We start from the raw sequence: 72089 nt of genomic DNA, 5'->3' as shown, positions 1-72089 counted from the left end.
CCCCACTGTCGCCAATCCTTAGACCTCACCCTCCCTGTCATTAACCTTGCCTGAGAGAATGATAAAGATTGAAAGATGGAGAACGATATATTGGGAGAGAACGAGAGAGAGAGAGAAATAGTGGGGAGTACGAGTAAGAAACTAAGAAAGAGGGAAAGTGAGGAGTGAGGGGGCAGCGTGTGAGGGAGAATGAGATAAAGGGTTTATCATGGACTTCGACCTTCTTTATATATATAATCAACCCATTTGTGCTAAAATGCTTATTATTAATGTTTGTACCAATGCGATTAACCAAAATTAGCATCAATTTAAAACTAACGATAATGATGAAATATTATCAATAGTGTCGGTGTTAATGAAAAACTGACAAAAAATGTGACGCTAAAAATTTTTTTTGTTGTAGTGTTCTTTCTGTCTGTCTATATATATACCCACTCTATTCTTCATTTCTTTGTATATCTATCTAGATTCAATATATATATATATAGAAAGAGACACAGCAATGGTGGCACACCGCAAGTACCCGTACTCCTCCTCCCACGTCGTCTTTGATATGAAAGATCTTGTGGACAAGAGGCTCCGGGAGAGGAAGAGCAATATTGATATATGCCCCTACAATTTTGGTTGGGGCGTTAAACCATTCAATTGTTTTAAGGTGGAACCCACTATTTTTATGTGTGGTTTAAGATGCATGTCACGTCATTGTGTGCATTTTGGGTGTGCAAAATGAGTGTGCACCTGTCATTATTCTTTATATATATATATGTTCAATTTTAAAGAAAGATACAAAATAGGCAATATCTGCATAATGATTATCACGTATGTACAATTAAGATGTCAAATAAAGAGGTTAACGCTAAGCAAAATTTTGCTCTAACGGTTTTTCTTCTTTTCCTTATTCTTCTTCTTCCTAGCGTTGACGTTAGTAGTAGTAGTAGCAGCAGCACCAGCACCAGCAGCAGTAGTAGCAGTAGCAGTAGCAGTAGTAGTATCAGTAGCAGTAGCAGTAGTAGTAGTTAAAACGACGTCATTTTTGGCTCCTTAAAGAATCGTTCCAATGAATTTTGAACTGATTAAGTAATAGATATATCCATCCATGGTGGATTGCTTTATCTTCTCATGCGTTAAATACTCTACATTCCACCATTGAACCTTCCCCTCCACCCTCCTTATCACCTTCTTATGCTTCCCCAACGCCATTCTTGCCAGACGACTAAAATCGTTGTGCCGGATATCGATATCGCCCTCCTATCCTGGAGCCTCTTCTCCACAAGATCTTTCACATCAAAGATGTGGCATCCCAAAACTCCTAATATTATTAAGTGCTTTGAATAGCGTACTGGGAGGGAACATAGGGTAATTATGTGAATTATATGACTATATGATTGAGTATGCATGAAATGTGTTAAAGACCCACTTTTGTAAAAAAACGAACATTTTTCGTAATTTTGACCTGTTGAGGGTATATTTACAATTCCTATGTGTTATGTGATTGAGACCACATTATTATGTGGATATATGTGATGTTCGGCATGAGTGGATCCTTTCGAACGGTTTTAGCACAAAAGTCACAACGGGGACAATTGCCCGGCTTGGGTCGAGCCTATGGGTATTTTGGGAATTTTTATATTTTGGGATTATTGGTGAAATAAAATTAATTGATAAGAAATCTTTGCTTGATGCACATTAGTTGAATAATTTGGAGATAAGTGGAATAGCTAGTATTAGTGGTTAATGACTAAACTACCCTTGAGTATAGTTAAAATGGCAAGTGAGTGGGAAGGGCAAAATGGTCTTTGACCCTAAATTTAGACTAAATGGCCAAGTACTGAAAGCCACTCTCCTATTCAAATTTTTTCCCTTTCTCTCTTCTTCTTCTTCAACTCATCAAAGGCACACACTCAATTAGCAAAGTTGGAGGCCAATTCTTGGATTTTGAGGATTTTTTGAAGAATTTGAGCATTAAAAGAAGTACTAGCAGCTGCCAAAAAGCTATAACTCACCTAGGAATTTCAAATTCAAAGAGGTATGGATTCTTTCCTCTATTCTTCACTAGTTTTTCTTGTGTTCTTGGAAGAAAGTAGGGATTTTGGTGTTCAATCTCGAAACTGGTGTGTCTAGGCTGTGTAAATATATTTATTAAGGATAGGAGTTGAGTTATAAACTGAATTGAACCTTGAGTTTCTGCTGAATCCATGAATTTAATTAGAATTTTTGGATTGGGGAAAATTGGGGGTTTTTTATCTAAATTATAGGATTTGATATGGGAACTATAATTGGGTGTTTGGTTGTGGTATTTTGGTGTTATATGAGGTATATGTTTGTTTTGGAGTGCAAATTCTGGGATGGTTGAAGGTTTGGAGTGATTTGAGGTCGTGTTGAGTTTGAAAAAAATGTAGAAAAAGCTTTATGACTTGATCTAGTCGACTAGCCTAGGGTACCCGATCGACCGGCCTGCGTTTTGGGCAGGGTCGTGATTTCAGCGACCGGGTAGACCGGCCTGTAACAGTCACTTGACCACCCTGAGCTGGCAGCTTGATTTTGGGTTTGTTTTCAATGAGTTTTGATGGGTAACCTTAGGGGATCATAAGCTAAGGTCCCTAGGACATAATTGGGCATGATTAAAGTATATTTGGGGCTTAATGAGGCTTATACAAAAGTTATGGTAGGTTAAGGTTATGGGAAACTAAACCTATAATATATTGTTGTAACTAGGGTTTTTGTAACGCCCCAACTCCTGGGACCATTACAGTGTGCCTTGTAAACAGTGCTAAACTCGCTAATCGAGTCGTTTGGCCAAAATCGTGAACTAAGTATGATTAGCTATTTAGGGATTCAACACTTTGGTTAAGATGTAACGTTTCACTAGAACGTTTATTATATATACTTTGGGATCCCGAAAATATAATTTCAGAGTCTATTACAGAAAAATATTTACAACAGGCCGTTCTAAGCGGCAAAACAGGGTTCAACCCTAGTTCCACTTTAAACCTCGGCTGTGGCGGACGAGCAGCTGCATATGTACACGTCATCACCTAAGCTCTCCAACTCAAGGATGGTCCAGCTTCCTCTTGCCTTTACCTGCACCACGTAGCACCCGTGAGTCAAAGCCTAGCAAGAAAACACAATAGAGCATGATATAATATCAACAACGATCATAATAACCATTCGGGACTATCAGTCCAAGCAAATAGGTGACAATAGCCAAAAGTCACAATAATGAGCATCGCTCCCTCTAGCCATGTGACGATAGGGTCACCAGGGCTTAACCGATAAGTGATTCTTTCTTAAGTTTGATTAGGACAGGTGCAAGGTGATTAGTCACCAACATAACCTTCCTCACGACTCTAGAGTCGAAACTATGGACAACGTCCCTTAGCCATGTGACAAACGGTCACCGGGGTCATATACCTTGGCTATAGTCATATGGTCGTAGACCAGGCAAGCGCTTATAAGTTCTTCGACCCTAGGGTCGGTCTAGCATTAATGCCATAGAGCCATTCAATGCCGGATTCTCGACTTTAGAGTCGGTCCCTGACTAGTCAGTGCCATACACAAGCAAGTCATGCCACCAATCGTATACCACATGTTCAATATCCATAAACAAGGTATTTAGCATGCTTACTAAACAGATACCAGTACAATTAGGACCATGCACAACCACAGAGGCTCAAGCTCTGAACAATATCATACCCAGTATACAAAGCATGTCTTAATCACATGTTTCTCATGCATCATATGCAATATATCCAGCAATCCAACATGCACCAATAACAGCCATGCATGTCACGTTTAATAGTCAACCAACATGCATCAAGAATAGCCATGCATGTCATACATAATAATCAACCGACATGCATCAATAATAACCACGCATGTCATACTCAGTAATCAACCAACATGCATCATAATAGCCATGCATGTCACATATACACAGGGTGCAGTTTTCTTACCTCAAAGTCGAGCTAGAATGATTTAAAGAACGACCCTTGAGAACGATCAACCTTTAGTCCTTTAGCGGCCACCTAGTCATAACCAAATATAAGGTATCATTAATAAAAATGAACAACATAAGTTCCCAAGTCAATATCTAGCCTCCGGAACACCAATCCCCACTTAACCGGGTACTAGGTTTAACCCCGAGGCGTATGGCTTGAATCCCCAAGCTAAAAACATGTTTTTTGGTCAAAATGGCCTTAAGGATCGCAGCCCTCCCCTGCTGCGCCGCGGCGTGCCCTCAAACAGAGAGGATCCTACCCCTGCCAGACGCCAAGGGCCGCGGCGCCCAGCCCAGACCAGCAACACGCCCTTAAACGAACCAGTTTTTCCCCTGTGCTCCTTCCTCTCAAACCAGCCCCTTAAACCATCTCTAATCCTCCTCCAAACATACAATTAAACCCCCAAACAACACCCATAGCTCACCCTCATCAAATCCCAATCAAACCAACACAAAAACTCCCTTTGATTCCCACTTTCTACATCAAAAATCATGAGCTGAAAACTAAAATGAAAACAGAGCAACACCTGAAACCAAAGTCTAAAACTCACCTTGGAACCAGTTTTGGACCTCCCTCACAAGCTGAATCAAGCCACCAACCCATCCTTAAGTTTTCCTAGCTTGAAACCTCTCCTAGAGCTCAAGAACACCAAAGGAGAAATGAAGAAGATAATGTACGGGAAGGAGTAAGCAAGTCTCTGTTTTGTTCTGTTTTAATCTACCACTTTCTACAGCCAGCAGCCTTTTAAATCATATATATCCACCCCTAAAATGACCAAATTACCCTTGTGTCATCTTAAGCCTCTAAAACCATTCTAGGGATAAAATTGGTACTTTTTGCTTAACCTGTTAATCATAATTAACGCTTCCCAATTCCCGCTAATCTCAATATCCTCAAACACCAATAATTCCTATCCTGTTACCCTAAAATCCCCAGTAACGCTATAATCATTAATATCACCCCGAGACTCACCCCGAGCCCCGAGCTTAACCCATTATGACTAAACCGAACACTTACATCTCATGATCGTCTCATGTCGATAGCTCGAACCAATCCACCTTATAATGTGGCTATATTAATTAATCACAATCACGCACCCAAAATATACAATTACGCCCACAGTGGCCAAATTACCAAATTACCCTCATAATTAACATATGAACCCATAAGCATGCATTCACCATCATATAATAATGTAATCCACGTAAACATGCATATAATCATTAAATACTATAATAAATCAATTATGGCCCTCCCGGCCTCCTAATCAAGGTCCTAAACCTTATTAGAAAATTTGGGGCATTACAGTTTTCCAAGGGCTCGTGAGAGGATCGCAGTCAAGGTCATCCTAATTCTCGAAGCAGACCTGAGATAAGAAAAGTGGCACATTCACCTAAAGTTGGGCGTTGGCCCTGATATCTAAACATGGTTAGAACTGTGCACTGAATTTTTTTAGGGTTATGTACCCTTGTTTTATAATTGAATTTTTGCATCTGATTGCTTTATATCTTTTTGTGGTTGATCGACATGGGTTGTATTCGGCAATAAGCATATGAAATGTAGGTTGTGATGGCGGGGCCACCATAAGGATGTTGTACCCACTCGCTCGACACAAGCCGTGTAAATTATTTATATGTTGAAATGAATTGTGAAGTATGTTGTCTGTTGTTTATGTTTTATTGGATATTTGTTAGGCCATGTTGGTTTTCTTGTTGGGAATTGGCTCATGGGTGCCCTATGGCACAAGTAAAGGCAAGGGGAAAGTCGACCAACCATGAGTTTGAGGGCTTTGGAGCGGTGGTTACATGTTCGACCTACTCAGCCCCCACAGTTGAGATATTTTAAGGGACTTAGAGTATAAGTCCAACTTCGTTGCTTAGGCCAACCTTTTTTGTAACTTTGGTTGTAATTATACTTTGTCTAAACTCTTTTTGGGATCCCTTATAAACATTTAAATTTTTAATGAAAAGTTTGAATCTTTTTGTCCAAAAAATTTAGTGCCTAAATCTTTGATTAATTTTAATTATACTTTTGAGTCCAAATGACTCACTAAACAAGTTAAGTACTATTTTAAACACATAGTGTAACGGTCCTGGATTAGTAGAGCATTACAAAAGACGGCTTTTCCATTCTCAACGTCATGGCGAATATGAAGTTTGTTTTCTACAGTGGCCATGGCGGTCCCAACCACAACGATTCTTGAGTCATTGAAGAAGGAGTTGAGTGATCTTTGAGCTGGACGATCCTTATCAGGTAGTCGTGGTATGAAGTAGATGAGAGAGGTGAAGCCAATGTAGAGGGAGAGGAGATCACACATCACATATTGTTTTCCCAATTTTTTTTAATTAGATTTAAATTCATTATGGAAAAAATATCAATGTTTATCACTCAAAGTATTAATTTTATTTTATGTTCACTAATTTATTATATTAATATTGTGTAAGAAAAGTATAAGTATATGTCTTGATAAGGTACATTTTATTTTAATTAATCATACACTAAGACATACTTACTTAACTATAAAATTGTTTACATTCTTTTCAATTTGATGAATCAAGATTATGAAAAATAGGCATTTTCAACAATAATCATCTACACTTGTAATATTGTGTGTAACGTCCCAGATTTGTTAATAAGGCTTATTACCTTGATTAGTGGGCTAGGATGGCATAATTGGATTTCTATTTATTAATATGATTTAATTGTGATTTTGTGAATTATATGAGTTACATTGTGATATGACTAGTTATGTATGTTTATGTGTATTAAATATGCTTGTGGACAGTAATAACAGATTTCATAGTCTTATATGGCATGCCTATCAGTAATAACTCTACTCATGCATGCATTCAACCCAGCTAAGTGACTATAGAGTCACACCGGGGCCTGTAGCCCTATTTACTGATAACTAGCCATAAGGCTAGTCAAGCATACCCGGTGCTTTGTTTTCCAAGCGACCATAAGGTCACTCAAGTGTATGTCGCGCTCCTGATTAGGCCTAACCATGTCGGCCTGCACTCAACGCGCAATTGTCGCCCTTGACTTATAAGTCAAGCCTTTCAATCAAATAATACAAACAAGCATAAATCATTTATCACAGATATGCGCAATACAATCATACATGTTTAATAAAACATCTCAATCATAGTTATAACCATGTTCAATGACCGGGCTCAAGCCCTAACAACAGACTAGGTGCAGTTTTCTTACCTTAGGTACTTAACGAGGCATGTATCATGATCGTGAGCACAACCCTTTTTCCTCCTCAGTTAATCGGTGAACCCTAGTCACAACCACAATAATGAATAACCATTAATAACATGCGAATAAAGGCTTCAGTACCGAGTCCTAGCCTCCGGGACCTCAAATTCTACTAAACCGGGTAGTAGAATCCTTCCTGAACCCTTACGTTTGAGTCCCCGCAACTCAAAACCCCATTTTGAAATTTTCCCCAATTAGAGTCACGGCCCGTCCCTGAAGGGCCACAGCGCGCCTTTAGGCAGAAAGCCCCAAACCACCAAGGCACAAGATATGCATCGCGACGCCAAGGCGATTCAGAAGAACTTAACGCCTCTGAGTTCATGCGGGTCGCGGAGCTCAAAGAACAGTGTCGCAGCGCAACCCCGCGAACCTAGAATTCCAATGATTTTAAGAATCGCCCAACCTCCCAAAATCATCCCAACACATGGTTTTACTCACAATTGACCATGAAAATGGTCTCAGTAAGTCAAAAATACACTAACCCACTTCAAAACTTAATCAAACCACCATAGAAACTCAAAACTCAGAAATAGCTTTAGGAACTCAAAACTAAAAACTTGAATTTACCTCTATTCAAATCGCTTCCTAGCTACTTCCTTAAGCTTATAAGCTTTCAATCCCAACTACAACTTCAATCCCCAACAAACCTTGCCCCAAAACTCAAGGAATCAAGAGCTTCAATCCAAACTAGAATAGAGAGAGATAACAAGAGAGAAAAAGAGAGGGAGTTGTTTAGTGTAATCTGATTTCTTCTAAAGGCTTCCAATTGACTAAGCTATCCCAAGGCTAGGGAAAAGACCAAAATACCCCTTGCCCACCTTAGCTCTTTGATGCCCTCAAGGGAAAAATGGTCTTTTGCCACTATTTCCCACTAATCCTCAATTAACACCATATTTCCCAATTCATTCCAATATCTCCAAGTAATCACCAAATAATTCCCATTACCTGATAAATTTTGGTAATGTACTAGATTACCAAAATACCCCTAGGCTCACCCCGAGCCTAGTATTTAACCCCGTTGTGACTTTTCCGTTAATTTGCTCACTAAGAACGTCTCGTGCCGAATAACTCAAGAATTTCATCCTCAAAATTTTTACTTGAACAACTCGAGATACTGATCCTGCATATCTGACTCCAATTCCTAGGTCGCTTCCTCAACCCTGATGATCCTCCATAATACCTTAACCAAAGGTATAGTTTTAGTCCTTAGGACCTTGTCCTTCCTATCTAATATCTGGACTGGTTGTTCCTCGTAGGATAAATCTGTCACAGCTCCAGATCTTCATAACTCAATATATGAGTCTCATCTGATAAATACTTCTGAAGCATCAAAATACGGAATACATTATGCACCCCCGATAATTCCGGAGGTAAAGCCAACCTATAGGCCACCTGACCAATCCTCTCTAGGATCTCAAAAGGTCCTAAAAATCTAGGGCTCAACTTGCCCTTCTTCCCAATCCTCTTCACCCCTTTCAATGGTGAAACCTTAAGGAAGACATAGTCTTCCACTTGGAACTCCAAGTTCCAGCGCATCGGATCTGAATAACATTTATGTCTACTTTGTGACGCGAGCATCCGAGCTCTAATCTTTTCGATAGCCTCATTGGTCCTCTGAACTGCTTCAGGACCCAAGTATTTCCTTTCACCAATCTCGTCCCAGTGAATGGGAAATCTACACTTCCTATCATACAACATCTCACAAGGAGCCACTCCAGTGGTCGTCTTATAGTTTCTATTGTAGGAAAATTCTATCAAAGACAAATAATTACTCCAGGACCCTTCAAAGTTCAAAACACATGCCCGAAGCATGTCTTCCAGTATCTGAATCGTCCTCTCAGACTGACCATCTGTATGAGGATGGTAAGTTGTACTAAATTTCAACTGTGTACCCATAGCTTTCTACAAACTTACCCAGAATGTGGAAGTAAATGTGGGGTCCCAATCTAACATAATTGAATTCGAAATCCCATGAAGACATACAATCTCTCTCACATAGAGATCTGCATACTAGTCAATTGTGTAAGTCATTCTCACTAGTAGAAAGTGAGTTGATTTGGTATATCGATCCACAATAACCCATACCAAATCATGTTGACCCGCTGTCTTGGGCAACCTAACCACAAAACCCATGGTGATGTCCTCCAATTTCCAATTTAGGATATCCAAAGGCTGTAATAGCTCTGCTGGTCTCTGATGTTCAGCCTTGACTTGCTGACACGTCTGGCACTTAGACACATATTCAGCCACATCTTTCTTCATTCCAGGCCACTAATATAAAGTCTTTAGATCCTAATACATCTCTATGGTGCCTGGATGCAAAGAATAAGGAGTAGTATGAGATTCATCCAGAATCTCTCGTCTGATAAAAGCATCCATCAGAACACAAATCCGACCCATATATCTCAGTGAAACCATCTCTAAAATTATATAGTCTTTAGCTACTCCAGCTAAGACGCCCCCTCTAATCTTCATCAACTGAGGATCATTCAGCTGACTTTCTCTTATCCTCTCTAAAATAGTATAATGTAAGGAGATATTGGCTAACTAGCCCACAACCGACTCTATCCTTACTCTGGTCATTATCTGCCAATTTCCTGGATATCTCCTTTGAACTAAATAACTGTCTCGGACCTCTCCGACTTAAGGCATCATCCACCACGTTGGCTTTCCCTGGATGATACAAATCTTTTAACAACTCTAGCCAATGTCTATTTCTCATGTTTAGATCTTACTGTGTGAAGATTTACTTCAGGCTCTTGTGGTCAGTGTATATCTCACACTCATCACCATCAAGGTAATGCCTCCATACCTTTAGTGCAAAGACCATCACTGCTAACTCCAGATCATTAGTAGGGTATCTCTGTTCATATTCTTTCAAATGACGTGATGCATAAGCAATCACCTTCCCTGCTTGCATAAGAACACAGCCTAACCCTTATCTTGGCGCATCACAATACACCACAAACTTCCCCTGATATGATGGAAGACTTAGTAATGGGGTTGTAATCAATCGCAGCTTCAACTCCTGGGAGTTGTTCTAACATCTATCTGACCACACAAACTTTAAGTTATTGCATGTTAGCTCTATCAATGGTGAAGCAATCCTAGAGAACCCTTCAACAAAATGATTGTAATAACCTGCCATTCCCAGAAAACTTCTGATCTCTAAAGCACTCTTTGGCCTTGGCCAATCTTTGACTGCCTTAATCTTAGCTGGGTCCACCTTGATTCCATCTCTACTGACAATGTGACCAAGGAAGTCACCTGTGGTAACCAGAACTCACACTTCTTGAACTTTGCATACATATTGTGCTCTCTCAGCCTCTGTAAAACCAACCTGAGATGTTGCTCATTGCATACAGTCTGCGTCACGGCCCATGTCCAGAGAAAAAGAGGGATGGGTTCTCTAACTTGAGGAGAGCCACGGCGCCTGTGATGGGGCGCCGCGGCTCAAATTGGAAATTTTGGCCAAGTTAGGTTTTGGGTGGCGAGAACTCAAACCTAAGGACTCCTGAAGGATTCTACTATCTGTTTTAGTATAATTCAAGGTCCCGGAGACTCTCAGTCTGAAATTCTTTATTTACTCGATATTGATAAATATCATTTATTATGGTTGCGGCTAGGGTACCGCTAGGTATTGGGATAGGATCGTGCTTTGAGGTCGTGGTTAACTAACTTGTGCTTAGACCAAAGGTAAGAAAACTGTGCCCAATATGTGAAATATGTGATTGGGGCTTGGCCTGGTTGTTAAATATAGATTGATTAGGGCTCGGGCCCCTGTGAATGAGCACAGTTATGATTGTGTCTTTGATTGCTTGATTAATCATGCTTGAATACTCTGTATTTGGATAATTGTTAAATGATGTATTCTTGTTTGCATTATCAAATGGAAAAGCATTGACTTATATGTCAAGGACAGCAGTAGCGCACTGAGCGCTTGTCAAAAGCATTGACTTATAAGTCAAGGGCGGCAATAGCACGTTGAGCACTAGTCGATATGGTTAGGCGTAATCAGGAGCGTGACATACCCTTGTCCGACCCTATGGTTGTTGGAATATTAAAGCACCAGGTACGTTGGGCCAACTCTAAGGGTAGTTATACAGAGAATAGGGTAGTGGGCCCCGGAGTGACTCTATAGTCCCATATCCTAGGGCAACAAGCCCCATTATGACTTATTAGTCATTTATTTACAATAGGAGCCCTGAGGTGACTCTATGGTCACGTATCTAGGGTGACGGGCCTTGGTGTGACACGTTAGTCACTTATCTTTATAGAATGCATGCATGAGTAGGGTTATTACTGCTAGGCATGCTTATTATGATTCTATGATATGTTTTTAACTACTTATGAGCATGGTTTAAGTTTTCTTATTGAGCCTCGACTCACGGTTGCTTTGTGGTGTAGATAAGGGGAAAGGGAAGCTATACTAGCCATGAGTTGGAGAGCTTTGGTGGTGACGTGTACATATGCAGCTACTCGACCACCACGGCTGGGGTTTCTCAGAGGAACTAGGGTCAAACCCTATTTTTCTGCTTATATTGACTGATTGTAACTTTTGAACTGTAATTATCCTTTTAAATGTTATTTAGGGATCCCATGTACGAACATGAATATTTAATGAAATGGTTATTCCTTTTTGACCAAAAATTTTAATCCTCAATCGTTAATCACGTTTAGTTACACGTTTATGGCCAAGGACTCGTTTAGAGAGTCTAACACTATTTAAAACACACAGTGTAACGGTCTTGGCTATCCAAGGCATTACAAGTTGGTATCAGAGTGTACTGGGGTTAAGGGTTCCTGAACACTAGCTAGGCATGTACACTCACCACTAAAGACAAGCTCAACTCCGAGTTTGGTAACTATTTATGTGGTTATGTGTTTAACTGTTTAAATAGGATATAAATGCCTTATCTACCTGCCTTATTAGGAAGCATGAGATATTCTGATAGGGTCTGGCCCTTGACTGTTGAATGATTGATAAAGAAATGCTTATTAGTACTGATATTGCTTGTGAATGCAAGGAAATGCTTATTAGTGTTGTTATATGTACATGTATGCAAGGAAAATGCTTATTAACACTATTAAATGTTAAATAAATTCTTATCAGCATCGTTATTTGTTTATAAATGCCAGAAAATATTTATTAGCATCGTTACTTGCTTATAAATGTCAGGAAGTGCTTATTAGCACCATTTTTTAGTATAAATATGAATCGACATGCTTATTAGCATGATTGTTGAGTGTAAATGTTTGTTTCTTTGGTCTTGGACCGTAAGGTGGCAAGAGGTATTGTTATTAGTACCTAACTGGCTTAATTGATTACTGCAGCAAGGTACAAGCTTGGAAGTATGCTTCCAGGGCAGTCAGATCTGCAAGTCGGCCAAGGAATTCAAGGCAAGAATGATAATCAGGGCCAAACCACTCCGCCAGCTCCTGAGAACTGGCAGCAAGTGCTTGCTGATATGCAAGCCAAATTATAGAGGCAGGAAGAAGAGATCTGCCTCTTGAGACAACAATAGGTTCCAACAGGGAACGATTAGCCAAAGGTGCCACCTGTGTTGGTGCCGAAAGTAGTACAGCTGGCAGAGGCTGGGAATATATGGGAACCTCTCTATGAAAGGTTCAGGAAGCAGCACCCTCCAGTCTTTGAGGGTAGTGCAGATTTAGCAAAGCCCGAACAGTGGATGAGCATGGTTACAACTATCCTAGATTTCATGAGGGTAATTGGTAATGAGAGGGTGGCCTGTGCTCCCTATATGTTTCTGGAGGATGCCCAAATCTGGTGGGAAGTGATATCTTAGACCAGGAATGTGAATACCATGGATTGGGAGGAGTTCAGAATGGTGTTCAATGAAAATTACTATAATGATGCAGTTAGGGTTGCAAAGGCAAAGGAATTCAGTAAACTGCTACAGGGAAACATGTCAATGACAAAGTATGCACTGAGATTTGACAGATTAGCCAAGTTCAATGCAGACTTGGTGCCCACTGATGGGACAAGGAAGGAAATATTCCTTCAGGGGCTATAGCTTATGATAGCCCAGGATGTTCGCATTACCACAGTGCCTGGAGTGACAACATATGCACATATGGTAGAGAAAGCCCTTACGGCAGAGGGCACAAAGAACAAAATCTGGCACGAGAACGCGGTCAGGAGAGACACTAGGAGGATGGGACCTCTATTTATGGGTTCAAGTAGGGGTGGAGGCCACAGTGATCACAAAAGGAAGGCTCCAAATGCCTTTTCAACTCCAGGCCCTAACAGGAGGCCGCGTGGTATACAAATAAGCCCCCAGGGCTGCAATGGGGGCTGGAGGACGGAGTGTGCTAGATGTAGGAGGCACCATGTGGGAGAGTGTCGAGCAAAGGCCTGCTTCCTGTGCAGGATAGTGGGACATTTAAAGAAAGATTTCCCGAGAGAAAAGAAAGAAGAACCAAGAAAGGCCGACAGCTCAACTCCAGCTCGAGTGTTCGCATTAATGCGTGCAGAGGCTAAGGCTAGTCCCTCAGTAGTGACAGGTCAACTTTCTAGTGTCGGAACCTCTTATACTATTTTGATTGATTCTGGCGCAACACACTCTTTTGTTTCTAGTAGAATAATTGATATACTGTGTAGATCATGTAATTATTATACTGTGGGGTTCGGAACCTTATTGCCCACTGGGGAGTTAGTAGTTTCCAGGAGATGGGTCAGATCATTGCCAATGACAGTGGATGGAAGAGAGTTGTTAGTTGACATGATAGAGTTGGTTATGAACGACTTTGACATGATTTTGGGCATGGACTGGTAAGTAAAGTATGCGGCAACCATCGATTGCAAGAAGAATATGGTAACCTTTGAGCCTGAGGGTGAGGATCCCTTTGTATTTGTTGGTAGTGTGCATGGACCCCGTATACCTATGATATCAGCATTGAGGGATGGAGACCTACTGCAAGGTGGTTGCATAGGATTCCTAGCCATTGTGGTAGATACCACTTAGATCGTGTCAGTGGGACCAGAAGAAACTAGATTAGTCTGTGAGTTTCTGGATGTGTTTCCAGAGGATTTAACAGTGTTGCTACCACACAGAGAGAAAGAGTTTGTTATTGAACTGGCACCAGGGACAGAGCTAGTGTCTAGGGCACCGTACCGAATGGCTCCAGTAGAGTTGAAGGAACTGAAGGTACAGTTATAGGAGTTGTTAGACTTGGGTTTTATTAGACCTAGTTTCTCTCCATGGGGTGCCCCAGTCCTATTCGTGAAGAAGAAGGATGGTTCTCTAAGGATGTGCATTGATTACAGGGAACTAAACAAGTTAACTATTAAGAATAAGTATCCTTTGTTGGGAATTGTGCCCTTAAAGTATTTGTAGTTGACAATAGTTTTAATGAAATAAATGAATGAATTGAATTATTGTATATATGTAGCTTATGTACTATATTATTTTTGATAATATTAAGTAAATATCATAAAATTCTCAAGTTCATCTATGTGGTCTCAATCTCATATTGGTATGAGAGGAACGAGATTGAGATAATGAACTTAAATAGTTCGCAGTAAAATAAAGTTATGGAATCTTTAGATTAATTACTGCTAGTATGGTCCACTAGTATTATGAATACATGTGACCTAGTTTCGGGTTACTAGTGTAGTAGGACACTTTAGTGGAAGTACTTTGCATGCTAAAAGTATGTAGAACTGGACCAGATGTGATTTAATAATACTTGTTTAAATACCGTTTCGTAGTATTATAAAACGCATCAACTGATGATCATATACAAATTGATCTTAATCTTGAAGTTACTATAAACTCCTATATATGTCATTTGATCCTTTGATTCATGCATTACGGTTTGTCAGAATGATCAGGCTAAGAACTATTGTTTCGAGGACTCAATGATGCATATGGTTGGGAACATAGCTTAACAGATATAGAATCTATACCTTCTTATAGATTGAATGATGGTTCCCTATTGGGTTGGCTTTTGGAACTGAAAAGGGTATTGACGTTAAATTCATAATTAGATTATGAATTAACATTCACTAGTAAAGTCAATGGCACACTAGGAATCAAGATATAATTAAAAGGGTAAAATGGTAATTTTATTCCCACTTAATTATGAATCATCAATAGAGGATTAAGTTGTATGTAATGATTATATCAATGGACACTTTATGGTTAAATAAAGTACTCAGTAAATATATGTATTTAACTCTCAAGAGTGCAGTCTCATATTTATAGTGGAATAATCATAAGATTGATAAATATGATTATTGAATCAAAGAGTTTTGGTTAATATTCTTTTATTTATTGGAGCTTGGAATCATTGGTCCATAGGTCCACGGGGCAGCTCTATCAACACTAATCAAGTTAAGAGTTGATACAAGGGTCAAACTGTGAATGGGCTATATGAGAGAATATTTATTCTTCAGGATAAATGTCCAATTATATGATAATTGAAGTTGCGCAATTTATTATTGCATTTGTGCAATTTTTGAAATTGTGTAGAAATAAAAGAAATTGAATTTAATCAATTATTTTATTTAAGTGTGAAAGGATAAATATGGATAGTGAAAATTGATTTTGATTATTATATTTATTTAATTAATAATAAGATGATAATGGAAATTCAAATTTTGAATTTTGAAATTTAAGTTGTTAACTTTTCCTTAAAAAGATGATACCTTATTTTAGTTTCTAATTATTAATTAAATAAATAAAAATGCATGAAAAAAAAAATTAAATCCCATTTTTCAGGGAGAGTGCCACACGCATAGGGCTTCTTGGACTGCCCTATGTGTGTAGCACTACTGATGGTGATCAGTTATTTTTTTTATTTTATTTAATTAATTAATAAAACATTTTGAAAAGGGTTTTAAAATGGAATGTAAGTCTTTTTCTTTAATCATTATTATTATTAAAGATGATAAATTTTATTATTATTATTATAATGTCTATATATTCTATATGATAGAAATAGAAGACAACACAATAAGTTTTTTCACAGAGAATAAAAACTATCATCTTTTTCACACAAAAGAAAAACATTTCTCTCTAGCCTATAAGCAAGAGTCTCATGTGTTGAGAATACTTTCGGTTCATAAATATTGATTCTTGTTCTCTCTATGCCCACCCACATCTTGAGGTGTAGAGAACGTCTTGGAAGATCTAGGTATGAGTACTCTAACAAGGATAGAAAGATCGAAATATATACGAGAAGATTCAAGGATTCTTGATAGGCTACAAGAGGTAAATCATTTCGTATTATTTTTTACATATACATATTATAATAATTAACATAATGCATATTAAAGGATCCTCATATAAAGTTGTTTATATGGAAAAAAATTTGTTGTATACAATTGTTGACGCGGTTCTTCGCCAACAGGTAATTAAGAGAATGAGAGAAAGGGATTAGTGCCAAATGTAGAACCGTAACAGATATAAGATCTTAGAGAATGAAATAGGTGACTCAAGATACATTTTAAAGTGGTTCAAAGGTTAAAATCCTTCTACTCCACTAGTCAATATTATTGATATATTCTGGGTATTTGGTTACAAAGTATATATCTTTCCAGAGACTATTTTTTCCCACCTTATCAACTCCCAGGGTCTCCATATTTATAGGAGAAGGCACCTGGAAGTTGGTAAGGAGGTCATCCCGTGACCTTCTTATTTGTCATATCAACTCTGTGACATTCATGATTAATTCCTAAACCTGACACATAAGTATGGTCAAATCGATATGTAAGGAGATAATGGGCCACACCGCACAACCCAGCCGTGGGTGTCTGAACACGCACGTTCCTGCTGCGTGTCCGAGAAGTCAGGGAGATATCGGACACATGATATCAGATATATGCACGTTTATCTTGCGTGTGTTGACTTTACAAGGGGTCATAGCCTCCATATCTAGCTCGTACCACGAGCTGCGCATCTGACCCGACCTTCGGCCTTCCGATTCCTTGCTCCAGTCTTGGGGAGTCTTGGCGAGTCCTTGAGGATTCCTCGAGCTAAGGGGGTACGACCTCAAGACAGGAGCTCCGGTCTGGGGGATGTTTATGGACTAACCATGATTAGTCTGAAGCTCGGCCTGCTAATCATCCCGTGGGAAAATCAGGGCGTACAACAATATTACCATTACCGCAATTTCAAGTGCGCACTAGGAACAGTTCCTAACAATTGGTACCAGAGTCATCTTTAATCCTTACATATTTTAATTACTGTGTGAGTATCATATGCATTTTTTATATTATGTATAATATATGAATGGATGGATGTTTATGTATGAATCGTTTATGTTCTTAAAGGTTGTTTTTCATGGTGTTTTTGGGTTAGGATAAGTTCTTAAATTTTCTAGATATACAAAAATTGTAAGTCATTTTGGGGCATAGGAATTTTGTAATTTATTTTTAAATTCTGGAAAAAAAAAATCTAGTGTGGCCTGAGCCCCGAGCTCGAACCCCAAGGCCCGAGTGTAGAGTTCCAGAATTTACTTAGCTAGTTAGATAGTAGTAGTAGTAATAGTAGTAGTAGTAGTAGTAATAGCTAGTATTAGTTATAGTATGTTCATTACTGTGGATTTTGGTTCAAGCCGGGACTTAGTTGGAAACTCATAGCAATAGTTATGAACTTTATAAGTTTAACCTATAGTTTAAGAATATTAATTATAACATAAGGTTTGATTAATATTACTGGTCCTAGGTGTGTTATTTATTATACTATAAGGTTTAGATAGAATTATTAATATCATGACACTTGTCGTGTGCATGTTTATTTAAGGATTTAATTATAGTTTAAATAAAAGAAAGTTCATGAAAGCTCTAGAATCTTCCAAGACTATTAGGAGCATGACATTTGTCACAATCTTGTTTATTTGTGGATTACATTGTTATTTAGATAATTAAATAGATTTTCCGTAACTTTAAGGTACTGTAACTTCCGACCTATTTTTGACCCAGATATGTTATGAATTTCGAAAAAATAGTATTTCTATAAAGTTGTAGATAATTAAATTATCTTTCTAATGGTATAAAGATAGTCTAAATCGGAGTACTACAGCTCTAGTTATGTTTATTTTACTATAGGTGAATTTAGAGTTACGAGATTTAGGAAATTAGAAGTTAGGATTCTATTTTATTTAAATTTAAATTTGGATTATAGTTAGAATGAAATTAAGTATTTTTTTTTAAATAGAAGAAAGATCTAGAAACTCTAGAACCTTCTAGAACCACTAAGAGCGTGACATTTGTCATAATCATGTTTATTTAAGGATTTAAGTATTTTTTTATAGGATAATTTCACTCCTCAAACTCTATAAATAGTACTTAGAACCCAGCCCTTCTCCTCACTTTTCAATTGTGATCAGACTCCAAGGTGCTAGTACTACCATAGAGTTATAAACACTTGGGTTGGGAAAAAGCTTTGCCATTCTTAAGCTTTATCAAACACTTGGGAAGTGAGGATTAGAGTATTTCGGTATTGGAGTTAGACTAATCCATAAGGTTAACTACCCTTATTCTTAAGTTCAATTCTGTTTGATTCCTTAGTTTCTTTAGTTTTCATTCAGGTTCTAACTTTTGTTATGGTTTTGTGGTTAGGTTTTTAAGTTCTTTAAACTTAAGGTGTCTTTTCGGTAAGTTTCCTCTTGGTGGTTTAGTTCTATTCCTTTCATCTCTTTCCTTTAGAAATACTCACCATTTTTTTGTTGGTTTTATGAGTGTTCCAAGTCCCGCATTTGTTCTCATATCCCGGTTTTGGTAAGGAAAATAGGATAGTTTCTATATGCTTATGTGTATGTTTATGTATAATATGTTTATGCTATAGTACGCTATGTTATGTTTATCTGGGGCTCATAGTTGCTTAGTGTCCTAGTGTTTATCATTTTTATGTTTATAGTTACGATTTACCCTACCTCAGATATTAGACAGGGGACCTAGATGTGTTATCATATACTATCATGTGATCTACCCTACCTCAGATATTAGACAGGGGACCTAGATGGGTTATCATATACTATCATGTGATCTAACCTACCTCAGATATTAGACAGGGGACGTAGATGGTTTATCACATGTCTTAATGACCATTAATAGTGTAGTCCTATATGGTATACGTCTTTATAGTCATATGTCCATATGTTTATGTTTATGATATATGTTTTTATAGTCATATGTTTTTAGTGTATGCTTATGATTTATTATGTATGTTTTAGATAGTATTATGTTTTATAGTATATGATGTAGTTTTATGCTCATGTATGTGATGTATGTTTTTAGTAGGTTTTTCTTGCTAGGCATTAGGCTCATTCCTTTATTTCTAGTGTGATGCAGGAAATTAAATATGGAGGGCGGAATGATTCTTGGAAGCTTGGCATGTGTGTTGAGGATGAACGGACTGAGTGGACTGCGTGTCGATCGAGGATGACGTTATTTTAGTCTTTTAAAAAAATTATGCTCTGATGTAATTCCACAACTAGTATTTAAAGTTTATGTTTTTTATGTTTTATCAAACAATATTTTTATGTTTTAAACAATGGGTACCCATACCATGTTTTACATTCTATTTTGTAATATTTGTTTTTTTGGAATTTTAATAAAGTGATTATTATTTTCAAAGTAGTAGCTATGTCTAGTAGTTTTAATGATCCAAGGTCTTAGAAATAGTTGGGTCATTACACCGAACCTGCATCCCGCACCCAGCACACTTGTTCACCCCATGGCCCAGCACGTCTGCGCACCCCGTAGCCTCGCACCCAGCACGCATGCACACCCCGTGGCCCCGTACCCAGAGCGCCTACACCCCTGCAACCCAGCACCCCTGCGCCTTTGCCAACCACCCATGGCCTATTGCCACCGCCCACCATTGACACACCCATTAGGCTTTGTGTCATGCAAACCCTAATGGATGTGTAATTATCCATTTGGGACTTTTTTTAAGCCCAATATAATTAAAAGTGTTTTAATTATAACTTTTGAGTTAATTGTGGTGAGTCCAAATTCTAATTGGGCATCAATAACTTGTTGGGTATTAAATCCCAAAGTTTGATTATTTTAAAGTTGTTTAAAATAATTAAAAGGTTATTTAATTCATAATGGATAATTAAAATGGTAATGACCCAAAGACTAAAAGAGAATGTCCAAGATCAAAGGAGTTGCTATTCATTAGGCCTTAGTTTAATTATTTTTGTGTATCTTTTAGCAAGTGTTGTAATTTTCTAGAAATACCCAAAGCACCCAACCCACATTTATTTATTTTTTTTATTTATTTGCTTGAACATAATTAAATTGTTTGATACTTTATCATGCATGATAACATGTCATACATATTACCCACATAGTACATATTAAGCATGCATTTTTTTTAGAAACATGCTTAGGATTGATTATATTTTTTTATTTGATAACTCATATAATTAATTTAGTCTTAATAAGTTAAGATGGTAAAAAGAATTTAAAGTTGTTTATTTTCTTATTTTATTAAATAAAATGGTATTTTTTTTAAAAAGGAAAAATAAAATCTAGGGCACAATTATTTATTTTGCATAATTGGATTAGTATTTATTCGAATATCACTTGGTAAAATTAATTTAATTAGTTTTACAACCAAATGAAAAATATTGATTTTGAGAAAAACACAAATTTTAAAATAGTGAGTAGGAGAGGGAGTTATGACAATAAGTCGCATGGTCTCCATTATTGGTTGAACACCGAAAGGCATAGGAAGGGCATGTGTCGCCTCCGTTTGCGACTTTCCTAAGGAAAGGCTTCTGAATATGTTTATTTTATCTCAAGGTTGACTTCTCATAAGAGAATAAGATTAGTGATGTATTTCAAGTTTGACTGACCCTTAGACACACTCTTGAGTAAAGTCATTAATTGAAAAATAATGGGTTACACTCCGAAGATGTATCTAGGCTTTCGAGCACAACTAGTGCATCTTGACCAAACTAACGGTAATTCATAAGTCAAAAGAGAAAAATAATTTTTTAAGTTTTCACTTATGGAGTTAAGATCTTGTCTCAAAATTAATTTATGATTAGTCTGACCTACCCTAAGGCAGTCCATTAATTTTCAAATTAATTTATCATGGACTAGTAACTATTTTTTGTGTGTTATTTTATGTGTTGTATTCATGCATCACGTTTACTATTCCAAATATAAACTGATATTTATTATATGTATTAATTCATTATATTTTATTTATTTAATTTTCAGCAATATGTCCAATCCAAACGCTGTAACTGCTTTACTTGCTAATGAGAAATTGACTGGTGATAACTACATGAAATGGAAATCAAACATGAACATTGTTTTGATATGTGAAAACCACATGTTTGTCCTTAATGAGGAATGTCCTGAGGTTCCTGCTTTCACAGTTGCCAAAACTGCTAGAGAAAAGTATGACAATTGGATCTTATCTAACAATAAGGCCAAATGTTATGTGTTTGTTAGTATGAGCGATGTGCTCAGAAAGAAATTTGAAACTGTTGAAATAGCCTATGAGATTTGGGAATCTCTACAAGGCATGTTTTGCTAGCAATATGATAAGTGCAGACATGATGCTACTAGAAGCTTCATGAATATGAAAATGAAGAAAAATGTTTATGTCAGAGAACATGTCCTAGACATGATCAACATATTGCACGATGCATAAATCCATGGTGTAACCATTGATGAGAGAACTCAAGTAAGTGTGATACTCGAATCTCTCAGACCAGCTTTTGCGGCATTCACTACCAACTATGTTATGAACAAGTTGGAGTACAATATGACCCAATTGCTAAATGAGTTGCAAACTTTTGAGTCTTTAAAAAAAATTTCCTCCAAGGTTGAGGAGGAAAATGTTGTTGAAACCAAGCCTTCCCCTTCAAATGGTAATTCGAAGAAAAGAAGGGTGGCCAAGGAAAGGACAACCAACCAGAGAAGACCAACAAATCTTCTAAGAAGAATAATTATGAAAAGAACTCCAAAAAGAAGGCACCCGAAAAGATCATGCTTTCATTGTGGAGTTTACGGTCGTTGGAAAATGAATTGTCCTATGTACCAGGCTAAACTGAAAGACAAAAAGAATGGTAAATTTGATTTGCTTGTTTTAGAATCTTGTTTAGTGGGAGGTGATTTTTCATCTTGATTAGTTAATTCCAGAGCCACTAATCATGTTTGTTTTTCTTTGCAGAGTCTTAGTACTTCGAGGAAGCTGGCTCATGGAGAGGTGACCATGAGAGTTGGAAGTGGACAGGAGATCTCAGCAGCTGAAGTTAAAAAAGCTCACCTAGTTTTTTATAATAATAATTTTATTGTGTTGGACAATGTTTATTTTATTCCTGGATCTACTAGAAATTTTATTTCCTTATCAAAATTTCATGAACAATGTTTTAATATTTCTTTTAATAATAATTTGATTGTTATTTTGAAATATGGTTTTGACATTTGTTCTGCAAAGTCTGAAGGTGGACTTTACAAGTTAGAGTCCAAAGTTGTAACGCCTTGGTTACCCCAGAACAGTTACGGTGATCGGTGAACCGGAAATTTGACCCGCTACTCGATTCCTTTGGTTAAAAACGTGTTCTAAATGTTATTAACAGGTTAAGGTGGAAAACCAATAAAAAGGAAAAGATCAATTTTATTAAAACTGTTCATGAGCTCATCAAAACATTTACACGTTATTTACAATATAAAAAGGTCACTACTATTTTTAAATTTACAACCCCGCCGACCTAAGCGGCAAAAATAGGGTAAACCCCCTAGTTCCTCTGAGAACTTATTGGCCGTGGTGGTCAAGTGGCCGCATATGTACACATCACCACCTATGCTTTCCACTCAAGGTTGGGTGAACTTTTCTTTCCCTTTACCTGCACCACATAGCACCCATGAGCCAAGGCCCAGCAAGAAAACACAATATAGCATGATATAATATCAACAATTATCATAATATTCATTCAGGACTGTCAATCCAAAACAGATAGGTGACAGTCGCAAAAGTCACTAAATAGGGAATAGCTCCCTTCAGCCTTGTGACGATAGGGTCACCGGGGCTTAACAGGTAAGTGAACCTTTCATTAACTTAACCAGGATAGGTGCATGGTGACTGGTCACCAACATAACCTTCCTCATGACCATAGAGTCATAACCCTGGAACATCGTTCCCTAGCCATGTGACAAACGGTCGCCTGGGCCTTAGGCCCTGGCTCTGAGTAACTAGCTTAGACTAGTCAAGCGCTTATAAGATTCATCGACCTTAGGGTCGGTCCAGCGTTAATGCCTTAGAGTCATTCAACGCTGATATCGATTAGATCTAATCTTCATTCGGCCCTGCATTCAGGACACTTATGCCGGTTCTGACCCTTAGGTCAGTATCCCTGACTAGTCAGTGCCATATACAAGTAAACAATATTCACTAGCATTTAATATGCAATCCATGTCCACATTATCAATCAACATGCCTCAATAACAATCATGCATGTCATATATACACAGGGTGCAGTTTTCTTACCTCAAGTTCGAGCGAGAAATATTATAAGGACGACCCCTGAGAACAATCGATCTTTTAGTTCCTTAGCGGTTACCTAATTATAACCTCCATTAATGAGAATCAACATGGTTAGGGTCTTGACCTAAGCACCACTCTTGGGACCTCGAAACATGCCCACACGGTGAGTAGATTCGATCCCGGGCCTTAAGGATTGAAACCCCAAGTCAAAAACCCCTAAAAACACTCAAAATGGGACTTTGAAGGAACAGAGTAGCACTACAGCACTGATCCCTAGCGCCCCAATGCTATACTCAGAACCTCCAACACATCCAAAAGACCCCTGTGTAGCGCTGTAGCACCCTAGGGTGGGCGCTATAGCGCTACCTCCAGACCAGATGCCCCCTGAAACCTCCTTCTTCATCTCCTTCGATTCTAACCTGATTCCAATGCTTCCAAATCCCATTTTTGGTGCCAAATGAACCCAAAAACCATTCTAACAAATCCCAAACATCACCGCCATAAGAATCCTAGCCAAAACTCCCATCAAAACCAAGATCTCAACCTAGAATTCACAACTGTAAAACAGAACTAAAACAGGGCAAACCAGAGAATTCAATGGTTAGAAACTTACCCAAAGCTCAGCTTATGATGCTCTTCAAGGGTGGAACACACTCCCAAACTACCAAGGCTTACTTCCAGAGCTTGAATCCTCAAGAATGGTTCAAAAATCACAAAGGAAACTGAAGGAGAAATAAATACGGGAAGGCTCTTAAACTTACTATGTTTTCTCACTTCTTCTCAGCCTAAAAATGGTTATATCTATCCTAGGGGTGAAATGAACATTATACCCCTAGGTCAATTTAAGGTTTCTAAAGGCTCCCAAGGGCGAAATTGGTATTTTCCACCTATCTCGTTACTCATAATTAACGCTCTCCAATTCCTGCTATTCTCAATAATCTCATACACCAATAATTCATATCCCGTTACCCTCTAATTCCCGATAACGCTCTAATCATTATAATCACCCCGAGACTCAACCCGAGCCCCAAACTTAAACCTGTCGTGACTAGACTGCTAATCAATATTCCAAGATCGTCTCATGCCGAATAGCTCGAACAAACCCACATTATAATGTGGTCTCAACATATATCATCAACATGCGTACAAATATACAATTATGCCCTCAACGGGCCAAGTTACCATCACACCCCTGTAATTAAAATGCGGACCCACATGCATACATTTAACATCATATTATAATATAATCCACATATACATGCATATTATCATTTAATGGCATATTTAAACAAGTATGGCCCTCCCGGCCTACTAGTCCCGCCATTAAACCACATCGGAGAATTCGAGGCATTACAAATGTCGAGCATGTTTATAATTCTGAATTATTTAAAACTGCAAATCTCAGATCTATTAAAAGACAAAAGACAAATTACGATAGTGAAACATATTTGTGGCATTTGAGATTGGGACATATTGGTCTAGATAGAATTAACAAACTAACAAAGGATGGTTCTTTAAGAGAACTATCTATTGGTTCTCTCTCAGTCTATGAATCCTGCCTAGAAGGCAAAATGACCAAGAGACCTTTCTCTACTAAAGGTTCAAGAGCCACAGAACCACTTCAACTTGTACATACAGACATTTGTGGTCCACTAAATGTCCAAGCTAGAAGAGGTTATGAATATTTCGTCACTTTCATTGACGATTATTCAAGATATGGTTTACCTATACTTAATGCAAAGGAAATCTAAAACCTATAGTAAGTTAAAATAATTTCGAGCAGAAGTTGAAAAGCAATTAGGTAAATCACTAAAAGTACTTCGATCAAATCGAGGTGGAGAGTACTTAGATTATGAATTTAAGGCGTGAGCATGAAATTCAATCCCAACTCACTGCATTTGGAATGCCACAACAAATGGTGTTTCAGAAAAGCGGAACAGAACCTTATTGAATATGGTTAGATTGATGATTAGTTTCTCATCATTGCATTTGACATTCTGGGGTTATGCAATAAAATGTGCTCTATACATACTTAATGTTGTTCCATCTAAGTCTATTCTAAAAACACCATTGGAATAATGGAATGGTATCAAACCTAGTTTATGTCATTTCCATATTTGGGGTTGTCCTGCACACGTGCTTAAAGGAAAGACCGGGAAGTTGGAATCACGCACTGAAGTGTGCATGTTTGTAGGATATTCCAAAGAAACAAAAGGTGGTATATTTTTTAGTCCTACAGATAAGAAAACGTTTGTATCTACAAATGCTACTTTTTTGGAGCATGACTATATAAATAACCACCAACCTCAAAGTAAAGTCGTACTTAAGGAAATGGTCTCAAGTAAACAAGACCAATCACCAGAAATGACAAATGAAAAACAGCCAGAGGATATTGCTAGTTCTAGTCAGAACAATAGAGAGCTTCGTCATAGTGGGAGGGTTGGTAAACAACCAGTACGATATGAACATGAAGTTCAGATGCTTGTGTCTGACACAAACAAAGATGATCCATTGACATATAGAGATGCAATGGAAGATTCTGACAAAGAAAAATGGCTAAACGCCATGGACCTTGAAATGGAATCGATGTATTCCAATTCTATCTGGACTCTTGAAGATCCACCTAAAAATGTTAAACCTATTGGTTGCAAATGGATATTCAAGAAGAAGAGAGGAGAAGATGGGAAAGTGGAGACTTTCAAAGCAAGACTAGTAGCAAAAGGCTACACACAGAAAGAAAGAGTTGATTATGAAGAAACTTTTTCACCCGTGGCCATGCTCAAATCTATCTGCATACTCTTATCCATAGTTGCTTGCATGGATTGTGAGATTTGGCAAATGGACGTTAAAACAACTTTTTTGAATGGCTATCTTGACGAAACTATTTACATGTCTCAACCAGAAAGGTTCAAAGTTAAAGGTTAGGAGCAAAAGTTTGCAAGCTTCTTAAGTCTATTAATGGACTTAAACAAGCTTCGAGATCTTGGAATCTTAGATTTGATGAAACAATCAAAATATTTGGTTTTGTACAAAATGTTGATGAACCTTGTGTTTACAAACAAATCAAAGATAAGATTGTGGTATTCCTCGTTCTTTACGTTGATGATATTCTACTCATTGGGAATGACATGTTTTGGGAATTCAGATCTGTAGAGATCGAAAGAACAAAGTTTTGGCACTGTCTCAAGCAACTTATATTGATAAAGTGCTAGAATGCTTTGGCATGCAAAACTCCAAGAAAGGCAGTATGCCTACCCGGATAGGAGTTAAATTGTATAAAGAACAATGTCCACAAACACCTCAGGAAGAGGAGGACATGAGACAGTATTCCTATGCCTCTGCAGTAGGCAGTCTAAAGTATGCAATTTTATGCACCAGACCTAACATCTATTATGTAGTAGGGATAATCAGTCGTTATCAATCCATTCCTGGATTGAGTCATTGGACAGCAGTAAAGAATATTCTCAAGTATCATAGACATACTAGAGATTACATGCTTGTATATTCAGGTGGAGACCTGAATCCCACTGGATATACTGATTTTGATTTTCAATCAGAAAAAGATAGTTGAAAGTCGACATCTAGATCAGTTTTCACACTTGGAGGAGGTGCTGTAGTTTGGAGAAGTATTAAATAACCCAGTATTGCAGACTCCACCATGGAAGTCGAATACATAGCAGCTTTTGAAGCAGCTAAAGAGGTTGTGTGGCTCAGGAAGTTCTATATTGATCTAGAAGTTGTTCTAGGCATGGATTTGCCACTTGTTGTGTACTGTGATAACAGCGGGGCAATAGCTAATTCAAAGAAACCCAGAAGTCAGAAGAGGGTATTAAACCCCTAGGCTCACCCCAAGTTGGGTATTAAACCCTACTGTGACTATTTTGCTAATCCGCTCACTAGGATCAGAGTTGTGTACTACAAATATATCCACATAATAATGTTGTCTCAACGATTTAACACGTATAATCACATTTATGCCCTTAACAGGCCAAAATTACAGATATACCCTTATAAACAATAAAGGACCCACATGCATATCTAATACTCATAAACATGCATATAAACATATTCACATCATCATATATATCATGCATGCCACATAGTCACGCATTTAAATCACGTAATCACACACATATCCAATTATGCCCTCCCGGCACACTAATCAAGGCATTAAACCCTATTAGGACTTTTGGGTCGTTACAGAATGCATTGACTTATAAGTCAAGGGTGGCAATAGCATGCTGAGCGCTGGTCGATATTGTTAGGCCTAATCAAGAGTGTGCCATACGCTTGTTTGACCCTATGTTCGTTGGAAAATTAAAGCGCCAGGTACACTAGGCCAGCTCTAAGGGTGGTTATACAAAGGATAGGGCAGTGGGCCCCGGTGTGACTCTATAGTCCCATATCCTAGGGCAACGAGCCCCAGTATAACTTATTAGTCATTTATTTAAGGCAGAAGCCCCGGGGTGACTCTATGGTCACGTATCTAGGGCGATGGTCCCCATTGTGACATTGTAGTCACTTATCTGAATAGAATACATGCACGTGTAGGGTTATTACTTACTGCTAGGCATGCTTATTATGATTCTATGATATGTTGTTAACTGCTTATGAGCATGGTTTTAAGTTTTCTTGTTGAGCCTCGGCTCACGGGTGCTTTGTGGTGCAGGTAAGGGGAAATGAAAGTTAGACCAGCCATTAGTTGGAGAGCTTCGGTGGCGACGTGTACATATGCGGCTGCTCGACCACCACGGATGGGGTTTCTCAGAGGAACTAGGGTCAAACCCTATTTTGTTTCTTAGGTCGACTGGTTATAACTTTTGAACTGTAATTAGCCTTTTAAATGTTATTTTTGGATCCCATGTACGAACGTGAATATTTTAATGAAATGGTTATTCCTATTTGACCAAAAAATTTAATCCTAAACTGTTAATCACATTTAGTTACACGTTTATGGCCAAGAGACTCCTTTAGAGAGTCTAACACTATTTAAAACACACGGTGTAATGGTCTTGGCTATCTAGGGTGTTCCAATCATGTTCTTGATGCTTTTGAATGTTTGATTAATTCCTGTGTTTGAAGTGGGTTGAGTTGTGTTTATGGATGAGTTTAGGTTGATGATAGGTTTAGAAATGGTTATGTAACTCCTTCTACCCTGGGTTGTTATAAATTTGATGTTGAATTCTCAGATTTGAAGAGGGTGAGCTTGAGTTCAAAGCTCAAAGTTGCAAATCTTGATATCTTGGTGTTTTTGGTGTGTTAATGACGTTTTGATATTGTTTTGAGGTTGTAGAACTGATTGGTGATTGTTTTGGTGTTAAAAACATGCTAGAAAAATCGTTTTGGGTCAAGTTTCAGGTCTGATTCCGTAAGGGGATTCGTAGAGTTGTAATTGGGGAAAAACACTACAATTTCTGGGCATTTTTGGGTTTCTGACGACCGCACTAGAGTCCCAAAACCTTAGAAATTAGGTTTCAATTTGGGGGTTCGAGGCCTGGGGCGCGATCGTGTTGAGCAGGGAGCGACTATGTCATTGCCCCAAAAACTTTAAAATTTCTGTGGACGCGACCGCGCCAAGTGCCCCGAAAACTGGTTTTGCTAATTTTAGGAGTAGGGCTCAAGAGATTCGGGAATCCGGTTGGGGGGGCCACTTGGGGGCTTGGGAGCTCGGGGGATATTTCTAACGTCCCAACATCTAGGAATAGTAGCTCTATAAATTGGGGTTCAGAGTGAGCCTCGAGATTTGGATTCAATCCCTAATAACAATATGTTTATGTTGTGACTAGATTTCAGCAAGGCTCGGGATAGGGATCACACTTGAGGTCGTATCTTCTTTCACACGGAACTCGAGGTAAGAAAACTACACCCATGTTGAAATTAGGGCTTAAGCCCCTGTGATTGAACATGGCTATAACTCTGTTTTGAAATGTTTGTTTGAGTATGAATAAAATGTGCTTTACATAGTTGTGCTATGTATGTAATGTATATCTGTTTACATCTGGAAGTGTGGTACGCACTGGTACGACTTTATGGTCGCAAGAGACTGGAGCGTGAGTTACGCTTGTCCGGCTCTATGTCTGTATGAATGAAGCAAGTGTGGTGCGCACTTGGGTGGCCCCATGGCTACATAAATAGATTAAATATTACTGAGCATTGTTTATAATTATTAAGCAAGTTATTTATAATTGTAATATGTTGATTGTCTGTTTGCTTAATTGCGTTTTTGTGTTGGGTCTTGACTCACTGGTGCTACGTGGTGCAAGTAAGGACAAGGGGAAGTTGGACCAGCAATGAGTTATAGAGCTTCAGGGACGGCGTGTACATAGGCAGCCTGCTCGACCGCCACAGTCGAGACTTCTTTTGGAGATCTAGGGTTTAGTGGTTTTGCCGCTTAGGACGGGTATTATGCTCCTTGCTTATTTTCACTTGTATTAGTTATAAACTTTTTTTTTTTTGTTCCCATGTGCATACCAAATTTTTTAGTGAAAAGTAGCATTCGATTGGCCAAAATTTTATACCAAATTTTTAATTAACTTAATTACACGTTTTAGTCCAAACGACTCACTTAACGAGTTGAGCACAATTTTTAAACACATAATGTATCGATTCTAGTTTAGTAAGGCGTTACATTGTGAATATTTGAAAAATTATTATTTAAGATAACAATAACCATACTTGAAGGCCAAAAAGATTATGTCCGTAAGTTAAAGATACTCACATATCATAAGAAAGTGTATAATTATGTATCATTAATTTTAATACTTTAATATTGTTAGTGAGAACTTGTACAGATGAAATTAATATTATATTAGTGTGTATAAAAAGTATGTTTTATATTTTTAGTGAAAATTACATATTATATGGGAATTTTAATAGATTGTGAAAAAATATGGCTTTTTTTCAAGAAAAGTTAATCTATGGTTTTTTTGTTTTAATTTCACTTTTATGGGTTTAGTTTCTCATATTTTTGTAATAAAAGTTTGTTTATGCCATATTTTCACTCTTAATCAAGTTTTATGAATTTGGAAGGGTATGTTTGTAATTTGATTCTTTTTTTTAACTTATTTGATTATTTTTTTATATTAATTTTATATAACTATTTTTATATTAAATTTTTCCATGGTTGTTTTGCATTTTTTTTTTTTTTTTTTTGTAATATGAATTGTGTTTATTATTTTTCTTTTTTTTTTAGGTTGTACGTTTTTTTTTAAAACCTGGGTAAGGTAACCAGTTACTTACTTAATTTTTCAAAGTTATGTAAAAAAAATCCTACAGCTAGCTTAAATAACATTTATCTAGAGGGGTAACCAGTTACTTGTTTGTGTTTTTTCACATTTATGTAAAAAATAATCTTAGAGGCTAAATAACATGTATCAGAAGGGGTAACCAGTTACAGTGCGATCAGTAACTTACTGCCATAAGAGGGGTAACTAGTTATCATAAGAGGTTGACGAGTCACTCATATTAGAAATGAAAAAAAAAAAAACATCACATTTGAAGGAAAAAAAAAAGAAGAAGTGTAAGTATGATTTAGTAACCTAGGTAACCAGTTACCATATAGAACCCAGAAATATACACACATCAGAATGTGAAGGTAAACAGTTACCTCCTAAAATATACAAACAAACAACGTGAAAGTAACCAGTTACCACAAATCTCAAGATAGAAAAAAAAAAAACTAGATCTGATCACGAACCAACCTCCTCCCTCACCTCTGACCACCACCAGAAACCCCCATCCCCTACGCACAAAACCCCGTCGCAAACCCAGCCATCCCCGTTGTTTTGCACAGATCCGAGCACCACAAATCGCACATAGCCCAAGCGCCACCCTTCTTCCTCGCCTCCGACCACCACTAGAACATCCCTCACCTTAGCCTATCCTCGTCGTTTTGGATTTGGGGGCTCGCGAATGGAATCGCGCAGAGATGTGCGAATTGAGTTTGTGTTCGTCGATGGTGCGGCTGGGGTGTTCTTGGCTGAGTTTCATGGAGGTGCGTGCCTAAGGTGGTGAAGGTGGTTGGGTTTCACGGAGGTGCGCGCCTAAAGTGTTCTTGGCAGGTGGTAAGGGGGTGGTCGGAGATGATGGTGGAGATGGTGAGGCAGCCGAGTGGAGGAGTGTCTGGGTTTCACGGAGGTGTGGCTGGAGTGTTCTTGGTAGGTAGTGAGGGTGGGTGGCCGGAGATGATGGTGGAGGTGGTGAGGCAGCCGAGTGGAGGAGTTTTGGCTATGGTGGAGATGGTGAGGCGGCTAGGGCAAAATGAAAGAGAAGAGATGGACTTGGCTGAAAGAGTTTTGGCTATGTTAATTACTATAGTACCTCTCCTTTTGCTCATTTGTTTTGATTAATTATGATTTCCAATATGAGATTAGTTTTTCTATAAACTAAGTTTTCTTAATTAAATTTTCCCATACAAATTAAAGAAAGTTGAACTCCCATATTTTTTCACATTGATGGCTAAAAAGCCATATTTTTTAAAAATCCTCATATTTTTATTATTTTCTCTCTATTTCATTCTTGTACGTGAAAAAAGCACAAGGCCTTTAACATGAGCCCATTTCTAAATAAAAATGGGACTTATATAAAGTGGGCCGAGCCTTTAGAAGTTTGGCCCAGTTATTATTCGGAAAACAAAAAGAGAGAGAAATGAATCTCGTGATTTACGGTGTTCCTTAATCGTATTCTTACAGCCAAGGAGAGATTAACAGCGTGGCGAGGCGACCATTTTATTCAACCGGAGAAAATCATACTCCCAAACTTCCGGTTGAGTTGACTCTGTAACACTCACTGTTTTGGCCATGTCCTCTTCTTCTTCCTCAACCGCCATAGCACCCACCTTCCTTTCCACCAGAACTCCAACTCTCTTTGGCGCCACACCCACTTCGGCAAGAGCCTCCTTTCTAAGCTTAAGATTAAGGCCATCGCCATCGCTTAACAGGCTTCTCTTCAAAATCCCACCTGGTTCTGTCAACCGAAGCTCGATCCTCACTGGCGTCAGACCTTTTTCCCCTGTCATGGAGTGGCAGGATTGCACGTAATTCCAATCCCTTCTCTAAAAGTTTTACTATTTTGCTCTTTCTTTTATAGTAATATTCAAACTACTGGGAAAAGAACACTTTATGCAGTTGTTTATTATTTATAAGTTCCTCGGAGGCTCGAAGGATTCAGTCATATATGCCCATGTTTTATTTTGTGTCGGTCTTTACTGTAGTGATTAACATTTGATGTGCTAAAACAGTATCTAGTAAGAATGTGAGCTCAAACTGCCAGCTATTATTAACTAGAAAAACATATTCCAATGCAGTGTTAAGAGGGAAATGGACGTGCCTGCTTCAGTTGCCTATAAATGTTACTCTGACCGTGAAGCCATTCCTCGTTGGATGCCCTTTATTTCAACTGTAACGGTGCGCTTCATAGAAATTAAAACATACTCTTTAAATCTCCTTCTTAGAATCCGAACAACATTAGCTTAGGACATGTAAAGATTCAATTTTAAAGTTTCTATCTTCAAGTTGCTGTTTTTCTTTATTAAATGTTGTGTTTGTGATGAAATTGGAAATTTTTTAGCTATCAAGGTCACTTTTACGCCCATATGTATAGTCACAGTTGGTTTTTTTTGGCCAAGTACACTAAATCTGGAAAGAAAGCAAAATTTGGATGCAAACTAATTATGTCTCTGGGGTGACTTTCTTCTATTAGTACTATTTGACAGTTGTTTCATTGCGTGGGAATAATGTCGCCTACATTTTTAACCCAAGAGGAGTTTAGCCTGTTTAGGTAGCTCAATTGGTCAAATATGTAGTTGTTCCTACTAGTTCTGAGATTCGAGTTCCTCCTGCATACTATTGTAGGGTTAGGCGGAGAGCCTAGTTTCAGGGGAAAACATTTTTTTCGGTTTAGCTTATCATAGTCCATAGTTTCAAATTTGTGGGTTTTTTTTTCACAAAAATTAACATCTGGGTGTGGTCTGTTAGATTTTGGAAGACAAGCCTGATCTATCACGGTGGTCACTGAAGTATAAAGCTTTTGGCCGTGATATTGAATTTTCGTGGCTTGCTAAAAATATGCAGGCAAGGATCATATACTCCCCTCCCTTTATTTCTTTTTCCTTCATAGTTTTATCTTGATTATCTCATTCTGCATTTTCTTTTCTTTTGTTGTTTTTAATCAAATTGTGGTGTGTTTTACCTTCTTATAGCCCATTCCAAATCAGAAAATTCACTGGAGATCTATGGAGGGTCTTCCTAACAGGTAGTTGTAGCAAACTTCGTGCTTTAATATCATTTTTTTCTCAAGCATAATCATATTGGTACAAAGCTTTATGAAATACAGCAGTAGAGAATAAACCATTGGGAAAAAACCTTTGCACCTTTTAATAGCTGGGGTACAATAACAATTTATTTGATCTTAGAGCTAGAATCCATTGCCATTTTTGTAGTTAGACATGGGAAATCGACAATGAGCACAGTTGTAAACTAATTATATTGATTTGCCCTCCAGAAAGTCCTGCATTTATTAAATTATCAGTGGCCATATCTTTCTAGCATTTGTATCTGTGTGGAATTTTGTGCTATTGCTTTATTTGATTATCTCAGTTATTATAATGGACCACATTTACAAGTTGAGAATTTTGCTTTAATATAAAATTTTATTTCAAACTAAATTGAGCTACCATCAAATTTTGCATATTCCTTGTAATGGATAGTAGTTCATTTTATTAAATGCTTAGAATCTTGATAAACTGATATCTTGCCTTGCAGAGGTGCTGTTCGATTTTTTCCAAAGGGTCCTTCATCATGCATAGTAGAAGTAAGACTGGTTTATACAATATGCAAAAAAATTATTGTTTTTGCATTTATTTCCTTATCAAGTATATGATACTGTTCTTATAATTCTTTTTGGTCTCTTCTGTCTCTTCCTCTTGTGTTACTCACTTTTATCTCTTAATATTTCTCTTTCAGTTAACAGTGTCATACGAAGTACCTCAAATTTTGAGTCCGGTAGCATCAGTAAGTATTCTAACTCTATTTTTAAATGTGCTCAAATTTTCTTCCTTTTTTGTTCTCTAATGGAGACCATAGAAGGACAATTTTACCGTATGATGAATTTGTATGTACTAATGAAGTTTCCTGCATTTGTCTGCACTCTACCTCTCGAAGTTTCCTGCAGGCTGCACTAATCCTTTTTTGTGTTTTTTGTTTTTAATATTATCCAGGCTCTGCAACCATTTCTTGAAAGCCTACTTCAACGCGGTTTAGAACGGTTTGCAACATTTGTGAAAAGCTACTCGAAGACTTGAAACATTGATGTGGAACTTTGCCAAATATGGAGTTTCTCTGATGCAGATAAATGTGGCTGAAGATAGTACGTTTTACTGATATGATTTGCAAATGGTATTATTGTATTCTTGCCCCTTCTCTTATTGGGCATACGCTTGTACAAACTTTGCTACAAGTAAAATAATATACAAACAATTTCATCAAATGTTTGGTTTACTTACATTTCTAGTTACTAACATAAGAAGATCAATGCAACTTTTCATATAATGCAGCAAAAGGGGCAACTTTTATTGAGAATGTACAGCGTAACATAAGATACACACAAAAGAATTGAAATTGTAGGCATTGATGGGAAACCGTTTCTAAAAGAATACACCCATAACTTTACACCACCCACCCTCCTCCACCGGCCGCGGACTATTTACATCGATTCTGTGAGCACCATGTGAATGGCTCTCACACACAACACCTACAAAACTGGCAGCTGCTTTTTCTCTCACATAACTGAAGCAGCCAAAAAAACAGTGAACATATAGTCTCCCTTTGCCTAGAAAGAGAGACTTTTATTTGAAAAAAGGAAGTAGTTTAAAGCGATTCAACGACTGTCGCTGCCACCGTCCAAGAGGTTCCTCAAGCTACACAGGGCCTCCGCAGAGAGGCTGCAGCAGCGTAGTCTCCGCTGCTGCCGAGGTGATACCTCCCGGTGATCAAGTGGAGTGAAGCATACAACAATCACAGTCAGGTTGTCAAACGTGCTGAGGCGCAAAGCCTCCATAACAAGGTCTCTGGCACACTGATTCGGGTCATCATGCCTTCTCAGCCCGCGCCTAACAAGGCTCACCGCATGCTGACTTGACATCACATCCCAGATGCCATCACACCCCATAATTAGAAACTCATCATCCTCTGTAAGAATTATTTGCTGAAACTCTGGCTCTGAGATTAGAGGCGAAGGAGAACCGCGTGGGAACTTCATATCCCAGTCGCCTAAGGCACGACTCACTGATAACACACCATTCAGATAACCGTCATCAATGTAGCCACCCAATTCCTCAACCCGTCTCCTCTCCGGAGGATGAATTGGCCTGTGGTCTTGAGACATGTCAATCGCCTCTCCTTTTCTGCAAAGAACCGCTCGGCAGTCGCCAGCATTGGCTACCATCAACAGCCTGAAATAAAAAACCATGTTAAAATGGATTGCTCAAGCAGTGCCCCAATTCCTCAAGCAGATTATTTTGCGAATTTCAGTCTTTCATAATGTTAGTTTGGCAAATTTCCCCAAGAAAAACTCGGTGTAAATTAATGTAGAGTCGCTTGAACAACCTTCAGGATCGTTTTTATGGATTGATCAATGTAATTTTAGATTTGCTTAAACAATCATTTAGATTACTTTGCCCATAACTATGTTACAAATGGCTCAAAAATAAGAAAAATGTACCTGCCAAATATCATAGCAGTGAGTGCAGTCGTCCCAGAAGAACTGTTAACATTACAATCATCAGCCAAAGCAAGGTCAGCCAGATGAAAAGCTTTGCGCAGTGAGTTCTGAAGCTCTCCTGAGAAGATCTCATCAACTTCGGCTGTCTGGGGGAGTTTGGCATCTTCAAAGAAGATCCTCATTGCATTTTTCTTGATAAAAGCTGCAGCTTCAGGACCTCCATGACCATCAAACACCTGAGCAACATAATTATAACCATAATCATACATAAGTCGGTCAACTATGGAACTAACAAACAAAACTAAACCCATCAAAAGAAAAGGAAAGTAGAGTAAATTACCCCATAGAAAGCACTTGGTGTGGGAAATTGAAAAAGGGATCCCAAGTGTGAAGATAGATCATCTATACGTATATGCTCATCTTCCATGTATCTTCGGGGTCCAATATCGGCAAAGCTACCAGAACGGATGCAGGGTACAAATTGCTGCATCACAGCCGAGTCAGGACCCATATCAGGGATTTTCTCCACAACTTTAACATTCTGAAAAATCAAGATTATTGTTGTCAATCAACACCAGATTCCAAGTTCTACAAACACAAAATCCATCAAAGATTCATAACAAGAACTCACTTACCTCCTGAGACTTGGCTAAATCAACAGAGACCAAATCCGAAGTCTTGATCTTATCAAAGCTCTTGGGAGAAAGGGTTTGAGGTACAGGTAATTCAATGACCTCACAAACATTTGTTCCTTTTGCAAAATACTTGACCTCCAAAACAGGCACGCTCTGCTGACAAACAACCTCTGCTTCAGCTCCCATCTTCTCCAACAATCATACCCAGTATAAAAATATAGCCTTTTCCGATCAAAAAAGATCACACAGAAGTAAACGATCAGTTTTTTTTTTATATATAATTGTAAAGATTTTCTCGCAATTTCTTTTCTTCGGACTTTGTATTTGGTGGAAAGGGGAAACTTTGGGAGTTGTGGAGTTGAAGCGGAATTTATAAAAGTCTGGTTTTGGGAACTGGTGGCTACCGGTAAGATAGTTTGGTCGATGGACAAGTGTGAGTCTAAGGTTAGAAGCACTGTTCTTCATGTGTACACGCTAACAAGGCTTTGGCTTAACGAACACGTGACCGTTTCCACGTCGACGCGTGACCCTTGGACCGTTTGGGAGGCTTTGCATTGGAAAGACGTAAAAGCCCTTCACTTTTGTGAGTTGACACATTGACTTATGCATACATTTGTAATATGATGGTAATTAATGGTATGGAAGAGGGGTGATTTTGGTAATTGAAATGGGATTGTGTGCTTCGTAGGTGTTCCATGTGGAAGAGATCTGTTTGTGAATAGACGGATATGCCCCTGAATTTCTAGAAAGTAGCTTTGCGCGTGAAAATTCTTGAACGCGCTGATGGACGGTCCTAATACAGCGAAGCTACAGTTAACTTAGTAAGGTTTTTTTTTTCAAAAAAAAAAAAACAGAAGGGTATTTAAGTCTATTAGTTTCTAAATTATACTGCTTATGTTTTGATTTTAATATACAGATAAAACACATTTTTTTACTACTTTTCTTTAATTAAAAAAAATCTACTTAATCTTTAAAAAATTAGAAGTTCAACGACATAATTGCTCAAATTGAAATTTTGAAAATTCAAACTATAGTAGGTGGTATAGTTCAGGGACCAATACTCTTATCATACTTGTGCTATCTTTTTTTATTTATTAAATAAAAGCATAGCTTTTCCCTAAATTAGTGTCCAAAGTTAGTGCTAGATAAATAAATTGTAATGTAGTTAGGGGGAAAAAAAAGAAATATATTGGAAAAAGGTGATATATTTATACGAAAAGTTACAACTTTTGGTGGTACCTATACGAAGAGTTGTAATATTTGGCATTAATGATTTGTATTCATTGAAATTAGAAGATCCAAGTATTGATGATGTATTAATTTCTCTTTCAAAATAAAAAAAGTAAGATGATGTATTAATAAAGTTACCATTTTTGTTTGGCACCTATATATGTCTTTTGATTATTAATAAACATAAATTTGGCTATAAATCTATGCTAAAATCTATACTCGAAAAGAAAAAGAAAAAATAGAACATTAATTTTCAACTAGTGTTTAGGATTCTCTCTCAAAAAACAAAAAAAATCAGTGTTTTAGGAATTTATTGAGATTTTTTTAGAGGAATTTATTAAGATTGTTACTTAATAAATGCATTTGTTGGATCTTGAAAATAAAAGTAACACAAAATTTTAAAAAAATAATTTATGTTTATTTTACAATAATATTTATGACATATTCTCATATTTATTTAATATTACACTATATGAAGATAACTGTATTCAACATTATTTAAGATACAATTAAAAAATTAATTTAATAATTGCTAAATTTAAATGACTTGGCATGCATTTATAGGTTGCACATAAATGAATCTCATCTCAAGTATTTACTAAATAATGTCTTTAGAATATAAATATATCTTTTCTATATAATAAATGTGTAGATAACGAAAAAAAATTTGTTTTGAACAGTTTTTTATTATTTAATGTTAACTTTAATAAAATATTCTTATATTTAATAGAATATTATTATATTTAACTATAGTTTGTAAACACTTAAACTTAAATAAATTAAAATAAATAATTAAAAAATTAAAATAAGATATTTTACAATAATAATTATTTAAAAATAATAAAATCATACATTTTATAACTTAAATAAATTTAATTAAAATTAAACTCATTTATTAGAATAATAACATATTAAACATATAATATAATCTATTGTCAATTAGTAACAAATTATTTTTTTTAAAAAAAACTAGCAAGAAACTTAAATTCAAAATCCACGTATAATATTTAATATTACATTAAACATATAATATATAATTTCTTGTTGTCATTCTCAAATTCAAAAATTAAACCAACCAAAAACTTAAATAAAAATAAATAAATTATTTAATTAAAATAGAATATTTATTTGAAATTTAGATAACATTAATATAAATTTAATAAAAATAATTAATAAATTCTATAAATAAAACTAAGCAAACGCGCATATTGCTTGTATCTAGTATATATATTTGTTAAACTTTCACTTTTCTTTTTAGCATATCTTATGACACAATGGTACTCTTTTAAAAAAAATTAAAATATTAGAGAATAACATTATATAATACAATTCCTTAAAAAATTAAATATATATAATTAATACAAGGTTCTGGTTGTCTAATCTAAGGCAGTGGCCCGTTTGGTATGACTTTTGAAGAGTTTTTGAAGTCTTAAAGTTATTTTTAAGTGTGTTTGGATGAAATATAGAAAGAACTTTTTTGAATTTAGAAGAACTTTTAAGATAAGTAATGACTCACCAGCTTCTTTAGAAAGAACTTCTAAAAAAACACGGGAAATTATTTTCTTATTTTAATGAATCTTTCATAATACCCATTTTACCCTTATTTTTTATAAAAGAAAAAAGTAAATTACATATTTATCCTAAATTGTGCAAATAACAGTTATAGAATACGATTTCTTTTTTCTTAAAAAATATTCTATCTAATTTTTCTAAAAAAATCTAAGTACGATTTCTTTTAGTTTTTATTTTTCTTGTTATTGTTTTATATATAGAATATCTTTCTCTAACTACATTTAGATTTTTATATTTGAATATTCAATTTAAAATTTTAGATTTTTTATTAATTATGTTTAGATTTTTATGATTTTTTATTTATTAATTAATATTAATTCATATATGTATACAATTAGATTTTTTTCTTCAAAAGAACTATTAATTTTCAAATGATTTCAGACATAACATATATTATTATTATTATTATTATTATTATATTTAAGATTAAATTTAATATTTATTTTATAAGAGCTTTTATGCAGTATATACCAAACACTCTGAAAAGTTCTTCAACAAAGAAAAAAGTTTTTTTCAGAATATAAATCCAAACAGGAATTAGAAAGCTCAAACTTTTACTTCTCTTCTTCTTATGTCTAAAAGTAAAAGTAAAAGCTATGTCAAACAGGTCCAATGACACATATTTTTTTTCTTTATGCTAGGAAGTGGCACATGATTTTATGACCAATAGATGCAAACATTTATACCAAAGTAAATATAGTACTCAATTAGAAGTAACAACAAAGAGTCCGAGACAACAAAGAGTTTTTTTTACTCTTGCTGGAGCTCCGGCCGCGCATTCCGGTGTGTTGGTTGGTCTCCGGCCAGGAGTTTTGGTGGTTTGGTTTCTTTTGGATGGCTGGTTTCAGTTTTACAAGAATGGCTTGGAAGCATCATATCTGAAGGTTTTCAGTCTGACTTTTCTTCTTCCTTTGGCGGTCTTGTGACAGGGCGACGAGGATCTTGCCTGGTGGTAGATGGATGCTGGGACTTTAAATAGGGAAATTTTTATGTTATATGCATAATAACTGTTATCCAAAAAACAGGCACGAATGACGTGGCAAGTGATTCCCGGACACGTGGCTGACACTTGGCGGAATTCTACTAGGGTATCGACCAGAAGAGATATTACAAGCAAAAAGTCGTCGAAGCTTACCTGCGACCAGTACGGTCGCAGGTTCCGCATACCTCATGATATTTTTATAAGATCTTAGTCAATCCCGAAATTGGCTCTCATGATTTCCTGAGTATCCAATTATTTAGGAAAGAATATCTGTACCAAATTAATATAATCCCCCTTGAGCCTATACATAGAGAAAGATAGCTCAAGGAAGGGACTTTTGGCCTTCGAATCATTTGAGACTAGAGTGATTTTATTTGATAGATTGTTTTGTTATTCAAAGGTTAGTGAAACTCATTGAACCCTAGTTCTTTGATCACTCCTTTGAATCCTATATCAATAACAATTTAAGTGGACATAGGCTATTACCAGATTCTGGGGCCGAACCACTATAAACTTTTGTGTTCCTTATTATTTCGTCATCATATTCTTTCCAACGTGTTTGTCCACATCAAGCATATTTGACTCCATGTCAGTTGGCCAAATTCAGGGTCAACAATAACTTAGTAAAATTTTTTAGTATGCCAACATAAGTTACTATCCCAAATATATGACAATTTCAATTTTTTAGACAAAAATACCCTTAACATTCAAACACTCACTTTCTCTCTCAATCCAAATTTTCTCACTCTAACATCTCATATTCTCTCACTCTCTCTAACATTCTAATCTTGTAGATCTCGAAAAAATACCAAAATTATAAAAAAAAATCATCTAAAACCGACATTTGAGTGAAAAAATATGAACCTCAAAAGTTTTCGTCAAATTTAAGTGCAGAGCATCGAAAAAGCATCATTTTGGATAAAAATAAAGTTTTCATGATTGCATCGAAACATCATCGATGCACCATCGATTTTGCATCGAAATATCATCGATTTGGCATCGAAACACATCGATTTTGCATCAAAAAGTCATCGTTTTGGCCAAAAAATAAGTTTTTAAGATTGCATCACAAGAGCATCGTAACACCCTCGATTTTGCATCGAAATACTATCGATTTTGCATCGAAACACCATCAAAACAACATCTAAATTGCATCAAAACGATGCATTTTCGATGAAAAATCGATGTTATTTCGATGCTCTTGCGATGCAATCATGAAACTTATTTTTCGCAAAAACAATGATTTTTCGATGCAAAATCGATGGTGTTTCGATGTTCTTGCGATGCAAACATGAAAACTTGTTTTTCGCCAAAACGGTGCTTTTTCGATGCAAAATCGATGGTGTTTTGATGCAAATTCGATGGTGTATCGATGGTGTTTCGATGGAAAATCGATGGTGCATCAATGTTGTTACGATGCAATCATGAAAACTTGATTTTGGGCCAAAACAATGCTTTTTCGATGCAAAATTGATGGTGTTTTGATGCTCTTTCAATGCAATTATAAAAACTTGTTTTTTTTTTTGCCAAAACGATATTTTTTCGATGCAAAATCAATGGTACTTCGATGATGTTTCGCTACAAAATCGATGGTATTTCGATGCTGTTGCGATACAATCATGAAAACTTTATTTTTGGCCAAAGCGATGCTCTTTCGATGCAAAATCGATGCTCTGTACTGAAATTTGACGAATACTTTGGAAGTTCATATTTTTTCACTTAAATGTCTGTTTTAGATGACTTTTTTTTTAAATTTTGGTATTTTTTCGAGATCTACAAGATTAGAATGAGAGAGAGAGAGTGAGAAAGTGAGAGAATGAGATATATTAGAGAGAGAGTTTGGATTGAGAAAGAAAATAGGTGTTTGAATGTTAGGGGTATTTTTGTCTAAAAAAATTGAAATTATCATATATTTGGGATAATAACTTATGTTGATATATTAAAAATTTTCACTAAGTTATCATGCATATAACATAAAAATTTTCCTTTAAATATGGGTTTCTTGCACCTTGAGGAGGGGCTGCCATTGCTAGTTTTGCGTCGATGCGATGGAGGACTTGGTGACACTTTGTCTCCTTCGGTGTCTGCAACAGTGGAGTAAGCTTCCCTCTAATTTTGGAATGTCATTCTTCCCTTTTAGTTTTGATGCTAATTTTGTTGTTTTTGTTTCTGTTTTAGAATATATTTTTTCTTCTTAGATGGTTCCCCTTTGATGGGATATGGTAGATTGTACCCTTGGTATTTTCCTTTGTCTACTATCTTGGATAGTAGGGTGTTTATTGATATAGCTTAGGCGTGTGTGTCGTTATTTGTCGATCTTGTAGGCCTTTGTGCTGATATTGCTTGCCCTTTGGGGTACTGATTTGCCGTAATAGCTTATCAAAATTGTGTATTAGACTTAGCATTTGCTTTTCATGAATGAAATTCTCGAGTATTTCTCTAAAAGAAAAACAAGAAGTAACAACCTTAATTGGGGGTTATATAGGTTGATTGACTCTACCAAATATCTCTCATTTGATGAATATGGAGTAGGAGAGACAAGACATGCCTAGTTTCAATAAAACGATACCGCTTAATTAAACTAATACTTTTCATATTGGCATGATAGATTAGATCGTAGTAGTAGTAGTAGAAGGCTAGAAGCATAGCCAATGAATTATTTATTAAATTAAATATAATAAAGTTGAGTGGCTAGAATTGGCCTCCTCATGACTCATGATGAGAACCATCCAAGTGTAATGTATTATTTATCTTAAAATTTAGTGAGTAGGTTTCCAATAATTTGTGGGAGAACAACCGCCAAGTGTTTGAGTCTGACCAAATTAATATCATCATTAATCTATGCTTACGAACAATAATTGGCTTTTTTTTTTAATGGTCCATCCAACTAGTCAACGCAGTACTAATCCAAACCCCAATCCTAATATGTGATTCATTCACACCCACAAAGCCAATTTCCCTTCCAAGTCTTATCTTACTCTATCTATCACTACTTTTGTAGGACTTTTAACTATTATTATTTTCAATCTAAATATTTTTTTAATCAACCTATAAGCTATTTTATTAAGAAGATGATTGTCGATTGGCATTGGAAATATATGGTAAAAACAATTTGTGGTGATTTTTCTAGAATGAGCAAATTTTATTTATTTATTTTTGTTAAATTAAAGTGAAAAGAGAAACTAATAACATGTGAAAAAGTAATAAAATAAGCCGCCATAAGCTGTCAGTTGGCATTTGTCTGACACGCACTACACCAAACACCCATTACCATAACACATCATTATAATACTATTTAAAAAGAGTTATTGTATATTAGAAAAGTTTGAGGCGGCAAGGGAAAATAAAATAGCGCCAAATCCCTAAGTTTTTTCTACAGTAGACTCCCGTGTACCCATTTCCCGTATACCCATTTCCCTCATTTTCTTCTCTCTTTCACTTCCTGGTACTCTCCCGTATCTCATTTTCTTCTCTATTTCTCTTCCTGGTATACCCATTTCCAGTGTCTCATTTCCCATTTCCCGTGTCTCATTTCCCGGACCTATCTCTCTCGGTCTCTCACTCCCCTTCACGAAAGACCATCTACACCACATTCGAAGGCGATATACGAGGCATGATCTTCCCTGGAGGCTTTGGCCAAATCAGACTCGTGAGGTCGATGAACTAGGTGGAAAGTGCAGGTCAGCGCTGTGGAGATAGAAAGGCTGATGGATGGATCCTTCCACTGTCTTTGAACATTGAAATCAGGTAATGTTCTCGTCACCATCACCAAATGCTTTTCCCTTGCTCTCTCTCTAGCTCCCTTTCTTCTCTCTCTTCTTCATTCTGATTTGATATAGGTAGAACTAGCATTTCTATGTTGATTTGATATAGCCTAGGCTTTGGGTTAACCAATTTCACCTCTGATTTGTTGAAATGTTGTGAAAAAATGACTCAAAATCCCAATTTTAGTTCTTGGGTTTCTGAGTTCTTGAAGAACATCGAAGCTTAAATTAGAGAAACTAAAGAGGAAATGGGGGCGTGGACCCTAATTCTCGATCTTTAGTTTTCTGCTTTGTTTGATTGATGAAAAGATACATGGCTTTGAATCTTAGATGACTTCTAAGTAATTATTATACTCATATTAATCTAGATTCTAGATGTCGTTGATTCAGTGATATTACATACTTATTATCTACATTTTATTTGCTTTCTTATTTGATTCAGGGATGTGACTACAACCACTGGCTCATCGTCATGGATTTCCCCAAGGACCACAAACCTTCCCCTGAAGAAATGGTTCGTACCTATGAGGAAACCTTTGCCAGGGGCTTAAACATCAGGTCTAATCTCACCCTTTCTCTGTCTATATACATATATATATATTTATATACCATCTTCTTTCTCCAGCTGCCTTTCAAGTAATTTGAGGTTTTTTGGTTTTGAGAGAGATTGCATTAGAAAAAATAAGTATACCAGCATAAATTTTAGGTTGTGTTTTAGTTTTTTTTTATGGGAACTACTAATTTTATGCTGCAAAATTTAGTTTTCAAATATAATTACTTATGATTGTTCCTTCAATATAATTGTTATCAATTTGTTTTTAATTTTTTTTAATTATGATTGGGATAGCTATGATTAACTATTAACTAATTCAATATAATTTCTTGTTAGTGGCTGTTTTTTTTTTTTTTTGCTGAGCTTTCAAGTCTGTTTTCTTGGGTTGAACTTATAATTTAATTTACTAATGGGAAATTGTGTTTGGAGGATGGTTCTAAGTATTTTATTCACTAATGGGAATTTCTTGTTTTCTTTTACTAGTTCTCTTTGAAATGTTTTCATTTACTTGCAAAAACCTAATTTGTTCATGCATAGCTGCGATACTTAAACATGGGCAACTATTGCTTTGAGATACTTGTGATGTGGTTTTGAATTGTCTGTGTCTATTACTAAGGCTATGAAGGCCAGAGTGGACTGGTGCCATTGCACAGGATCATTTGAATCCTTTGCTATTGCCTAGAGAGATTTAAAAGTGTGTATATTGAGAATCTGTGGGAAGAGAGTATATGGAGGTACCATCTGAAGGAAGGGAATAAAATTCTTGTATGTATGGCTTATTTCCCATGTTTTTATTTCTTCAATTTTTGAGTATAGTAACAGAGGAAGAAAAATATATAGGAAGATTTACGTTAACGCCTCAAAATGACATTAGGCAACTGGGGAACTTAGAAGCTATATGGCGTATTTGTCTACCTAGGGAAGAAAATTTTATATGCAGAGAAATTTGAGGACAAAGACATAGATTGTAGGGTGTTCAGGTTAGGGGAGACTATGCTATAATTTCTTTGATGGTAAAAAAAGTTGAAGAGGGCTGAGTTTTTCCCCTACTTTGTTTTTTGTTTTTTTGAGGTAAAAACAATACGATTATGCCCGGTTAACTTTGTTACTCATATTTTTGTTTGTTTTGTTAATTTGTTAGTAAACTTTTATTTTTTTAAGTCTTATTCTGTTGCTAATTTCTACCACCGTGTTAGGAAACACTGCCATAAACTTTTTCCCTAAATTGTTAATAATTTTTGGCTGTGAATCAGAACTCATAAAAACTGACTAACTAATGTAATGAAATTAAAAAAAAAAATAACTAAAAGTCTTTTTTTTCTTACTGGAATTACATTTGGTAAATTATATATGACTTTTTTTTTAAAAAAATATTACAAAAGAATACATAATATATTACTTTAAAATTTAAGATGAAATAAATTTAATATTTATATATTGTAAAAAAACAAGGACCTACTTCTGTATAATCTTTTTACTAACCTTGCATCATTGTTAAAATATCATTTTGGTTGAGAGTTGTGCACTGAATATTTATACTAGATAACTTAGTTTGTCCAAGCAGGATTTTAGACTCTTGAAAGTCTTATTGCCATGTTGTTTGGATAGAAAGAACTGTTATCAATGCAATTGTTTATTTTCAAAGAAATTTTGATAGGCTGTAGGTTCTCTACTAAAGAATTTTTGGGGGTATGTTTCAAGGAAATAAGTAAAGAAATGACTTATGGATTTTAGTGGTTAAACAGACTGTGGGGCTTGCGAGGGCGATGATTAAGCATAGTTTAGAAGTAGAGGGCTTACTTGATGCAGTGGACATCGTTGGAACAAGTGGTGATGGAGCAAACACAATTATTATACTCATATTAATCTAGATTCTAGATGTCGTTGATTCAGTGATATTACATACTTATTATCTACATTTTATTTGCTTTCTTATATATAATTTAATAAAGTATCGACAGTTTAAATTAGTGTTTTATTCATTCAGAATATTTTTTCTTAATAATTTTAATTATTGGTTTTTATTACAGTCGAAGAAAAGAGGTATTTCGCTGGAAGAGAAGCGTGAGAAAATTCTTCAAATATTTTACGATTCTCAAGACTTCTTCCTTGTGAGCATTCCATTTTATATATGTAATGCTCTATAATTTTTTATTGGTTATTTCATGACCATGGTATATTAATAATAAATTTATAAACAATCTCCTCGAAGAAGTATATGATTTTTTTTAAAACGCATTGAGTTTTTTTTTCTTTGTTTTCATAATAAAATGGAAGACTTGTCTTGATTTTATTGTTGGTTTCAGCTTAAGGAACTTGAGAAATTAGGACCAAAGAAAGGTGTGATTACCCAGTCCGTGAAAGATGTTGTCCAAAGTCTAGTGGACGATGATCTTGTTTCAAAAGACAAGATAGGAACCTCTGTAAGTTTGATGTGTTTGTAAAGTTTTGGATATTTAGGTAGTTTACCTTGAAGCTGTTGTTTAGTAGACTAAGTGAGACTTCTATGTTTATGTTGACACTGCAGAGAAAACAGATAGCAACAATTGTGTGTTGATGTGAAACTATTTTACAACTTGTTTATATTGGGAGTTTTTTCTAATTGTGAGTTTTTTTTAAAATTCCAGGTGTATTTTTGGAGTCTTCCTAGCTGTGCTGGAAATTAGGTAAATTTGGTGCCCTTATAAATCATGTAACTACTTCCTTGTATTTTTTCTTTATATAAATAGTATAAGTGAATAAAAGTAGTGTTGTTTCTTTTTAAATCCCTGTTGTTCGTAAATTTTAAGTGCAACTCTCTAATTTTTTGTTCTAGTTTCATGTGATTAGAAAGGCTCTCTTATTAGTTTATCTTGTTTTTTAATTTTTGGTTCTAATTCAGTGGTTGAATCGTTTCACACACTTTTATGTTTTCTTTTTCTTGTATAACAGAAATCATATTTGTCTTTTTTTCTTAGGCCCTTTTTCTTGTAGGACCTTTATCGAATCACTTAAGTTTCTCCCTTCACACATCTTACTTAGCCAAAACGTTATAAAATTGGATGAGTTCCTCTGTTTACTGTTCATATATATTCTTTAATAAAGGGGTTGAAAAATGGTTGATGATGAAATGTAACTAATGGACAACCTTGCTACAATGTAAAAGGGGTCGTATAAACTTGCTTTATTGTAAGCTTTGTTGCTCTCTCTGATTATAGGGCATTGGCATTTGTGCTTGTGCTGCATCAACTGGTTTTCCAGTTGGTTAAAAACTTTGATTAGAATCATTAGATTTTTGACATAACCCACTGCTGGGACATAAGTTCAATGATGTTATTTTCTATAACCAGGTCAAATAAGGTCCTCTATTATCCTTGATTGAAAACATGAACTTTTTCCAAAAGGTTTTGCTTTTGATATATGTTTGTCTTTGGTTTTGAAAAAAAAGTTCTGTTCATGGGAATAATTAGTTAACAGTTTCCAATATGCTAATTGTGAGATTTTTTTTATGTCTTTTTTTCTTTTTTTGAGAATGCAGGTTCAAATGCGGCATACAATGTATCAAGGTTTATAGCTTGGAATGTGAGAGAAAAACATTGCTGTGCTGGGTTACAACCCAGTTCATTGAAGCATTGCATTGAAACATCTATATCCTACCAGAGACCAAATAAAAGATTCCTGGTTAATGCTGCTGATGGACAACCTCTTGAATCGGAGCCAAAAAATGTTTTGAACTCCGTTAAAGATTCCTTGGATGCTTTCTATAGGTTTTCTCGGCCACATACAGTCATAGGCACGGTAGGTTATTTAAATTTAGTGGGGCAGTCCCAGAATAGTCATTATATTAATCTCATTCATTTAAACTTCAATTTATTGATAATATTGTTTCCTATCAATTTTTGGAGACTCATCCTATTTTTTCTGGAAGCAGGCATTGAGCATAGTCTCAGTTTCCCTACTTGCAGTCGAGAAGCTTACAGACTTTTCACCATTATTTTTTGCTGGGATGTTGGAGGTGAAGCTTAAAATACTTTGAACTGCTTTTTTTTAATTCACACCATGAATTTCGTTCTTATGAATTTGATCTTTTCAATTGAGGCTGTTGCAGCTGCCTTCTTAATGAACATTTACATTGTTGGTTTGAATCAGTTGTATGATATTGATATAGACAAGGTAGCTCTTAGCTCTTACTGTCTTACATTCTCTTAATTTTGAATGAAGAAAATGCATATATTTTATTCTTACATTTGAGCATAAGGTCACTTCACCAGTTCTTAGTTCTTTGCCTTAATATTTTTTTCTTCTTCTAGAGAGACTATCTACAATTCTACATGGTTACATGGGATACATCAAGGATTGTCTAACTCTAGATATCTATGGCGTATTTCATCACAGGTTAACAAGCCATATCTTCCGTTGGCGTCAGGGGAATATTCAATTCAAACTGGTGTCATGATTGTCACATCCTTTTTTGTTCTGGTATGGGAATTAGCTTTCTGTATTAATGTATTGTGCAAAATATTGTCAACTTATTATTGTGTATTTGCAGCCTATAATATTCTGACTACCTATCACTTTATTTTTCAGAGTTTTGGCCTTGGATGGATTGTTGGGTCATGGCCATTATTTTGGGCCCTATTCATCAGTTTTGCATTGGGAACTGCTTATTCAATCAATGTGAGTTTGTCTAATCTCATAATTTTTCATATACAATGCCTTATCAGCGGATATTTTGAAATATATACTTAGTTTTATGTCACCTAATGACAAAAGGTTAAGGTGGAAACTTTACAGAATCTGTTTCTCACTTGGTAGCTTAACACCTTTCATGTCAGGTGCCCCTTTTGAGATGGAAGAGATCTGCTTTAGTTGCAGCAATGTGCATTCTCGCAGTTCGAGCAGTGATTGTTCAACTATCTTTTTTTCTTCACATGCAGGTTATGTTATATCTATTCCTCTTGTTGCAAGCCAAGTTGAACTTTGGATGTCTCTTTCTACTCATACTATGCATGATCCAAACATTCTTATTTCTTGTGCCCAAAGCTGATTGTCTTTTAATAAAAATAAGTTTTCATTATGCCATTTATTGTATGGATATAAACTAAAAATAACTAAATCATGCATGACATAGATATTAAGAATGTAAATGAAAAGGAACATGTATCATATAAATAGAAGGGGAGTAAATGAACCACTTGAAAGCATCTATGTTGACCTTGGTTTTAGTGGTAATACATTGGCAGAAGGTGAGATGCATTATTCATCCTCTTCGTTTCCCCCCGTTTGGGTGGGCTCTCCAACTTTTAATTTGAAGTCTGCTTCCTCTTCTATAACATTTTAATTTTTCATGTACAGGTCTGGTGGTGAGTACATGTCTGGGTGGAGCCTTTATTGGATCTTTGTTCAGTGGTTGGATTGTTGATGGACTTGGGCGTCGTAGGGCATTTCAGCTGTGTGCACTGCCTATGATTATTGGTGATGCTATGAGGTGATGTGAATCATGTAATTGTTCCATAAAGCAACTGCTATCAAAATCATTTCATTCTGATTGAGCACTTAACAAACATTATTCTTAAGACCATAGTGGTTTGAGATTGGCTTTGAGCTATTCCTGTACATTTCTGAAACTATTTCTTTATGATATATCATATATGTGCACTTGTTACTCTATGGTGGTGGGTACATTCCTTGATACTCCTACGATGTAGCTATGATATCCTCATTTTCTCCCTTCGTTTGTGGGAAGAAATGCAGTAGTTTTTTGCTTTTCATCTATAGGCTCACTGACTTTGTTTAAGATTTGACACACGACGTAGTGAACAATTTGACCAATCGGTCAATTTAGCCTATTACATTTAAAAAGGGGAAAATTCATTATTAATAAATTGATTTTGTATAATACACAGATTTTAGTTTGTCAAGTTTTGAGCTTTTTATATGTGTTTGCATCAATTAATTTCCTAGTGGCCTTTTCATATTTAAACACAAGTTTAGTTTATGTTTTTTTAAATAAATAAATAAATATAGAAGTGCTCTCAGTAGTTATATTGCTCTCTTTCATCCATTTCTTATAATTGATACTCTTCAGTTGAAGACTTCCATTCTAAAGATAAATCTTAATTTTTCAGTGCAACAAGCAAAACCCTTGCTGGCATGCTTTTAGGAAGGTTATTTGTTGGGACTGGTATGGGTTTGGGACCTCCTGTTGCTGCTCTCTATGTAACTGAGGTACGAGGACCATTAAATCTTTCTCGCAGGTGTTGGCGTGTGTTTTTCCACTATCTCAAAGGTGTAGTTTTATCTCATCCAATTTTTCCAATGTTTATCGTTGGCAGGTTTCACCTGCTTTTGTTAGGGGTACTTATGGAAGCTTAATCCAAATTGCTACATGCCTTGGGATCATGGGGGCTCTTTTAGTTGGAATCCCTGTCAAAGATATTGCTGGCTGGTAAGGATGAATTCCAGATCTTCCTATCTCTGGTTTTATATATTTAATTGTTTAAAAGTACATTATAGTTTATTTTCTCAGGTGGCGCGTTTGTTTTTGGGTATCTACAATTCCAGCTACAATAGTTGCTCTTACCATGATTTTCTGTGCGGAAAGTCCTTCTTGGCTGTACAAGGTTTGCATGCATTCATCTTTTGCACAGAAGATAACAGCTTTATGTTTGACTAGCAAAAAGAAGATGGTCTTTAGACTTTTTTTATTTTGTTTTTCTTTTCACGAGGAGAGTTAGTTCCATTTGGTTATGTATCCATTTCATCTCTTTTTTGAACAATGATAAATTTCCTGGGATTTTTCTCACTTTGGCTGAGACCTTCTCCTTTTCTCTATCGTATCTTTTTTCCTATTCTTAAACAGAACATACATGAAAGTGACTTATTTTTCTACTATGTAGACATAATACAGAAAACACATAAAATTAGTTAAAAAAATATGTGTTTTGCATAATCTGAAAATTATGTCAGCGACTCTATTGAAAACATCCTATAGCATTCTCACTATTATTTTATTTGATAGCAAGGAAAAGCTGCTAAAGCGGAAGTTGAATTTGAGAAGCTTTTTGGAGTAGCACATGTCAAAGTAGCAATGACAGAGCTGGCCAAGTTAGACAGAGGAGATGACATAGATTCTGTTAAGATTTCAGAATTGTTATCTGGTCCTCATTTTAGAGGTATAGATAAGATACTGTCTTGTATGATTGGTAATTTCATTTGTTTGTGAAATTTATAATTCTAAGCTTCCATTCATCTATTTTATATAAGAATATGTATCATTCTTTTCCTTGTTTTCAAAATTTGTAATGCTACACTTCCGTTCATCTGTTTTCTTTGTTCCTTCTTCGAAAGTTCTTTGTTATTCACGCATTCCTTTTGCAGTTGTTTTTATTGGGTCAACCCTATTTGCTTTACAACAACTATCTGGTATAAATGTTGTATTTTATTTCTCTTCGACTATTTTTAAGAAAGCGGGAGTACCATCAAGTCTTGCAAATGTCTTCATAGGGATTGTGAACTTAACAGGTATAATTTGTTTCTAGATACAAGGTTACATGTGTTGAATTATTTCAGTCCGTCTCATTACCATTCACTTTTATTCATTTATTCTTTTAAATTTCTGTTGAGAGTTTAGCTGTGGAATACAGTAGCCTTTAGTTGACTGACCTGGCCAGTAAGCAACTTATAGTTTTGTGCTGACCTGAAAACATTTATTTACAAGTATAGTTGCTGCTGTTGACAATTTGTGGTATCTAAAAGATGGAATACATACTGTAGTCTTGAAAAAACTTTCAGAAAATGGTAAGAGCTATGTGGGTTTTACAATTTTATTTTTGTATGATACTTCAAATCTGTAGACTTATCTCAGTTCTTGGTGGATCCTACTCCATTTTCTAGGATCTTGCAGGCAAAGGACATCAAGTGAATTAGATAGAGAGGTTAAGAACTTGAGGGTGGCATTTACTGACCTGTTTTTGAAGCATAACACTTTCAAAGAAACTGCAAAGCCATCGAGATATTGATGTAAAGAATGGAAGAATGTATTTCACTAATTTTTGTATACATTTCTTGTTTCATATTTAGTGATAAAGGAATCTGAATTGGACATAAATTATGTTGTAATATGATTTCTTAAGCTAAGACTAGTAGACTAAATATTGTAATTACATTTCAGTAATTAATAAAAATCTATTTATGTTACCTTATTTGGCTTCAACTTTCATATTTGTTTTCCTAGTTTTGTGTAAGTAAAAAAAGATTATGTTTCTCTAAGCTAATATAACACATGTGTTATACTAAAGTGTAGTATAACACAAATAGTGTGTTATACTAAAGTTTAGTATAACACAAAAAATGTGTTATACTAAAGTGTAGTATAACACAAAAAAAGTGTTATATTAAAGTGTAGTATAACACAAAAAAAGTGTTATATAATCGACTATAAATAACATGATTCAACACTTATCTATATATTAATATAACACAGAAATTGTGTTATCGTTGACAATACAATAACACATCTGTATAATACTGATAAAGTGTTATGTAAAGTACCCTGACTTGCGATAACATAGTCGGTCTTAACACATCAGAAAGTGTTATCGTATGTTTTGATAACACATTTTCGGTGTTATTAAAAGCATTTTTCTTGTAGTGACGTGTCCAAAGAGAGTTGGTTCATACGTATTAGAAATTGGACTCTTCGTATAAAACGATTAAGGAAGAAATACAAACAAACAAAATCAATCTTTCCTCTCAGCAAAAAAATCAATATGTTTTTCCACTGTGATATTTCTTTTTCTTTTTCTTTTTTTGAATGAAATGTGTGGTCTTTATTTTCTAGGATTGAAATCAGGCTTTCGAATTTTAAAAAACTAAGATTTATTTATTTCTTTTACTCATTTTTTGTATATAAATATATAAAAAAATAAAAATAAAAACTTCTATAATGTAAGTTGAATTGAAGAATAATTACATTTTATACAAATTTTTGCATTTTATTATAAAAATCACATCTAAAATTTTATTTACACCATATATCGAACATTCCATACCATTATTTGAAGTTTTTTCTTCTTTCTCTTTCCTCTTTTATTTCTCTCCCCTTCTCTCTCCGCGAACAGCCACAACAATCTAGCCACCATATGTCGTTGCTTTAACCACCACACGCGCCAGCCACCTAAGAAGAGCATTCGACGACGAGCTAGCCACTAAAATTTCACTGCCGAACAACACCCAGAACTACCGCATGCAACAGTCAAAATATTCGAAGACACGACTTTGACAACATATTCGACCAACCTTGGGCACTCTAATGCCTAAGTGTGACACAAATAGAACGAGCATTTCAAGATAAACAAAACCCAACTACCATTTCTCCTTATATCGTCGTCATTCTCCAGCAAGTTTGTGGGTCTATTCAGACCTTTAGAAGTATTATCCAATAGTACCAACACAATTTACTCTTCAAGAGAGTCATTTGGGTATATGACAAGCATATGTTTCTTTGTTATCACCATAAAAGATAACTGAAATTGTTATGCTTAAAAAGTAATATTTTAGTTACTTTTAAATTTGATTAAGCAAAAAGTAACTAAAATTCAAACTTATACACAATTCAAAACAAACCAGGTTCGTGAGTTACCAAAATGTGTTTTGTAATTTTACGTATTCTAAATAAGTCTCTTTTAAAAGAAAACTTTAATAAGATTCTAAAATATCTTATGAGGTATAACGTTTACTTCCCGACCTCTTGTCTCCCTCTCTTCTTTCTCTCAGAACCTTAGGATTATTTTAGGGTTTGTTTATCTCTCGATCAAGGCAGCCGCTAGACTTTGCCCAATCTGAGAGGAAGTGTGGTGATGCAGACTTGTAACCAGCAATCTGGAGGCATCCTTAGGCTGGGGCTTTCAATATGAAACTGATAGGACTGTTGCGCAAAGTGGTGATACATTGGAGATGTGTAGTGGCTCCTTGTTGCGATGGATTTGTGGCGGCTTGAGAGTGTTGGTTTTGTGATGGGGGGTTTGGAGGGGTTGGGCCATGCTTTTGTCAAGGCTAGTGTGTGTGGTGTCAACGCCTGGCAGTTTAGTGAGAGCTTAGCTTCTTTGACTCCATGGGAGGTGGTGTTGGTATTGATTGTGTAAATCATAGTGTGCAATGGAAGGGTGACAATGAAAAAAAAAATTAACCGATACCATATCCAAGATCACATATATACTTATACATTAAATCAAGATTCATAAACATAGAATCATACATCTCGTTATCAAGATTCATCGCTATCTTTTCGTAAATCAACAACGATCATCCAATCTAATGAGACAGCTTTGAGATACACACAAAGATTTTCCAAGTCAATCCTCAACACACAAAGACGTGTGTGGGCACATAGGATATAGATGACAAAATTTAGACTCTCTTGATGTACTCAACACATGAGATCAAGAAACGTTTGAAGAAGACAATAACGTAGTTTTTCGGGTTTTCTTAAAAATTGATAAGTCTATCACTTCTTTTTATGATATATAATTTAAAATTTTATAAACATGAAATTAATATAACAATTTAGACTCAGTCAAAGCTGATTAAGTTTTTAAAAATTTAAAATTATTTAATAAATATTTTTTTTTAAATTAAAATAATTATTTAATAAATAAATAATTCAAATTCTTAGCAATTAAAATTTGAATTGAACAAACTAGGCTATGACATGTGTCACACGCCAATCACTATGCAAGCACAGTGTTGGGTGTGTGACACACATGTGCCTCTCCAATTTTATCTCATTTATTTATTCAATTAATAAGACAATATATATGCATTAAAATAATATAATATTTCACAAATGCATAAATATCACTTAATTCAACATTAACTTTATCTTATAATACAAATAATTTATTATCATATAATAAAGAGTAAATATCATTTTGGACCATGTGTTGTGCAAAAGTTACTGATCGAATCCTCTATTTTGTTAAATGACAATTTAGACCCTGCGTTTTGCAAAATGGAACAAAATAATACTCTGAACCCAATTTTGGACAATTTTTTAAATATGGCCAAAATGCCCCTATATTTTATTAACTAATAAATTAATTAAATAATTAAAAATAAATATTAAATAAAAAATCTTATAAATTAATTTTAAAATAAAAATAATTAAAAAAACATAAATATTTTTAATTCAAAATATTTTTTTTAGAAAAAAACTAAAACTTATTCATATAAAAATTTAAAACAAAATTTTAACAATATTAATGTTAAAAGCAAAAACCAAGAGAAGATTAAAAAGCTAAATTAAAACTAATGTTATCCATAACCCTAAATCTATCATCATCATATTCTTCTTCTTTCCTTTGTAGGTGGCCGGCGGCAGCTTTATTTGGTTGAAGATGTTGGGAAAACTTATATAGGATCTTTATTTATTTTCATGTAGATCTAATATGAAACAAATTAATATGAGATAACCTAGAACATATTTCTAAAATTGAATTCAAAGAGAAACAAAGACAAGAATACTTACAGTATACGCAGCGGAATGAAAGAGTTCCTCCTTCAGTTTCTCTAACTCTTGTATCATTTTTGTCACAGAGTATTATCAAGAAAGTAAACTGTTCTTCTAATTTCTTCACAGTCTTCCAATGTATCCTTAGAATCACCTAGACTGGTGTGGGTAATTCTCAATACATGAGATAGATACAGAGAGAAGAAGAGAAAACAACAAAGAGGCTTAGAAAATGACTTGTGTTTAGAGAGAATCTAAAACCTATCAGAAAACCAATGATTAAACTTATCTGTCGTCTGAACTTATGAACTTGTGTTTTGACTTCTCTCTAAGCACTCCTTTTACAGACTCAATTAGGCGATTTAATTTTATTAAAAAATCAATAAAATAATAGCCAATATAAAGCCCTAGGTCGAAATTATCATGGGCTTTAGGCCCGTGAAATTTCTCATTTGATTATCTTACCATTGGACTTAAAATCAAGACCTGTATTATTTTCTATTGATTTAATTAATTAAATAATTATTTAAATCCTTTATCAAATTAATTATTTATAATTTGAACCGTCATTTAAATTTATTTATTAATTTAGATACCAATTTATCTTAATTAATAAAGCTGCCCTAATTTCTCTTTTCTTCTCAAAATTACATAACTCTGTGAAACTATCCAAAATTGACCTGATCAACTTTGATAATTCTAATTGATAATTAAATCAAGTAATTGAGACTATCAAGATGATTTTATCCAAGGTACAATAGGGACCATGGGCCTGTGAAATCAAGCTCCAATAAGTTATCATAAATCTAACAAATAAATTTACTAACTTATTAATTCCTCGTGACTCCACCATAGACTCGGAATTTCACTCTTGAATTCATAGAACGCTCTATAACAAATATAGATACGCTATTAATTATTCATTGTTACAACCATAATTGTCACTCAATCCTCTATAGACGGTCTACAATGAGATGGGACTAAAATACCGTTTTACCCCTCATTGTATTTTATCCTTAAAACACTTAGTTCCTTGTAAATGATATTTCAGTAAACTAATTTAATTACTAAAATGAGATCTCTATCATTTAACACCTTGAACCAAACTAAAAGGAAACCATCGTTTCACTTCTTCATCATAAGCTATAAATGTTCATAGCTATGATTAACACTTCCACTCAATTATACTACCGAGTTCCCAATATGTAAGTATGAGCTAGTCCGTAGGGTAAGCTAGTAATGAACAAGTCAAAGAACTCAAATAATACAATCAGTTAAAATACTAACCACTCATAATTGAGATTGAATTGACTTATGGTCAATTATATGATATGACTAGAATAGATAATAACGGTATGTTTACTTATCTTATCAACTGTCAATATCGGTCCAGTCCGATGTAACAAATACATCTGATCTTATCTACTTTGCTAATGTTTTGGAAAGAACATAACAATGTAATGTGTAAGTAGATCATATCGTAGATTGGCAAGTCAGTGTAAATCCTGTGCACTGACTAATCTTAGGACTAACTTATTTGAACATATAATCATATTTATATTCCATTGTGATTACGTCACTATAAATAAGATTATCTATATGCTCGGGGTTTAATAAAAGTTTATATTAAAAAAATAATCATGAAAATAAAACATGTGAGCAAAGTAATTGACCAAGTCAAAAAATAATTTACAAAGAATTTTGGTTTTAATTAAGGCATAAAACCCTAAGAGAAGAGGCAGGCACGAATCTGGAGCTTAGGGCGCAGGGGAGGCATAGGGACATGTGGTGGGTGATAGATTCGGGTTCTTCTTCTTCCATCTTGTTTTTGCAGGTACCTTATCATGAGATCCAAAGTCAAAGACAACTGCCTTAACGCCAGAGATCTGGGGGTTAAATCTACTGCCTTAATGTCGGAGATCTACCTCCACTCGACCTAGCCTATTGACGAGTGTCGTATACCATATCAAATTTAAATAGTTTTTTTTTTTTACTTACACCATCTACTTCAGTATAGCGGTAAATAAGGGTCAAACCCACGAGGACTATGATCAAATTATTATTCAAAATAATAACTAAAATGAAATTAGAAAGGGGTTTTATTTTTAATAGCTGAAAACATAAAATGAAATAAATATCAAAGAATAAATAACTAAGGATATAACGATATTAAAGAAATAGTCAAGAATTACTCTCCACCTTCAACAATCAATCTATCAACAATGACGAATAATATTTCATATTCCCAATTAAACTATTAACCCCGCAGATAACACTTAAGCAATCAATTATCCTAGTTTTCCTATTATACTTAATTAAAGTCAAGCGCTCTTAATTAACCATTTTTACCCAGCAATAAACTCATTAAGCATGCGATCTATTTAACCTAGTAAAAGCATTACACTTTGTGGAAATAGGTTAACGAGGCAACAAATTCATTAAGCATGCAATTCATTTAACCTAGGTTCTATTTTTTATCACAATCGAAATACTCGTCACAATACTCTAATTACAATTTATCACTCTACTTAGAATACTAAACTATTAGGTGAATAGAAATCCTAAGATGATAGTAGAACAATGAAAAACCATAATTAGTTGGCCACCTAACAAAATCTCACAAGATTCATAACATTCAATTACAAAATAGAAGCAATTTAATACAAGGGAATAAAATGAATAAAATTCATCAATGCATTTAAGATCTCATGTCTGGTGTTTTCAAAAAACCCTCAACTATAAAGAAAACTACTCCATAATCATATTCATATTCATATTCATATTCATAAACATAAATATTCAATTGAAATAAAAGAGTTTTGAGAAGAAAGAAAAACTAGATTGAAGATTATAGATGATAATGTCTTTTCTCTTCCTCTGCTGCTCTAGCCTCTAAAATTCGCAATCCAAAGTTGTATTCAAAGTTAACCCTATTCCCTTTTATAGTCCACCAAAAATTACATTTAAAAATTGAAATTTAAGGAAAATTCGATTCCCGACTGCGGCCACTAGAAAATGTATTTTCCAAAAAATCAGGCTCCGGCCGTGGCCTGGGACATTGTTGGCTGCAGCCACTACGTTCTGTCCACCAGGCCGCAACCGTAGCAATTTTTTCTGTTTTCTTATTTTATTCTAATGCAATGACTGAAAGTATTTTAAGCATAACTTCCTCGATATAACTTGGAATTGGACGATTCAAAAAATATGGAAAGCTAAGAAAAATATCTAAAACTTATATTTCTAGGTATATTTCCAAAAGAGTATTGGAAAATTATCAAAATCAAGTATGAAGTTTCGGACTTGTAATTCCGAGTTTAACCATTGCTTGTAAAACATCCAAAATTTATTCGTTTTCATCAAAATGTCTAGAAAATCATAAAAACACAAAATAAAATAATTAAACATATATAAATAAATAATCAAGTGCATAATCATAGAAGAATAATGAATTAAAAATAGACAAATTTGGTACTTATCAAATTCCCTCACACTTGACATTTGCTCGTCCTCGAGCAAACAAAATAAAAACTAAACACATAAGCAATGCTTTTGTCGAAAGCGTTAGTTGTCTCAAAAATTGATCAAACAAATATTTCATAAGAAAATTATACACAATCAAACTTACCAAAACACAAACATTCGAATCAATTTATACATTCCAAAGTATGTTTTAAAGTCTCTTGTATAGTAAATATTTTCATAAAAAGCATCCATTCCATAAAAATTAACCAATTTGTACGCCCTAAATATCTGCGCACTTCGGCGAGCTAAGAAAGGGCTTAACTCGGTCTGCCACGTGTCAACCGTCCACCCGGAGTTGTTTGCTACCATCCCCTAACTTAACCAGCCCGAGCTGGTTAATCATTTAGCTACTCCTTGGAGCCATTGTATCGGCATGATGAGAACTACGAGCTATCACCACATTAAGCTCGTAGTGCATTAGAGGCCTGACACCCCCGAATCCTTGTAAAGTCAACCCCGCAATATAAACGTGCATATCCAAGACGTCACGTGTCTATTCTATTCCTAAATTCTTGGACACGCAGTATAAACGTGCGTGGTCCGACATCCCACGCCTGATTTGGGCTATGCGGCCCATTATCCCTCCTTACCTATTGATTAGACCACACTTCACTGCAAGGTTTAGGAATTAATCAATAATGTCACATAAATGATTTGATGGATAAGGAGATCACGGGATGACCCCAGTACCTACCCAGATATCATCTTCCTATAAATACCAAGACCCTGGGTAGTGCAGGGGGTTGGGATATTTTTTATAAAGAAGCACTCTGTAAGAAATAGTCAAGAGATATCAATAATATTGACTGGTGGACTAGAGGGATTTTAACCTTCGAACCACCTAAAAAAAGGAGAGACCATCTTTCTATTGCTATTAGTTTCCCAAAATCTAGATTACAATTCTTTTCATATTACAGTTTACCAATTTGCACTGATCCATCCTACTTATTCGTATAATTACCTGTTGGCAAAAAACCGAAAAACCGCGTCAATAGTTTGGTGCTTTTGTTGAGAGGATTTAGATTGGTGCTATCACAAAGACCTGATCATGGTGGTTACTTGGTCAAGGCATGGTAACGAGGCGGATCAACATGATGGGCAGGAGGCCCACCATGCCGCCATATCCGATGAACCAAACCCTGAGGTCCAGCAGCAATCAGGAAAGCAGCCGATGGGCCAGGACGACACCGAGAGTTCAGCGCCCCAACCGCCAAATCTGAACCTGGGTAACCTGACGGCGATAGAAATGGAGAACGTACAGTTGAGGAGTCAGCTATCCAGAGCAAGTAAGCAAATTGAAGAAGTCTTGGCCCGACTACCCCCTTTTGCAACCGATGTTAACGTCGGAAAGAGGCAAAGTGGGACTCGTAAGTCCCGCAAAGATAGTCAGCCCAGACCCAGTCGATCGGTTAGAACCTTAACCCCGAGTTCTACACCTGTGTCACACCATATCCAGGAAGCTATGTTTGAGGAGTGTCTCAGGGCCAATCAGCAATTCAGCCGATCAGTCAGAACCTCATCTCCTAGTTCGGCTCCACCATCGGGTGTGCCCAGAAGGGCTTGAGGCAGCTCGCGGAGGAGGTCTGGGGAAAGCTCGCGCAAACAACTTGCTCGGGCCAGCCCTCCCATGCCGTGATCAGACCGCCGGGCGCAGGAAGCCGGAGACGGCAGGGTAGAACGACCGCGAGCTAGTTTAATCTGGCCAGACGGGACGAGGATCGCTTCACCAATTAGGCATCCCCCTTCGCCGATAAGATACCCATCTCCCCCTCAACCTGATCGAGATATTCCAGCGCACGGGAGCAGCAGAAGGAATCCTCCTCCCGCCGGTCCTTCCCATCGCCCACGAGCACGCAGGGAGATCCCGGATCCTCACCCCCAGCAGCAGGCTCCAAGCTTTTCCAACAGGAGCTACTAGACCGAGAGCCACCGAAGTGGCAGATCTGGCGGAGACTTGCGTAATCGCTTAAGTTCAGCGCAAATCCCTCAGGCCGCCTCGAGGGCCGACCTTCGAGATCGCCTCAACTCGCAGAGAGGGGATCCGACCAGAAATGAAAGTCATGCTCACCGAGAGTATGGTCATTCTGAAGTACATGACAGTGGGAATGTCTCGCCTAACCAAGCTCAAGCTTGGAGGGACAATAACCCGCCTAACGCGTACAATGGAACTAGAGCTGTCGAACAGCCCCAGAATAACCAAGGGATTAAGGACCAGACCCTAGAATGGCTAGCTCAGATGGAGGATCTAATGAAGAAACTCTTGTCAGAAAAGGAGAAGGACGAGTATGACTCGGGGGACGAACTCGAGCTTTTTGCCTCCAACATAGCAGCCACAACGTACTCGCCGAGTTTCCAAATCCCCACCTGTCTAAATTCGATGGAGACGGAGACCCGTCGGATCATTTGGGTATGTTCAATACCCTGATGATGGCCCATAATATCGGCCCCGAGCTGAGGTGCTTGATATTCCCTTCCACCTTAATCGGGCCAGCTAGGCAGTGGTTCAAGCAGTGTAAAAAGCATCCCATTAGCTAGTGGAATAATTTTTCTGTCGATTTCAAGAGGGCATTCCGAGCTTTTCAAGCTGCCCGTGTTAAAGCTGACACCCTGGGGAACGTGAAGCAACAGCCAGGGGAACCTTTAAAAGCTTACCTAAGCAGGTTCGCAAACGTCGCGGCTCGAGCCAGGGACGCGGACGATAGTTCTAAGTTTATGGCCTTGAGGACCGGAATCCTCGTTGGAGACGGGCTATGGAAAGAGATCCAGAGAAGAGGTGTCAACACCGTGGATGAATTCCTAAACAAGGCCCAGGAATGGATAAACCTGGAAGAGGCGCGAGCATCGGTCACAGGAACCAGCCAAACCCTTGATTAGCCCGTTGGAGCGGAAACGGATGTCGTGAAAATGACTCAAACCGTTGCCCACAATAACCAAGGGGGTAGAGGCAAGAGAAAGGGGAGCAGCGAGGGCAGCCACCTTGGTCCGAAGAAGAACAAGCCCACAGAAAAATTTAAGCTAGTCTACTTGGCTTATACCGAGCTCACAAACACTAGGGAGCACATTTTCCTAGCAAACTCTGCCTGCCTCCCCTGTAAGAAGCTGGAGCCTTTGAAACACCAGAAGGCTAAAAGGGACCCTTCCAAGTTCTGTCGATTCCACAACGACATTGGCCACAACACTGACGACTGTAGGCATTTGAAAGATGAGATCAAGACACTCATCAGAGTTGGACCTTTGGCTCAGTACGTGCGAAATCGGGTTCCTACTAGTCAACCAGCCCCGAAAGCTCTGTTAAACCAGCCCGGGCCCTGGATAAATCAGGATACCCCTCCTCCTGTAATAGAAGGAGAGATATCCACAATCTCCGGAGGCCCCCATCTGGCTGGCACGAGTAGAGGTGCCCAGAAGAGATATGTCAATGAGTTGAAGGCTCATAACGGAGTGGAATTCATCTCGGAGCAGCATCTACCCAAACAGCAGCGATTAGAGAGGCAACCAATCATTTTTACCGAGGAGGATGCTGGTCACGTCTAATTCCCCCATAACGATCCTCTAGTAATAACCGCCCAGCTCGCCAACCGAAAGGTTAGGAGGATACTAGTCGATAATGGGAGTTCGGTAAACCTACTGTTCTGATCTACGCTGGAGAAAATGGGATTGTCCGTAACCGAGCTGAAGGCCACCTCCATGATGCTGTATGGATTTTCCAGAGAAGGGTCGGCAGCAATAGGAACAATTGAGCTAGTAATAACCTTGGGAGAAGGACCCCGAACTGTCTCAAAGCTCCTCGAGTTCGTGGTTATCGATTGTCCCACCGCGTACAATGTTATTCTGGGCCGACCTACGTTGATGGCATTTGAGGCTATAACTTATATCCGTCATCTCGTAGTCAAATTCCCCTCCTCTACGGGGATATGCACGGTCCAAGGTGATCAGCTCGCTACCAAGGAATGCTATAGCATTTCCATGAAGGGAAAATCACAACCCGGGCAGCAGGCGATGACCATTTAGGGTGGAAGTGAGGAATCTCAGGAAGAAGGATATATTCCTGAGATAGAAAAACCTTAGGAAGCCAATGTGGAAGGTTTCACCTTGAATGATGATATCGACCCCAGGATAGGAGAAGATATATCAGAGCTCCAAGCCATCGAAGAACTCGAAGAGGTGAACATCGATCCGAGAGACCCCTCGAAGGTGGTGAAGCTCGGGAAAAACCTATGTAATAAGAGAAAGGTGGAGCTGCTAAGATTTCTGCAAGAGAATCTAGATGTGTTCGCCTGGTCTCATGAAGACATGATAGGGATCAGCCTAAGTGTCATCATGCACACCATCAAATTGGACAAAAACGTTCCTGCGAAGTCCCAGAAACAAAGGCGTCTGGGCACGACCCGAGCTGAGGCCTTAGAAGAGGAGGTAGCTCGACTCTTAAGGTGTGGTTTTATTCTTGAGGCAAAATATCCGATCTGGGTCGCCAATCCTGTTTTGGTCCCGAAGCCCAACGGGAAGTGGCAGACCTGCATCGACTTTTCTGATCTAAATAAAGCCTGCCCCAAAGATTGCTTCCCCTTACCGAGAATTGACCAAATGGTGGATGCCACTGTGGGGCACAAGCTCATGTCCTTTATGGATGCATACTCGGGCTTTAACCAGATCGCCATGAATCCTGCAGACCAGGAGCACACTAGCTTCATGACTCCAACTAACGTTTATTGTTACAAGGTCATGCTCTTCAGGCTGAAGAATGTAGGAGCTACATATCAGAGATTGGTCAACAAGATGTTTGCTAATCAGATCGGGAAAAACATGGAAGTGTATGTTGACGACATTTTGGTCAAGTCGAAAACTGCCGATAACCATGTGCCCGATCTGAAGGAATGTTTTAAGATTTTAAGATAGTACGATATGAGGCTGAATCCCCAAAAGTGTACCTTCGAGGTCGCATCAGGAAAATTTCTAGGTTTCATAGTCAACACCAGAGGAATAGAGGTGAACCCCGATAAAATCAGGTCGCTACTCAAAATGCCATCACCCCGGTCGCGAAAAGACGTCCAAAGTCTGACAGGAAGGGTGGAAGCCCTTAGTCGGTTCATTTCCAAATCAACCGACAAGTGTTAGCCATTCTATAACCTACTCCGGGGAAATAAAAAATTCGAGTGGACCGATGAGTGTGAGCATGTTTTCCTCGGCCTAAAAGCACATTTAGCTGAGTCGCCCGTGTTATCTAAGCCAACGGCAAGAGAGCCTCATTTTCTTTACCTAGCTATAACGGAAGATGCAGCCAGCACTATGCTGGTTCGTGAAGAAGGCCGATCTCAGAAGCCGATCTACTACATTAGCAAGAGGCTCCTCGAAGCCGAATCTAGATATCCAATGATGGAAAAGATGGCGTTCTGCCTTATCACGACCTCCAGAAAGCTCAGGCCATATTTCCAGTCCATTCAATCCACATCATAACCGATCAACCTTTAAGGCAGGTTTTGCAGAAACCTGAGGCGTCGGGACGTCTTTTGAAGTGGGCTATTGAGCTTAGCCAATTCAAGATACTATACGTGCCACAAAATGAGATCAAAAGCCAATCTTTGGCTGATTTTGTGGCAAAGTGCACGGGATTCCAAGAGGAACCAGTGGAAGAACCGGTATGTGCCTTGTGGACGGTTCGTCTAATGAGAATGGGTCTGGAGCTAGAGTCATTTTGATATCCCCAGAGGGACATCGTTTCCACTTCGCATTACAGTTCAGATTCGAAGCGTCCAACAATGAGGCCGAGTACGAAGCTTTATTGGCTGGGCTAAGGGTGGCCTGAGAGCTGAAGGCCAACTCAATCCAGTGCTATAGCGATTCACAACTCATGGTAAACCAGGTATCAAGAGAATACCAAGCGCGGGGAACCAAGATGGTGGCCTACCTGGCCAAGGTAAAGAAGGAGCTATCTGCATTTGAGTACAGCCTAGTTGAATAGATACCTCGGGAGCAAAACGCCAATGTTGATGCCTTAGTGAAGCTCACCACCTTCGGGGAGGCCGAAACCTTGGGCCTAGTACCGGTGGAATTCTTGGAAAGACCAAGCATAGAGGAAACCATGGGAGAGGTCGAGATGATCGATGCCAGGGCGACCTGGATGACTCCCATAATCGAGTACCTCACCACAAGAAAGTTACTTGAAGAGCGAAACGACGTGAGAAGGATACTTTACCAAGCTCCAAGGTATGCAATAGTAGACGGGACGTTGTACGGGCGTGGCCTTTTGTTGCGATAAATTTAATAATTGATTTTAAATACGCAAGTGCACGTAATCACACAAGTAATATAATGATAAGTAAATCGTCTACACAGGGATTGCAAATTAGAAAAAATAAGCAAAACAATTTCTAAACAAATTTAAGAAATTAAAAATCAAGTGGGTTGTTTAAAGGCTAAGAAAAATATTAAAATAGAATGGAAATACTGAAATTAAAAACTGAACTGAACAAGAAAATTGAGAGAAATATATGGATTGCAAAATGAACTTGAATTATTGAATTCCCCTATATTGTTCATCCTGAACAAATTGCGGACAGATTACTGTAGCAATATTCTAGCAAAACTCCCAGGATAACAAAAATTCATTCAAACACTCATAAAACTTTCCCAAATTTTATGACATTAATTCTTCTACCTAATTAAACATATTCCTATGCCAAATCAGATTTAAGAATGCAATTCAAAGTTTAATTCTCAAAAGTTACACAAGGTAAATAACATATCCCTATGTTATTTACTAACATAACCTAACCTAGATTATGACTTGTGTCATCCAAGTTTTTCCTATTACATTTAATCTTTCCAGCATTAAACAATTAAATAACTTGCCATTGCTGGCCAAACAAAAACAAGAAATTAAGATAAGCACACTTGAATGACCAAGGGAGATTTTACTAAAATAAAGTGCAAGAAATTGATAGACTATAACATAGGGTTCATCAACAATTCAAGCCACCTAAAAATTAGTTCATGATTGAGTTCATAAACATTAATCCACAATCAAAACAGCCCATAATATTAAGATTTAGAATCCAACTCAGAAATTAATAAAATAAAGTTTAGGAAAAGAAGAAAGAACAAATCCAAAATGATGCTTGAGCTTTCTTTGTTTGTCCTCCTTCTTCCTTATTGATATTCTCAGTTTTTCTCCTTTCTTTTTCTAGTTTTCTTTTCCAAAAATGGTTGTTGCCTCCTTTTTACGGCTGAAACCCTCTTTTGTGTATATTAGGTTTTCTCCTCCCTTTCCCAAAAGTACCATAATGCCCCTTTTTCTCCAAAAACATCAATTCCTCCTTTCTATTTTTCTCCAATATGTTGACTAATTCTTTTTGCCCTTGCCACTTCAGCCAAAATTTCCAACTTACTCATTGACTGCCACGTGTTCCAAGTGCCCAAAAGTTTCCTAATCAAAATGTTTCTGTTTTACTGCAGCAAACCTGATAATTCAGCCATCAACAACAAAATTAAATCAAAATAGTTTCACATGTTAGTTCATTCCTTGTGCGAATATTTATCCATGAAGCTATTACCTTTAACCCAATAGCTATTAAAAATTAAAAAAAAAAGAAATTAAACTTAATTAAGATAATGAAAACATCAAGGTTAGCTACAAAAGCTAAAAATAAACTAACATCACCCATGATTTTTTCACAATTATAAGTTCAAAAGCACATGAAATAACTCTTTATTCAAGAGTTATCACCTTTCTTTACCTCTTCTACGGTGTGTTCTGCCAGGCGAAGCCAAAACTATTTTGCAAGAGGTGCATGAGGGATTTTGTGGGGATCACGCTGGGGGGCAAACCCTGGCCTTGAAGATATTGAGGCAAGGATATTATTGGCCTACTCTATCAAAAGACTCGATTTCTTACGTCCAAAAGTGCGACAAGTGCCAGAAGTTCGCCACGATCACCCGAGCTCCGCCCGTCGAGCTGAAGATGATCTCGTCCCCGTGGCCGTTTGCGGTCTGGGGAATTGACTTAGTTGGTGCCCTGCCCACGGGAAAAGGAGGAGTTCGCTATGCAGTGGTGGCTATTGACTACTTCACCAAATGGGCAGAAGCGGAGCCCTTGGCGACGATTACATCAAAGAGGGTCCTCGACTTTGTGGTTAAGAATATTGTCTGCCGATTCGGGCTGCCAAAGAAGATCGTGTCAGATAATGGAACCCAGTTCGATAGCGACCTCTTCACCGAATTCTGCAAAAGGCACGACATAGTTAAAAGTTTTTCATCTGTGGCCTACCCCCAGGCTAATGGGCAGGTCGCGGCTGTGAACAAGACACTAAAATCGAGCCTTAAGAAGAGGTTGGATGAAGCCAAGGGAGTTTGGCCTGAACAGCTCCCCCAGGTGCTGTGGGCATACCGGACCTCGCACCGAACTTCGATGGGGCACACTCCTTTCTCCCTGACTTTTAGAAGCGAGGTCGTCCTTCCCATCGAAACAAAAATAGCCTCGCATAGAGTCCGAGCGTTTGACCAAGACCAGAACGACAAATTGCTCAGCGCGTCCCTTGACCTAATTCACGAAAAATGAGAAGATTCGCAGCTCCAGCTTGCACATTATCAACAAAAGATCACTCGTTATTTCAACTCAAGGCTCAAGAGACGCATCTTTAACTTAGGCGACCTGGTGCTCCGAAGGCTCTTTTTAGCTGGTAAGGATCCCAAGGACGGAGTTTTGGGACCAAGCTGGGAAGGACCATATCAAATAATGGAGGTTGTGAAGCAAGGAACCTTTAAGCTCGCTCGGCTTAATGGGGAAACAGTCCCATGGACATGGAACGCTATGCACCTAAAGAAATATTACCAATAGTCGTGCTTTTGTAAGGCTTAATTATAAAAGCCACCCTATTTTATTAAAAAATGAGGAGTATATTTTTTGTATCGTATGTTTCCATGTGCGCATAGGCTTAAAATAGCGTGTTTAAAGTAACCAAGAAAGACCTCCTTCTGCTTACTTGGGAGGCATATATCCTGGATACAACCAAGTCCTAAAACTTAGAAGTTAATTAAATTGATTAATCGGTGCTTTTTCTAAAAGGCAGGAGGTATCAATAAAAATTAACACAAACTAAGTTTTTAAATTAAATATCATGGATACAACCAGGTCCTAAAACTTAGAAGTTAATTAAATTGATTAATTGGTGTTTTTTCTAAAAGGCACGAGGTATCAATAAAAATTAACGCAAACTAAGTTTTTAAATTAAATATCCTGGATACAACCAGGTCCTAAAACTTAAAAGTTAATTAAATTGATTAATCGGTGTTTTTTCTAAAAGGCACGAGGTATCAATAAAAATTAACGCGAACTAAGTTTTTAAATCAAATATCCTGGATACAACCAGGTCCTAAAACTTAGAAGTTAATTAAATTGATTAATCGGTGTTTTTTTCTAAAAGGCACGAGGTATCAATAAAAATTAACGCGAACTAAGTTTTTAAATTAAATATCCTGGATACAACCAGGTCCTAAAACTTATAAGTTAATTAAATTGATTAATCGATGTTTTTTCTAAAAGGCATGAGGTATCAATAAAAATTAACGCGAACTAAGTTTTTAAATTAAATGTCTTGGATACGACCAGGTCTTAAAGCTTAGAAGTTGGTTAAAATTGACTGGCAGTGCTTTGCAATTTCAAAGAAAAAGTCAATAAATTAACACGAACTAAGTTTTCACCAAACACATCATATCAAAAAGAAAAATAAGTGATGAAATAACCAAAATCATAAAATTTTCTTGAGGAGAAAAGCCCTATAATAAACAATAACAGAAGATAAAAAGAAAAAAGAAAAATTCTAGGCCCCCCAGGTCGCTCCAAAGACGTCACCTCCTCAACATCCTGCTCGCCGGCAACAGAGGTCTCCCCGATCTCAGTCGCCGCTGGCAACTCCGATTGTAGCCAAGCCTTGAACTTCTCCAGGTAGTGTCCCCATGCCTCGGGGGTCATGAAGGAGAAGTTGCCATCCTGGTTGAAGGCCCAGTAGTGGTACAACATACTCTCCATGGAGAATTCTGACGCCTCCTTCTCCTCCCGGACGGCCACCTCGACTTCCAATAGCTTTGCCTTGGCCCCCTCAAGCTCGACTTGGAGAGCTGCCGAAGTAGCTCTCGCCTCCTGCTCGCCTGCCTAAGCTGCGGCGAGGGCAGATTTTGCTTCCTGCTCGGCTGGTTGGGCAGTAGTGAGGGCAGACTTCGCTTCCCGCTCACTCGCTTGGGCCACCGCCAAGGCAGCCCTGGCAGTCTGCTCGTTCTGCTCCGATACGGCGAGAGCAGCTTGGGCCGTTGTCAGCTCGGCCTTAATCTCCTCATTCCTAGACCTGGCCCGGGAGATGCTACGGTGGAAAGCCAAGACCGCCTGCAAAAAGCAAAGGAACTGTAACGACCCAATTTCGCTATTAAGGCTTAAGGGCCTTGATTAGCGTGCCAGGAGGGCATGACGAGATTTATGTGTGATATTTATAAATTAAATGCATGATTGTGATTTAAAGCATGTTATATGACTAATTGTTTATCTGAGATGCATGACTATGTATATTAGTATGCATGTAGGCCCGGATCGTGTTAGAAGGGCATAATTGTAATTTTGGCCATGTTAGGCATAACTGTATTGATATGTGATGATTGTTGAGACCACACCGTGATGTGGATGTATCTGTGATTTGTGACTCGAGGCGATCCCAGTGAGCAGGCTAGCGGAAATTCATGACGGGAATTTATACCCGGCTCGGGGCGAGCCTGGAGGTATGAACAGGAATTCAGAGAAATAGCTTGAGATTTACTTTGATGATGGGGGATAATTATTTGGTGATTTATCAGGTGTTGGGAAGCAACGGGAAAATATTAGGGACACTTGAGGAATTAGTGGGAATTTGGGTAATATGACTAAAACGCCCCTTTATGGACTTAAGGGTTTAGAATTTAATAGGGTGGGCATTTTGGTCATTTGACCTTTAAAGATAGATTTTTAAGGCTTTATATTGTGAGTGGGATTGTTAGAGAGTGTGAATGCTGAAGGAAAGAAAGAAATAAAGGAAAGAAGGAAAAGAAGAGGGAAAACAGAGGGGTGGTTCGGTTGTGCACTCTTGCACCATTTTCCCTCCATTTTTCTTGGAGCAAAGCTTGGTGGAGAGCAATGATAGGCTGAGCATCAAGGATCTTGGGTTAGGCTTGAGGATTGGCTAGGGGTTAGCAAGATCACATCAGAAGTTTGAGGTAAGTTCTTGGAGATTTCTGTTTTAGGGTTTTGGCTGGTTTGAGCTGTGTTTTGAACTGAGTTGTTGGGAACTTTAAGGGATTTCTGGGCAAGCTTTGAGGATGAACAAGCTAAGGAGGCCTAGGGTTGAATCAAGGTCGAAATTGCATCAATGGTAAGAATTCTAAGCCTTTAACTTTGTTGTTGATTGAATTTCTGGTTTTTGAGTTCATCATGTTAGATTTTGAGATTTGGGTTGAATGTGATTGGGTTTTGAGTTCTTGGGATGTTTGGGATGAGTGTGGAGTGTGTATAAGTTTGATTTTGGGTTTGGAAAAGGTTTGGACAAGTTTGGAGTTGAAATGGGAGGAGAAAATCGCAAGATGCGATTTTTGGTTCTGCTGGGCTGCAACTAGCGCTACAGCGCTAGTCAGTGGGCGCTGTAGCGCTAGCCCCTGTTCTGGGGGGAGTGTTCTGCTTGTAGCGCTACAGCGCCCTCTTTAGAGCGCTGTAGCGCTGCACTGTTCACAGAGGTGAATTTTTGGGTTTTTATGAGGGATTTTGACCTAGGGTTCGGGGCTCGATTCCGCCGCTTTGTTTTGGGGATTTAGGACTTCCCGGGGGCTCGGGATTGGTCCCGAGGCTAGGTATTCGGACTTGGGGTTCGGTGTTGACTT

The 72089-nt window shown here is 37.0% G+C and overlaps 5 protein-coding genes and 1 long non-coding RNA gene across 6 annotated transcripts; 5 read left to right on the top strand and 1 right to left on the bottom strand.

Annotated features, from left to right (window-relative positions):
• Window positions 1-32403: 32403 nt before the first annotated feature.
• Window positions 32404-35221, top strand: LOC133790614 (uncharacterized). Its single transcript, XM_062228304.1, has 7 exons — window positions 32404-32771; window positions 33042-33141; window positions 33712-33807; window positions 33936-33988; window positions 34498-34546; window positions 34699-34746; window positions 34953-35221. The coding sequence occupies exons 1-7, from the start codon at window positions 32536-32538 to the stop codon at window positions 35034-35036; spliced, it is 666 nt and encodes a 221-aa protein (XP_062084288.1). The 5' UTR covers window positions 32404-32535; the 3' UTR covers window positions 35037-35221.
• A 51-nt stretch (window positions 35222-35272) lies between these two features.
• On the bottom strand, window positions 35273-37448 carry LOC133790605 (probable protein phosphatase 2C 49). The gene is made up of 4 exons (XM_062228292.1): window positions 37090-37448; window positions 36795-36995; window positions 36455-36690; window positions 35273-36185 (listed from the first exon to the last, which is right to left on the bottom strand). Exons 1-4 carry the CDS (start codon window positions 37273-37275, stop codon window positions 35612-35614), a joined length of 1197 nt encoding a protein of 398 aa, XP_062084276.1. The 5' UTR covers window positions 37276-37448; the 3' UTR covers window positions 35273-35611.
• Window positions 37449-44127: 6679 nt separating this feature from the next.
• Window positions 44128-45525, top strand: LOC133822117 (uncharacterized). Its single transcript, XR_009887809.1, has 2 exons — window positions 44128-44620; window positions 45080-45525. It is a non-coding gene; the product is annotated as an uncharacterized LOC133822117 (long non-coding RNA).
• A 393-nt stretch (window positions 45526-45918) lies between these two features.
• Window positions 45919-47856, top strand: LOC133812245 (meiotic nuclear division protein 1 homolog). Its single transcript, XM_062246272.1, has 4 exons — window positions 45919-45924; window positions 47221-47301; window positions 47497-47613; window positions 47818-47856. The coding sequence occupies exons 1-4, from the start codon at window positions 45919-45921 to the stop codon at window positions 47854-47856; spliced, it is 243 nt and encodes an 80-aa protein (XP_062102256.1).
• A 438-nt stretch (window positions 47857-48294) lies between these two features.
• LOC133812088 (homogentisate phytyltransferase 1, chloroplastic-like) lies at window positions 48295-50345 on the top strand. The gene is made up of 7 exons (XM_062246261.1): window positions 48295-48301; window positions 48669-48967; window positions 49101-49184; window positions 49268-49342; window positions 49565-49648; window positions 49757-49846; window positions 50005-50345. Exons 1-7 carry the CDS (start codon window positions 48295-48297, stop codon window positions 50272-50274), a joined length of 909 nt encoding a protein of 302 aa, XP_062102245.1. The 3' UTR covers window positions 50275-50345.
• Window positions 50328-53288, top strand: LOC133811944 (probable plastidic glucose transporter 2). The gene is made up of 9 exons (XM_062246250.1): window positions 50328-50415; window positions 50525-50657; window positions 51298-51397; window positions 51505-51617; window positions 51699-51792; window positions 52191-52344; window positions 52550-52693; window positions 52895-52969; window positions 53066-53288. The coding sequence occupies exons 1-9, from the start codon at window positions 50328-50330 to the stop codon at window positions 53188-53190; spliced, it is 1026 nt and encodes a 341-aa protein (XP_062102234.1). The 3' UTR covers window positions 53191-53288.
• The last annotated feature ends 18801 nt before the right edge of the window (window positions 53289-72089 follow it).

This window comes from Humulus lupulus, chromosome 1 (genome assembly GCF_963169125.1).
Source record: "Humulus lupulus chromosome 1, drHumLupu1.1, whole genome shotgun sequence".
Taxonomy (NCBI): domain Eukaryota; kingdom Viridiplantae; phylum Streptophyta; class Magnoliopsida; order Rosales; family Cannabaceae; genus Humulus; species Humulus lupulus.
The sequence above is the reverse complement of the archived record's forward strand: the minus strand, read 5'-3'. Positions and strand labels throughout refer to the sequence as shown.

Excerpts from the sequence above, each read along its gene's own strand:
- LOC133790614 (XM_062228304.1), top strand. The coding sequence starts at position 32,536 with ATGTCCTCTTCTTCTTCCTCAACCGCCATAGCACCCACCTTCCTTTCC. Across the intron at positions 32,772-33,041 it reads ATGGAGTGGCAGGATTGCAC|TGTTAAGAGGGAAATGGACG; the intron begins GTAATTCCAATC and ends ATTCCAATGCAG. Across the intron at positions 33,142-33,711 it reads CCTTTATTTCAACTGTAACG|ATTTTGGAAGACAAGCCTGA; the intron begins GTGCGCTTCATA and ends GTGGTCTGTTAG.
- LOC133790605 (XM_062228292.1), bottom strand. The coding sequence starts at position 37,275 with ATGGGAGCTGAAGCAGAGGTTGTTTGTCAGCAGAGCGTGCCTGTTTTG. Across the intron at positions 36,996-37,089 it reads ATTTAGCCAAGTCTCAGGAG|AATGTTAAAGTTGTGGAGAA; the intron begins GTAAGTGAGTTC and ends TTGATTTTTCAG. Across the intron at positions 36,186-36,454 it reads ACTGCTATGATATTTGGCAG|GCTGTTGATGGTAGCCAATG; the intron begins GTACATTTTTCT and ends TTTTTATTTCAG.
- LOC133812245 (XM_062246272.1), top strand. Across the intron at positions 47,302-47,496 it reads ATTCTCAAGACTTCTTCCTT|CTTAAGGAACTTGAGAAATT; the intron begins GTGAGCATTCCA and ends TGTTGGTTTCAG. Across the intron at positions 47,614-47,817 it reads AAGACAAGATAGGAACCTCT|GTGTATTTTTGGAGTCTTCC; the intron begins GTAAGTTTGATG and ends TTAAAATTCCAG.
- LOC133812088 (XM_062246261.1), top strand. Across the intron at positions 49,185-49,267 it reads TTTTTGCTGGGATGTTGGAG|GCTGTTGCAGCTGCCTTCTT; the intron begins GTGAAGCTTAAA and ends TTTTCAATTGAG. Across the intron at positions 49,649-49,756 it reads TCACATCCTTTTTTGTTCTG|AGTTTTGGCCTTGGATGGAT; the intron begins GTATGGGAATTA and ends TTTATTTTTCAG.
- LOC133811944 (XM_062246250.1), top strand. The coding sequence starts at position 50,328 with ATGTATCATATAAATAGAAGGGGAGTAAATGAACCACTTGAAAGCATC. Across the intron at positions 51,398-51,504 it reads CTGCTCTCTATGTAACTGAG|GTTTCACCTGCTTTTGTTAG; the intron begins GTACGAGGACCA and ends TATCGTTGGCAG. Across the intron at positions 52,345-52,549 it reads ATCTGGTCCTCATTTTAGAG|TTGTTTTTATTGGGTCAACC; the intron begins GTATAGATAAGA and ends TTCCTTTTGCAG.